General features: G+C 41.0%; 1 long non-coding RNA gene across 1 annotated transcript; it reads left to right on the top strand.

Moving 5' to 3' along the window:
* The first annotated feature begins 15,006 nt into the window (after positions 1-15,006).
* On the top strand, positions 15,007-39,791 carry LOC125630837 (uncharacterized). The gene is made up of 6 exons (XR_007354800.2): positions 15,007-15,125; positions 24,550-24,796; positions 29,260-29,337; positions 37,261-37,335; positions 38,007-38,148; positions 38,236-39,791. It is a non-coding gene; the product is annotated as an uncharacterized LOC125630837 (long non-coding RNA).
* Positions 39,792-72,089: the final 32,298 nt, after the last annotated feature.

The following is a 72,089-nucleotide window of genomic DNA, read 5'->3' as shown; positions in this document are numbered from 1 at the left end:
TCTTTTTTACTGAAAACAGGAGTAGAGATTATTAATACTAAAATTGTCTTATTTTCCAGCTAACATGTAGGACACTGAGCTGTCTCGCCTTCAACTTATTATTTTTATCAACCGTTTACAAGTAATGAAGAAGCCTCAAAAAATTCTGTGGTTTGGTTCAGCTTACCCAAAGCTTTAATATTGAAATGGACCTGGATGTTTCACGAGATAATGCTTTCCTGGGGAATTTACATTACTTGGTTTTGGTTGACCTTCCAATACTTTTTGTTTTGTTTGTTACTACACTCTCTTCCAGATACAGCCAAGAAGTGGAGAGACACAAGATCATTTATTTAAAGGTAATGAATGTTTTTTGAACATCACAAAAGGTTGAGGTGTGATTTGGTTCCAATTCGAGGCAAAGGTTCAAGATGGTGCGTATTTCTGTTGAATTCATCCTTGGTATCCACATGTTCTTTTGAACAAACCTGTGGACCAAATCCTGCCCTGTGTTGTGCAGGTGCAGAAGAGAGGACTGGGAATCTTTTACCTCAGAATCTCCAGGGTAGTAAAGAGGCAGAATTTCTACCTAGTGCTTAACAGACCACTAAGAGATAAATCTGACTATTATGTCCACTATTGCCCCACAACCCCAAGGAGGTGTGGTATGCTAACTGGACACAGCATGTATACTGCAGCATGCCACCGATGCTAACATGGAGTATGCGCCCCTTCTTATTAAGGAAACAGTCAAGAGCAACCCAATACACGTTTCCTGTATCCATTTATCTAGGCTACCCTGCCATGAGCTCCTGGAATGTATGTGTCACTGGTACTATGCCTCTACCCTCCAACTTCATGGCACAGGTCTCATCCTAAGGGTGATTTGGTCCAAAAATTATTAGTAAAAAGATTATAATATGAATTTATCCTATTGGAATAACAATGTTTATTTTCTTACTTAAAACCTGTTCATGTTACCCAATAAAGCACTAATACCCAGTAAAGACACAACGATTTTTGTCATGGTCATTACAGTGCTGTGAAACATTTACATGGCTGCTAATCTCCCACCGACCCTTAATAACATTCTTTTATTTATATGCTAACCAGTAACCTCAGTAACAATTAAGAAGTGTGTTCCTGTCAGCTGGATAATTAAATGCCAAAAAACCTCACCACTCAATATGTAATTCACTCAATATCTTGTTGTTTGAAGGAACCAGTGTTCACAAACAGGATGGATTGAATTCCTAACAACATCTGGCATGAGCAATGGACTTGGCCCTTACAATAATAGCATTACGGTCATGGCAGGAATGACAGCTAAATGTAGGGAGATGGATGGGGCTTTTCTCTGAAGAGGCAGATTCATGGCTGCAGCCTAATGAATCAGTATGTTGTAACCCTTGGTCATGTACGTACTGGCCTGTTGGAAGTGACAACCTACATCAGGAGGTCCAGAGTAAATTGTAGCTGTCAGATCTAATGGAGAAGGATGCTGACTTCTAAGTTACTGGAAAAGCTGAGTATAGTTTCCATTCCAATAATCTGGATGAAAACACTTCCTGATTGCCTTGGTCAATTTATTCTGTCACTTAATTAAACAAAAAGCATTACAAATCTTCTCAGTAAGAAAGAAGGACAGAGAGAATTTTTAACCTTGAGAATCAGGTCTAGATGTTAGCTATCACGTGAAGTTACTTATATTGTGGGACCTGGATTTATTTATCCATAAGTAAGCCCAGGATTTTTTCCCTGCCACTCAGTGGCCTGATTCTGCAACATACCAAGTACCTTCAACATTGAAGCCAATGGGAGCCAAGAAGTACAAGCCAGGAGGCACTCAACAATATCATAGAGCTGAATGCATGGAGTGTTATTGGAATTATCCCTCAAAGCACAAATGTCAAACAGATGATGATGAAATTCTTGAAAAAATAATGTTTAAATTAATATAATGAAAATTATATTTCCTGGACCCATATAAGCTTCTAAACAATGAAGGGAAGGTGTGTCCATGACATACTAACAAAAGGAAAAGATTACTTTTAATTGTTCTCAGTTTGAAAATTTAACTGTCAAATATTGCTGGATTTTTAAGGGAACCTAGGAAGTAGAACAGAAATGATAGATTTTTGTATGTATAATATTGACATTTGTCAATATGATTCTTTTTTTTTTTTCTTTTCTTAACTGAAGTACATTTATTAGCTGAAGTCCAGAATTAACAATGAATTAGTAGTATGGATTGAATAGCCTTGTCCCTGGATAAATTAAGTCAGTTTATGTGTTCTATTATTAATATTCCTCTGCTTCAGTGAAATGTATTGACTGAACTGTAAAATTCCTAAACCATAATCCATTATTCTGTCCATCATAATATATGCCACAAACTTCCATCAAGTATCTGTTAACCAACCTCAGGATTATACAGATTTGTAGGTGTCTGCTGATAATGTGCATTGACTGAGTGATGCAACTCTGCCCCTTGGTTTCTCTGTCTCTCAGCACTCTATGAAAAACATGATGATGTGTCTTGGGAGAAAGGTTGTTTCCTAATGAGATGTATGGATGGATGGATGGATGGATGGATGGATGGATGGATGGATGGATGGATGGATGGATTAGACAGATAAAGGAAATGTACCTAAATTCCTGAGGGATACAGAAAGTGTGGTTTCAAGAAGACTATCAAATGAGAGGTTTCAGAGGAACAGCCGTGTTAGTCTGTATTCGCAAAAAGAAAAGGAGTACTTGTGGCACCTTAGAGACTAACCAATTTATTTGAGCATGAGCTTTCGTGAGCCACAGCTCACTTCATCAGATGTGTACCGTGGAAACTGCAGCAGACTTTATATACACACAGAGAATATGAAACAATACCTCCTCCCACCCCACTGTCCTGCTGGTAATAGCTTATCTAAAGTGATCAGCAGGTGGGCCATTTCCAGCACAAATCCAGGTTTTCTCACCCTCCACCCCCCCCCACAAATTCACAAAGTGGGGGGGGGTGGAGGGTGAGAAAACCTGGATTTGTGCTGGAAATGGCCCACCTGCTGATCACTTTAGATAAGCTATTACCAGCAGGACAGTGGGGTGGGAGGAGGTATTGTTTCATATTCTCTGTGTGTATATAAAGTCTGCTGCAGTTTCCACGGTACACATCTGATGAAGTGAGCTGTGGCTCACGAAAGCTCATGCTCAAATAAATTGGTTAGTCTCTAAGGTGCCACAAGTACTCCTTTTCTTTTATCAAATGAGAATACATTATATAGTGACTGCATTTTGCCACAGAATCTGTAGTATTGGCTTTGTATTTTGAAAGAGCCAGACAGTATTAGTTTCTTTTAGTGTCATTAGTAGTTATTCCCCAGGAAAGAATCCTATATCAGACATTATCTTACAAATTGCTACTTCATGAGCCAATATGTATTTGTCTGAAGGGAAAATTTGTTTTTGTTCATAGTCTGCACTACAAATCACAAGTCTCATAAAACTGGCAAAGGTATTGGTTATTCACAAAAAAAATCTTTTGTTGGATGTTTTTAAAGGTTCGTTACATTGTGTTGTGTTCATTGCACTGTAATTAAAGTGGCTAAAAATATGTATCTTTAGATCGTGAGGTCTCTGTGGGAAGGGACAGTCTTCTATTTTTTAATTTGCCTGAACAGTACCTAGAACAATGGGGGTCTGTTCCTTGGTCAAGGGAATCAAAAGTAAATAAAACAAATATGAAATAATATATATAATACATGTGTTCCATTAACAATGTCAACAGAGGTGGGCAGAGAGCAAGTGTCACAAGGTTCTCAATAGAGCTGGTCAAAAACCAGATTTTCCATTTACCAAAAATTTTGAGATTTGGCTTACTGGATAGAGCATTGGACTAGGACTGAGGAGACATGGGTTCTGTTCCTAGCTTTGCCACTGGTCTCTTGGGTGTTCTTGGACAAGTAACATCCCTTCCTGGTGCCTCAGTTTCCTTATGCATAAAATGGGAATATTAATAATCTTGACCTCCTTTATAAAGCACTTTTGAGATCGACCGATGAAAAGTGCTATATCAGAACTAGGTATTACTATTATTTATTAACTCATCCTGTACTGGAATGAAAGGCCATTTTTTAAAAAAAATAGGTTCAGACCAATCAGTGTTTCACTTTGATTTCTACTTTTTTATTTTTTAAAAAAAGAGATTACATTTCAAAATAAGTGTTTTAAAACAAGGAAAATTGTCTGGAAATGTTGAAATGGAACAGTTTGACATTTTGAAAAAAAATCCATTTTTTTTTCAAAACAATATGTCCTCAAATTGGTAGGATTTTGTGAAAAAAATCTGTTTCATTGAAACAGCATCCTCCAGCAGAGAACGGTTTCAGTGGAAATGTTCTGATCTGCTCTAGTGCTCAGCACCTAGAGAGATCAGTCACCCCCATTTGTATTTCCCACAGTGACAAGTGATTTCCATTGCATATCACTAAGCTCCTGTTTAACAAAAAATACCTGCTGGATATGTGAAACCTTAGAGCTAACAAGAGTGCACAGGGCATGTCATCACAGTTGGGTCCTTCCTCTTGCCTCCAGAGAGATGGGTCATCGGAGGTGTTTTTGTTAGTTCTTCCAAGGTATTGATATAAATGGGAGTAAGTTTGTGACAGAACAGTCTCACTGAGGGGCAAATGGCTCTAGAATTCACTCCCCAGTTTGACTCACCAGAGGTCAGATACAGCAATATTTTAGGCATGCCTTCTGACACACCTGTTTTTTAGGCTATTCTGGGGATAAGAAATGAGGGAGGTTGGACTAGACTCTAGAGGATGTAACTGGCAGGACATTGGAACAGGAGTCTGTGGCAGGGACTGTCAGCCTTGCAGAGCTTTGGTTGAAATGTCAGCCTAAAACTACAAAGCTGCCTCTGGGATTAGAACACCCAAAGGCAATTGGACAGTCAAATACCTGAAGGTATATGAAAATATCAGCCTTACTTTTTGTGGTATCATTTATGGTTTTCAAGCTTTGTGATATGGGTAGGGTGTGAGATAAACACAATCAATAACACCAGTATAAAGAATGTGGCTCAGCACCGGTGGGGCCACTCCCTGTGCATGAATGCCCCCACTGAAGTGAATGGGACCTCTGTGCATAAGGACTGCAGAATTCAGTTACAGCATGTGTTGGTGAGGTCACTTGTTCCAAGAAAGAGACAAGAACTCAAGGGCCTGAATACAGATCCCCGACTGTAATAACCCACTGTGGGAGCCAGAAGGGAGGGAGAGCATGTTGCCAAGTAGATTATTATGATAAAGTGTTCGCTGTATTATTTATTAATCTAAGACAGTTAGTGGGCTAGATTCTGCCCATTAGCTCCACATGCTTTGCACTGATCTGAATTTTGGTGCCTGGCTTTATGCAACTATATTTGAAAACTTTGGCTAGTGGATGTGAGCTCTGGGGGAAATGCAGCCATTAGATCACGACTTTGAAGAAGACATAGCTCCTGTGCCCAGCCAACTCCCCTTAAAGTTCAGCCTTAATTACAGATAGAGAGGATCAACTCATGGCAGCCAATTTTTTGAACAGTATCTTGTGAAATCATAAATGAGAATATTCTGGCAATCATCTTTGAGGGCTGTGAGCATGTCTCCTATATCCAAATTAAGGTGTGATTGTGTGTTATCTAATACATTTTAATAGTTGTAGTCATAGGGGCTGAAACTAGAGGTGCTGGGAGTGGTGCTGCACCCCCTGGCTTGAACTGGTTTCCCTTATTTACAGGTTCACAGTTCAGTTCAATGGCTTTCAGCACCCCCACTGTATAAATTGTTCTAGTACCCCTGGTTGTAGTTGAACAATAACGTGAACTATTTTGCCAATATCTTTAAAATGCAGAGATTAAAATGTCTTTAACGCAAATCTGACTTTAACTGTCCACACTTCTTCTAATCCTTTGAAGTGGATTATTGTAATATTCCATGGAATGGCATCCCAGATCCTGTTAATTGAAAACTGGAGTTTATTGAAAATGCCATGTCTACAAAATTAAAGAGATTAAAGCCCAGGAGTACTTTAAACTGCTTCTTAAGAGCTTACATTAGTTGCCAATGCAATTTCTGAATTGTTAAAATTTCATTACATTACCAATGCCTTATGCTGGAATGGAAGGAAAAGGTGGCTTTACTTCTCTGTATCCTTCTACCATTCCTTAAGAGGGACTGCAGAGTTTTAAAATTGTGAAATCTATCTATCTAGCTATCTATCTATCTAGCTATCTATCAAATTCATGCCTGTATTCCCACAGGCAGTGAGAGGCAGTGGCTTGCTTCTCCCCTATTCAATTATTGCTGTGAGGATTTAGAGGATGTAGGGCAGAGCTGTTTCTGTATTTGGCAGCAGTCTTGCTGTGCTAGGGGAATTGACCTTGTAGGGAGCATGGTGGTCCCTTTCCATTTATAACTAGTGTCAAGTGGTTGCCACAGAAGGGCAAATGCCTCCCAGGATGTCCTGCTGCATGTATTGAAAAGAGATTTCACAGTATGTCACTCCTCAGACTTTCTTTAATGTTTTGCTGCACAGTGGTCACCTGATTGTATCGTGCATAAAGATCCAATGTAATCATTAGGATGTGGACTCAACTGGATCAAACCAGAAGACAGATAGACAGACCTGGGAGGTGGCACAGAGAGGTCCTGCAGGGAATGCCCACTCTTGAGATGTAAAATGTAGTCCAAAGTTTGATTTTATTGTTCACTGAAATAATACCACCACAACAAACTCAGGAATGGGGGAAGTTTGGATATAATATACTTTGTTCAGAGCAGGGAAGCAACTTATTCTGCTTACATCTAAATAACTTGATTTTCTTACATTTATAATATACAAGACATACATGTAATTTTATTTTTGTAATATAACATTATTTGTATCCTTCTATACTGATTTCAACTAGTCACTGGATTTTTAGGAGGATCAAGCTATGCTGTTCCAGAATTCAGCAGTTCCAGTTAGGGTTAGGATTGTGCTATTAAAGACATCTAATGACTTGCATTTCATGGGCCAGCTTCATACCTGTTGTACAGAAGTGTGTGATGCAACTGTAATTGTTGTGGCTTTCTTTTCTCTGCACTGCATCCATCTACAAGGGCAATTTCTGGGGTAATTTGGAGTTATTTTGGGAGGCAGAAATGATACACATTACATAAAGGATACACACTGTGCCCTTTCAACTAGACACTACTGTTGTTCGTTCTTGTTTTCTTACCTTAATCTAAAGTTATGTTAAGTTCACAGCATACACACAGTGATAAAAACACAAATATCCTTTCTGGAATCCTTCCGTTCTGCACGATAACACTACTTTATTTCTTAGAATTCAGAAAGATAAACATAAGAACCCAAAAACAGAGAGTTCCCTAAGGCAGAGAGGTGCAACTCACCAACCTTACTTTTAAGCTCTCTCTTTCCACACCGACTCGGATCACACACTTCCCCAATGAGCCCCCCACTAGCCTGCAAGCAGGACCGAGAAACTACCTTACCTGATGGTATGTCTACAATATAGCTGGGAGCATACTTCCCAGAGTGGGCAGCCAGACACGTTAGCTGTATTCAAGCCAATGCACTAAAAATGTCAATGTGGCTGTAGTGGCTTGGGCTACCGCCCTAGTATAAGCCTGCCCAACCTTGTGGGAACATCCTTGGGAAGCTAGCCCAAGCCGCCACCTGTGCCGCTGTAGTCACACTGCTATTTTTAACATGGCAGCTTGAGCGGAGCTAACATGTCTGTCCACCCCTCCTGGGAAGCATGCTCCCAGCTTTAGTGTGGACCAGTAGGTTCTCAACCTGCAGACCACAAGCTGCTTGTGGCCCAGTCAGCACACAAATGCAGCCCATGTAACATCCTCAGGACCATACAGGTAGTGTATATATTGTGTGGATGCTGCCCACATAACACATAGAGAGCTGCATATGCAGCCCACAATGGTAGATTGAGAACCACTTGTAGAAATACCCTAAAAGTGATAGCTTGCAATTCCAACATAGTCCTCAATACGCCATTCAAACTATTCCTACTGAAAGTATAATGTTTTTCTTTGTGTACTGGAGAATATAGCAAGGAGGATTCCATTTAATTTAATGAAGTCCACTTACACCACATTTGAATTTTTGTCCTCTGTGTGGATGCGAAGTACTGAAAGAGTCTATTGGTTCTACATTTGGGTCTAGACTCAAAGATATTTGGTCAAGGAATATGTAAACTTTATTTGACATCAGAAACAACAAGGAGTCTGGTGGCACCGTAAAGAAGAACAGATTTATTTGGGCATAAGCTTTCGTGGGTAAAAAACCCACTTCTTCAGATGCATGGAGTGAAAATTACAGATGCAGGCATTATTATAGTGACACATGAAGAGAAGGGAGTTACCTCACAAGTGGAGAACCATTGTTCACAGGGCCAATTTGATCAGGGACATCTTTGACATCTTGATGCATGATTTTTATAATATTGCAGATGCACATTCAAATTATCATTTTGGGAACTTGCTCACAGACTGAAGAGGCAAATTAATTTCTGTCTTGGATTTACTACAAAATCCCATGAACTGACACCAAAGATGAGTGTCACACAATTTAATTACTTTAATTGGGAATATCAGCAGTTGGAGGATTTAAAAACATTTACTCTTAGAGCCCTACTCTATATGAAGTAGACCTCGTTCATGCATTTGCTGACAATTGCTGAGATCTGCTATATCGCTAAATTTCCTCTCCCTCTTCTTCCCCAAAATTTAAATGCTTTCGGACCTGTTCCTGGCATTGCTGCTCTCCAGTGCAGAATTACAGCATGTTCCAATTTAGCTGAGAGTACCATCTCTTATTGCAATGCCAGCAACAATTTTAAATAAATATCATTGCTTGCAGTCTTTTGTGTGCAATTAATTGAAAGCTACAGGGGAAAACCTCATATCCCAGGGTGTTCTGAAAGGAACAATTGTCCCTTTAAAGGTTTTATTCCACTGTTTCTTCTGTGGCTGAAAAAATCTGGAAAATAAAGCTTAAGTAACAGTCCAAATTTCTGTTCTGAATATGGGTGTGGGGACAGTTGTAATTACAGTGATTTGTTTCAGAGTAGCAGCCGTGTTAGTCTGTATGCATCCGATGAAGTGAGCTGTAGCTCACGAAAGCTTATGCTCAAATAAATCTGTTAGTCTCTAAGGTGCCACAAGTACTCCTTTTCTTTTTAGTGATTTGTTGTTAAGTTAGATGCTAAAAAGTAAAAGAGTGTATGAGAGCAGTAGAAGGACATTTTAAATCCAGCATAAATTGCCAGAGTCTATAATTTTAAAGAGAAACTGTCAAGTACCATTTTTATTAGTTGTGTTTAGGATCCTGTTGTAACACTCTCTGAGAAGCCTCAGCATAAATATTTGTTTCCTTTAATAAGTGCCATTCCTTTCCGTCTCCTCTCTTATTCCCAATGGAATTTGAAATGTATGTAGCTTTTCAATTTACTTCCCCTTTTGTGTACCAACATTATCAAGATGTCAGCCTGTTTCTGGTCTGGTGTTTATCTAGTTTGTGCCCGTATTCACTTAGATCTTTTATACATTTTTACATTACAGATTAAGTAACCTTTATCCAATTGGCTTTTAGCACATCAGTCCTTTGAATTATGGAAAACTGATACATTACGCATGAACAAGCTTCAATTACCCAACTTCTGAATTTTTCTGATGGTTTTGCGAGTTCTGGGTCATGTTGTTTTCTGTCAGCCCGCTCTGGGTCTTCCCAGGAAAAGGGTTTTTTAAATTTATGTGTATCTTTTACTTACATCTTCCAACACAACATATTACCTTTGTTCTCTCAGCAGTAACATTTTAAGCAGATTAGCAATGCTGTGTAAAAGAAGGATTGGCAAAACCACTCTTATGCCATCAAGGACTTGGCCTCTGTGTTTCCTCATGTATGCTCATTCACAATAAATAATTACAAATCATTAAATATATAGCTATCAAACCTCTTAATCTTACCATTAACATTCTTCATTTTATACTTCAATGTTATATGTCAATATCTGTTACTCTGAGTTACCCTTAAGACAGAAAGGGGAGGAGGAGTTATGGAAAACACGTTGGTTCTCTCATATCAACATTTCTTATATTCTTTAAACATGGTGTTTGATTTTTTAAAAAATTTAAGTCTGGTTTTGTTTGTGAATTATTACAAAGAAACGTAATTCAAAATTTTCATGTGAATGCACTTTGAGGGGTGGCTCAGTTTTAGGACCTTCATATTTAGTTGCTTTTGACCAATGTGAAATTGAACTTGTCAGATCTCATATATCTTTACATTTCAATTTTAGGCGACATGATTGAGTCATTTCAGTACACAGGCAAGGAGCCACCAGTTGTTCCCACAGAAAGTATAAAGAATGAGGTCACTGATTAGAGATTTGACAAAAGTGAAGGGAACTGCTAATAGATTAGCCAAATACTGAAAGGTGAACCAGCATAAGGAGTCATTCTCTTTAACTGATGATTGCAAGCTACTTGGTTTACAACAAAATCCCTGCCTTGTCACTAAACACAAAAAAGTATCTCCATGAACATTTATGCATCTTACACTCCACCCTTATGAAATGACTGAAAAATTCACTCTCTTCATACAAAGTTGTATGTCAAAAGGTTGAGTAGAAAATGCAATGCCAAAAATACTACACATTAAATGACAGGTTTCAGAGGAACAGCCGTGTTAGTCTGTATTCGCAAAAAGAAAAGGAGTACTTGTGGCACCTTAGAGACTAACCAATTTATTTGAGCATGAGCTTTCGTGAGCCACAGCTCACTTCATCAGATGTGTACCGTGGAAATTGCAGCAGACTTTATATACACACAGAGAATATGAAACAATACCTCCTCCCACCCCACTGTCCTGCTGGTAATAGCTTATCTAAAGTGATCAACAGGTGGGCCATTTCCAGCACAAATCCAGGTTTTCTCACCCTCCACCCCCCCACACAAATTCACTCTCCTGCTGGTGCTAGCCCATCCAAAGTGACAACTCTTTACATAATCAAGTCGGGCTATTTCCTGCATAGATCCAGGTTTTCTCACTCCCCCCCCACCCCCATACACACACAAACTCACTCTCCTGCTGGTAATAGCTCATCTAAACTGACCACTCTCCAAGTTTAAATCCAAGTTAAACCAGAACATCTGGGGGGGGGGGTAGGAAAAAACAAGAGGAAACAGGCTACCTTGCATAATGACTTAGCCACTCCCAGTCTCTATTTAAGCCTAAATTAATAGTATCCAATTTGCAAATGAATTCCAATTCAGCAGTTTCTCGCTGGAGTCTGGATTTGAAGTTTTTTTGTTTTAAGATAGCGACCTTCATGTCTGTGATTGCGTGACCAGAGAGATTGAAGTGTTCTCCGACTGGTTTATGAATGTTAGAATTCTTGACATCTGATTTGTGTCCATTTATTCTTTTACGTAGAGACTGTCCAGTTTGACCAATGTACATGGCAGAGGGGCATTGCTGGCACATGATGGCATATATCACATTGGTGGATGTGCAGGTGAACGAGCCTCTGATAGTGTGGCTGATATTATTAGGCCCTGTGATGGTGTCCCCTGAATAGATATGTGGGCACAATTGGCAACGGGCTTTGTTGCAAGGATAAGTTCCTGGGTTAGTGGTTCTGTTGTGTGGTATGTGGTTGTTGGTGAGTATTTGCTTCAGGTTGCGGGGCTGTCTGTAGGCAAGGACTGGCCTGTCTTCCAAGACTTGTGAGAGTGTTGGGTCATCCTTTAGGATAGGTTGTAGACCCTTAATAATGCGTTGGAGGGGTTTTAGTTGGGGGCTGAAGGTGACCGCTAGTGGCGTTCTGTTATTTTCTTTGTTAGGCCTGTCCTGTAGTAGGTAACTTCTGGGAACTCTTCTGGCTCTATCAATCTGTTTCTTTACTTCTGCAGGTGGGTATTGTAGTTGTAAGAAAGCTTGACAGAGATCTTGTAGGTGTTTGTCTCTGTCTGAGGGGTTGGAGCAAATGCGGTTGTATCGCAGAGCTTGGCTGTAGACAATGGATCGTGTGGTGTGGTCAGGGTGAAAGCTGGAGGCATGCAGGTAGGAATAGCGGTCAGTAGGTTTCCGGTATAGGGTGGTGTTTATGTGGCCATTGTTTATTAGCACTGTAGTGTCCAGGAAGTGGATCTCTTGTGTGGACTGATGAAGTGAGCTGTGGCTCACGAAAGCTCATGCTCAAATAAATTGGTTAGTCTCTAAGGTGCCACAAGTACTCCTTTTCTTTTTACACATTAAATGTTTCAGTCATTCACAAGTACTTTTAGATAGCAGCGCTCCTCCCTCTGAGTTGCTGGAATCTTTTGGAATTTTCTGCTCTCTAAATTTAAACTATGTCATCTCATTTTGGTCCACCATGGTGGATTTTCTAAATGTAAACTATCATTAATTTCTACTTAATCTTAGAAGTGATTACTGTTTTATGCAAATCAACGTGTCATGGTACTGTCACCACCTTAATTATGTCATTTGGGAGAAGTGAATTTCACAGTGTTTTTAACCCCCCTCCGAGGTTTTTCTGCAAGCCTGTGTTAAGGTGCTGCAAGGTATTTCAGAACATTCAAAGCAAAAATCTCTTGTTACAGTACTAGCCACTAGAGAGAAAGCTGAATTTAGGCTCTTGACTCTGTAGCACAGAAAGTTCACCTTCTTCTATGTCTTCCATCAGCTTAGAAACAGCCGCTAGACATGGACTCTTTTCCATTGTATTCTGTTGTGTACAAATACTGCTTGTTAATGTTGGTGTCATTTCTGGCACTCCTGAGGCTTTTTTGTCTGTATCCTCTACACTTCTGCAGAGAATGACCTAGAGCAGCTTATAACAAACAAGAGGTAGAAGGAGAGAGACTGGCTGGCAACAAAAGGATTCATGCCGAAGCAACAAGAGTGTAGATCAAGATCCCACATGCTTGGAGCATTCTGTGGAAACTTCCATCGGGAAGTTTAGACTTGAAATTAGACGAAGGTTTCTAACCATCGGAGGAGTGAAGTTCTGGAACAGCCTTCCAAGGGAAGCAGTGGGGGCAAAAGACCTATCTGGCTTCAAGATTAAACTCGATAAGTTTATGGAGGAGATGGTATGATGGAATAACATGATTTTGGCAATTAATTGATCTTTAACTATTCATGGTAAATAGGCCCAATGGCCTGTGATGGGATGTTAGATGGGGTGGGATCTGAGTTACTGCAGAGAATTCTTTCCTGGGTATCTGGCTGATGAATCTTGCCCACATGCTCAGGGTACAGCTGATCGCCACATTTGGGGTCGGGAAGGAATTTTCCTCCAGGGCAGATTGGAAGAGGCCCTGGGGATTTTTCGCCTTCCTCTGTAGCATGGGGCACGGGTCACTTGCTGGAGGATTCTCTACACCTTCAAGTCTTTAAACAATGATTTGAGGACTTCAATAGCTCAGACATAGGTGAGAGGTTTATTGCAGGAGTGGATGGGTGAGATTCTGTGGCCTGCATTGTGCAGGAGGTCAGACTAGATGATCATAATGGTCCCTTCTGACCTTAATATCTACGAGTCTAATATACATAGGGTCCCTTGAACCTCAAACCCAGTATATAGATCTCTGGAGTCTAAGTAAAGGGGAAACTATTGATATGGTACGAATGGGACATTTACAAAATGAGCAAAAGATGCCTCGAATGTTAGGCTTGCTTGTTTGTTTTTTCATTTTTTTTAAATGATCACAATAAATGTGATTATGCAGATACATTAATATAATTCATGCTGAAGGAAGTGTGTGTGAGAGAGGTGAGAGAGATGAAGTGATTTAACCCAATAGAAATCATTTAACTTGATATGTATTCACAAAGCCTATTTTTTTCTAAAATACACCTTTTAACTCATCTACAACCTATGTAAATTATTCATTATATTCCCCCCTCCCCCTACTTTCCCCTCTGAATAATTCAGTTCAGACTTAATGGTTACTGTTCACGGAGAAGAAACTAACTTGGTTCAGCATCTAGGCCACTAACTATAAGTTCATACCAATTTTGTTTTGGACCTGCTTCTGCTGCCATTAAAATGAATAGCAAAATTGCCACTGGTTTCAACAGAAGCAGGATTGGATCATTTGTGGAATTCTCTAGGGATCTCCTATTTTATGGGCCAAATTGAAGGAACACTGATCATCTGTAATCCCATGGAATTGGATGGTCCATTTCTGAGGTCATTCCTCAGGGCCTGGTTTTGAATGGCTGTTGTTTTAGCATACAGCGTTGTGAGGTGGTGTAAGAAGCTTTCCCCCCCCCCCCCTTTCCTCACCTCACACAAGAACCAGAGTAGCAGCTAGTTCTCGTGCTTGGACGAATGGAGGGAGTGCTTTCATTATGCACATATGGACCATGAGCAGCAGGTGATGCAAGCAGCTGCCTGAAAACACACCATGTGCACCTCGTGCTTGCATATAGTTCTTCCCAGAACTCCCCCTTGGGCAGTGTCTCTACCCTATCACTAACGCCAGGCTGTGCATATCTGAACACATGCTAGGTCTCACTTTTAATGCCTTCCTTACTCCAGCCAACTCCCACTGACTACAGTGTGTGGGCCAGGTACAGTACTTAGCACCTCTCAGGATTTTGCCCAGTGTTTTCCACCTTCTTTGTGCTTAAACCAGGAATTTCCACACTCTCTGCAAAAGCCAGCTTAAAGACATTTTAATATGTTTGAACTTCATTAGTCGAATATAAACAAAAATCTCGTTTCAGACGTATCATTCTCCTTTCCTGACCACTACCCCTAATCTAACTAAATTGATTTTCCAATCTTTGTTTCTAATCTACTTTGGAATCTCAAAATTAATGTTCTCATTAACAAAACTTCAAATTCTCTCTGTTACTCCCCTCCCAACCAATGAGAAAGCAAAGCCAGATACAATAAGTTCTTGTACAGACTGTGCTATTCTTTGTTTTGAGGCAGCCCACACAGGCCCCAATTCCCCAGTGTGCAAGGTAGTATAAAAAAATATACAAGACACAGTCCATGCTGCAAAGAGATCACAATATAAAAAGACAAAACAGAAGAAGGGTGAGAAAAAGGAAAACAACAGGTGAGCAAAGTGGCCACGATGAAGATGGGTACATAGTTGGTTATTTCCATCTGAGTAATGTGGCCTTTATTTTTAAATATGGGTTGAGGTAGAATGGCATAAAGGCAGGGGCGAAAGTTACTTAAAGGACTTACAGGTACGCTGAAGTCCTGAGTCCTGAGGTCGTGGCCTCAACCGGAAGAGGCATGGCCTCAACCAGAAGAGGCGGGGACTTTAAAGATTTAAAGGCCCCGGGGCTCCCAACTGCAGAGGCCTTTAAATCACCCCCCAAGCTCCCAGCTGCAGAGGCGGCTGGGAGCCCCAGGGCTCAGGGGCGATTTAAAGAGCCCGGGGCTTCAGCCACAGCTACCACAGAGGAGCTCTGGGCCCTTTAAATCGCTGCCCAAGCCTGGCTGCCAGAGCCCCAGGGTAGCAGCAGCGGGCCTCAGGAGGCGATTTAAAGGGCCGGGGGCTCCGGCCGCTGCAGGGAGCCCTGAGCCCTTTAAATCGCCAGCTTGGGCAAGCCGGTCCGGTCTGGCACATGTGACGGGGCAAGGCCAGATGGCTATAGAAAAGTAGTGGGAGATAGATATATTAGCTCCAGGCTAAACAAATCCCTGGTACCAGGTTAAGTGAAATGGCAGCTGCTCCAGGTCAATTAAGACACCTGGGGCCAATTAAGAACTTTCCAGAAAGCAGGGAGAAGGCTAGGTTAATTGGAACACCTGAACCCAATTAGGAGCTGGCTGAAACTAGTTAAAAGCCTCCCAGTCAGTCAGGTGGGTGTGCACGTCAGGAGCTGTGGAAGGAAGTTGTGCTGTTGGAGAGGCTGAGTAATACACACCATATCTGGCACAAGGAAGGAGGCCCTGAGGTAAGGGTGCGGTGGAGCTTGAGGAAGTGAGGGCTGCTGTGCGGGAAGTAGCCCAGGGAATTGTACATGTCATGTTTCTAAAAGGTCAGCTACCATATGTGATACTATTAGGGTCCCTGGGCTGGAGCCCGGAGTAGAGGATGGGCCCGGGCTCCCCCCCCCCACCTTTGCCCCCTGATTAATCACTGAGACTGGGAGACAACAGAGACTGTGCAAGGAAGGATAACTTCTCCTCACCTCCCTTGCTGACTTATGATGAAAATGTCTCAGTAGACTGTGACCCTTGTCTCTAGAGAAAGAAGGGTTACGTGGAGTGTCACAGTGAGCCTCTGAGGCTAGCGAAATCCGCCAGGAAACGTGGGACCCACGGAGACAAGGACAGAGCTTTGTCACACAGGACATACCAGCTCTTGCCAGTATGCCGTACTGGACCAGACCCGCTTACTTTCACCTCTGCGTAAAGGTGTGAATAAATAGGAGTGAAAATGGAACGAATGTGGTATGAAAATGGAAAGAAGAGGAAGAGGGAAACTGATGACGAGAAGAAGTGGAAGGCTGGAACATGGAGGGCAGGGAGAGTGAGGCTGGCAGCAGGGAAATGTGAGGGAGGAGTCTGGAACGAACTACCAACAAACAAACAGGGAAATAATGTCCAGCACTCTAATCCTATAAAGTAAGTCCGCCGATGTAACCCACCCACCTCCTGGGTGTGGTGCTCTGTCCCATCTAGGGGCACCAAGACCACTTAGAGAGAAATTAACAAGTCTGCTCTACAGCCTTAGCTAAGGGCCACATGGCATTTAGCTCATGCAACAGGGGCTTATGCATTTAGCTCCAGAGGTCCCAAGTTCTATCCTGCCCACCAATGACCGATGAAAGCTCATGCTCAAATAAATTGGTTAGTCTCTAAGGTGCCACAAGTACTCCTTTTATTTTTGCGAATACAGACTAACATGGCTGTTACTCTGAAAACTGACATCACTGGGGACCAGGGGCTGTGAAGTGATGGGAAGAGCAGGGGTTCTGGCTGTGCCTTTCCCTGCTCCTCTCCTCTTCAATGTTTCTGATGAAGTCCTGGCTGCCTTTGGGACTGGACTCTCATGCGGGAGGAGGAGCTGAAGGGAAAATACCCATGTCCTGCTGTTACCCCCTCCTGATGAGTGCTGAGGAAGTCCCAGCTATGTCTGGAGAGGGCAAGGGAAACAGGAGGAAGATATGGGTCGGGCTTAGCTCCACCATAACAGAAAGTGAATGCAGGGGAAATTTTTAATCAAAACTCCAGGACTGTAGATAGAACTGGCAACCATGGGAATGGACTGCAGAGGTTTGAGATAGAAATTAGGGTTCTTAATTAGATATACTACACTATTGGGAGGATTAAATATAATAATAATTATTATTATTAATTATTATTTTGGTATCACATAGGAGCCAGAGTCACAAACCAGGACCCCCATTGAGCCCCCAGTGCAAACACAGAAGAAAGAGATGGTCCCTGCCCCAAGGAAATTACAGTATAAATATAAAATAATGGACAGATGGATGGAGGAGTGCAAAGAAACAAACAATGAGACAATATTGGTCAATAAAAACAAACTATTAGTTAATATTTATATTACAGTAGCACCTAACAGCCAGAACCAGGTTGGACTCCTCTGTGTTACATGCTATATGAACATATAATAAATGAAAGTCTCTGGTCCCATTCAGATGTTCCCTGTCTTAGATTGTGAGCTGTGCAGGGCAGCTGTTTTAGTGGATAGCACTGACCTCACTGTGGAGTCTACCAGTATACAAATAATCAGTAATAATTCATTAGTATTTTAGGTACCTTACCAGCTGCTGCTATTGCTGTCAATGTTTTTGGCTGGCTGGTGAGACACTTGTGCCAGGAACTACTGTATTGTGATGGCAGGAAGAACTGCAAAATATTTTAACCTCTCAAATTCCTACTCTAATCTCTCTGAAAAAAGCAGACAGAAGAAGAATCCACAGATCCTCCAGCACCTTTGATTTAGCCTGAGGTAGCCACATCATTAATGGATTAAATGACAAAAGGAATTAAGAAATTGAATGCTGGAAGTAAATCAGATGTCCAACACTGACATTAAATGAACATATCATTTGCAGAAATGGCAACTGGATTTGATTCTTCACATTTTCTGAGTGTGACCCTGAGGTTAATAGATAGATAAATACACTGCGACAGCTAGCCACAGCTCTGAGTAGGGAGAGCCTGTATAAAGCTTCTCTGGACCAAGGGGGAATGGGAAAGTTTGTGCATCAGGGAGGCACATAGCCCTCCTCAACCTTCCAGGCGTGACAGGGCAATACAGAGGCTGCATATGGGACACATGTTTTTGGAGGGGGGTGAGGGGGTGAGAGAACCTGGATTTGTGCAGGAAATGGCCCACCTTGATTATCATACACATTGTGAAGAGAGTGGTCACTTTGGATGGGCTATTACCAGCATGAGAGTGAGTTTGTATGTGTGGGGGGCAGAGGGTGAGAAAACCTGGATTTGTGCTGGAAATGGCCCAACTTGATGATCACTTTAGATAAGCTATTACCAGCAGGAGAGTGAGTTTGTGTGTGTATGGGGGTGGGGGGGTGAGAAAACCTGGATTTGTGCTGGAAATGGCCCACCTTGATTATCATGCACATTGTAGGGAGAGTGGTCACTTTGGATATGCTATTACCAGCAGGAGAGTGAGTTTGTGTGTGTGGTTTTTGGAGGGGGGTGAGGGAGTGAGAGAACCTGGATTTGTGCAGGAAATGGCCCACCTTGATTATCACACACATTGTGAAGAGAGTGGTCACTTTGGATGGGCTATTACCAGCAGGAGAGTGAGTTTGTGGGGAGGGGGGGGAGGGTGAGAAAACCTGGATTTGTGCTGGAAATGGCCCAACTTGATGATCACTTTAGATAAGCTATTACCAGCAGGACAGTGGGGTGGGAGGAGGTATTGTTTCATGGTCTCTGTGTGTATATAATGTCTTCTGCAGTTTCCACGGTATGCATCCGATGAAGTGAGCTGTAGCTCACGAAAGCTCATGCTCAAATAAATTGGTTAGTCTCTAAGGTGCCACAAGTACTCCTTTTCTTTTTGCGAAGACAGACTAACACGGCTGTTACTCTGAAACATGTACACATAGGATCACTCCTGAACCCATCTACTGTAAATGTCTGTGTCTCTTGTGCAGGAGACACAAACAGAGGTGGCTCCACGCATTTTACACACTCATTTAGGGGGCACGGGACTTTCTGTCCCACACCACTGCATAAGGCATCTTCAAATAAATGCATGGGATTTTCTCTAAGGAAATATAAGAATCTGCTTATTTGACAATGTCTGGCTTCAGATCCCCATATCAGGGTTACATAGTATAAGATATTTCATTAATTGATTGACAATGCCAAGTCACATTGGCAATTTAGAAAGATTTGCAACTGAAATATCTGTAATAACTTCAGGGCCACCAAAACCTCCCTAAAAAGAGGGGAGAGATCAATCTAAAACGTAGCACTATCGAGCAAGTATTACCTACAGGCAATTTCTTCTTATTTGTCATCTTATATCACCCTATGATGCCAATAGTAAAAACAGTGATATTTTAATAAAGCACTATATAACCTTTTGGAACACTCAGAAGGTAAGATTTACTCTCACAGTTAACATACTTCCCCTCCTACCCTCTCCTTCTAAACCACCATAGCCCCACTAAATTAATTTTCCATTCCAGCATTCTTCATTACTTTCTAATCTTCTTTGTCATCTCAAGTCTGGTTTCTTATCAGCAAAACTAACTTATCTTTCTCCCTCTAGTGCTCTGAAAGCATATTATAAGAATGCCAATCTACATAACCTAGTGTCTGAAGTATGCTGGACAAAGTTTAATAAATTACAGGTGGAAGGGGATAGAAGTAAAATATTCTAATTAAGTGGTAGAATTCAATATGATCACTTCAAAGTGTTGCCCAGCAACTTGTTTGTGTTCAACATGTGGAATCCCGCACTATCCAGTGACAGCTTTGGATTTACATTGTTACTGGACACCATCCATTCCTTGCTAGGCAAGAGAAATATAATTAATAATTATTATTACTATCGTGGATGTCTGAAATATTATGTATTGGAAAGAATAAAAAAAACCCATTGTGCTAAATTGTTCCTCGTCCAGTGTTGGTATAAAAAAACATTTGAACAAATATATTTATTAATTATTTACCCAATTCCAGTTTCTGCTCATCCTCAGGACCCTGGCTTGTCAGTACAAATTTTGGACATCCATCATTTCTCCCCTTCTTCTACCTATCTCCGGTGTGGAATGTAGATGCAACTGCTCTTTGACAGCATGTAGTAACAGTACACAATAGCTCAAATGTGGAATTGAAAAAAGTATACTAAAACCAATTGAAATCATAGGGTAGATTTATTTATATGTTGGTAAACAATGTTCAGTAGTTGCCAAAAGTAAAAAATGGACAATGGAGCTAGCACAATGCCAGCAGGAGCAAGGAGAAAAACAGGAGTGGAGCATCTATATGTTGGGACTCTGAAACACATTTATATCAGCTCTTTCCCATCTCTATGTCCTCTGAATAGGACTTCTTGTCCCAGCCCTACCTCAACCTATTTTTGCAAAAAATAACTTTCTGAATCAATAGTGATCACACAGCCATTTGACTAGTTTTCAGAAAATCTCCCTAATAACTTCTAATAACTGGCTTTTCTGCATAACTCGATCTCCTTGCTAATTATAAAAACAGGTGCAGGTTTTACTTGCAACAATATAGCAACTTTCCTGTTCCCAGGCAGAAATTAGTGTGGATGTCATTTTAATTTATATGTTAAGAATTTATTACTAGATTAAAATGAAACACTGCAACACCTAGGTAATTAATAACAAACATTGTGCTAATAGCTTTTTATTAGGTTCTTTAATCTTAAAAGTTCAACTTTTTATCTTTTGAATTATTTGTACTGATTAGACGGTAAACATATAGCTAGTTATGTCATTTTTATTTGAACATTTATTATTTATTTGATGTAGAACAATATCAATGGATTGCTGTGGTGGTAATAAAAGAACTGCAAATCACCAGTTATTGTAAAATGGTGTGTGTGTGTGCACGTGCGTGTGCATATATATATTAAATAGAAACATCAGGGAAAGAGAAGGTGTTAAAATTAATATTAGGAAACTAGACTGAATTAATGCCTGGTGTGCCCTGGTATGGTAACTATATAGTATACATGACAGTATAGAGTGGTACAAATTAGTTGTTTAAATGCTGCCAAATACTGAACAATTAATGAATATATCAGGTTTAGGTGATTAACCCCTCTTCTCTATTCATTTCCTACATAGTGACTATTTTCCCCCCACAAACAAGTTGGATCTTTTAATGTACTTTCCCATCACTTATCACTCGTAGATCAATTACACAGTCCATTTCAACATTCCAAAACTATATGATCACTATAGTGTCTGAGTATGTATCATAGGACCTCAAAAACTCAGACGTGTGTAATATTTTCTGCAGCTACCAAAAGTCAAATAATCTTCCAGATTTTGGTTTTAAGTATCAAAAAATTAATAAAATATTAATTCAGCTTCAATTTTCAATGCATATTGAAACGCTGCCAATAATTACATTGCTTTGGGAGAGTACTCAGAACGGAAATTGCTATTGCAGATTTGTTTGAAAAATAAACCCAGAGCCAAAAGCTGCAAACTTCATTATACAAGAACATGAAAATCTTTTTTCCTCCCTACTCTCCAAGGATTTCCCATAATGCAGAACCTCAGCGTATTTTGGGACAATATTATTTTATCTATTGATAATCACTTTGTCTATTTTGTTCCATACCTTATTGGTGAAAGGGATAAGCACATGTCACATGGGATCTACAAAGTTCCACCACGTGGAAAGCAAAAGTTAACCCACCCACTCACTCATCAGTAGCTCTGTGTTTTACTTGCTAACTAATGTTGCAGGATGAATGGATACTTAGTCACATACTCCCTCTATCCTTTCTCATACATCTTGTTCATGTGGTCATTGTCCTAATGTGCTAAAATTAGAGGTATGGCTTGATTTTCAGAGGTAATGAGGAATGAAAACTTTTGATTTCAGTGGGAGTAGAGCTGGCCAGAATATTTTTTTCTTAAATGAAATTTTGGCCAAATATACTGATTTATTGCAAACAGAATGTTTTGTGAAGATGTTTCAATTTTAACATAGACATTGCCAAAAGGGGGGGCTTGGTTTCAGTCTCTGAACACAACACCATCTTGCTATATGACTTGGTGTTTAGGACTCTGGATTGGGATGTGTGAAATTAACATTCAAGGTTTGGACCTGGGTCTTCCACATACCTAACTGCCAGGCTCTAAAACACGCATACATTTTTAGTTTGAATTGGAATGAAACCAAATTTGGAAATCTCAAAAGGTGCCACAAATTGTCATCCTCTGGTCAGTTTTAGTTATGAGTGCTTAGCACCCTTGAAAATCGGGCCACTAGTTTAATCTTGGTAAGGAAAATTATGACAATGCCAGTATGACAGTTCATGGCAGCTGCATCTGTATTTCCTCTCAGTGGTCCAGCAAAGGCACCCACTCTTATGATTCCAGCTCCCCAGCCATTGCCTTCCTGGGCAGAGACCCACCCTCTCTCCCTTCTGACTGGGGTATTTCCAGGCTGCACAGTTCCCTGCTTTCACTGTGCTATTCCCAGCACAGCCAAGTTGCCCAAGAACACCTGCTTGCTTTCTCTTCGGAAATAGTTAACAGATGCCATTGCTACAGTTATAAAGTACCACACAGCATGTCCTATGCGAGCCTACTTTATTATTAAGGTAAAAATCATAACAGAGAAAACCTATTAAAACAATAAAAGAATTTACACACATGCTAAAAAGCTTACCAGAGTTCACCCTAACATGGATTCTGGCAGGAGCAGCCCTTCAACCCCTCACCCAAGGGGTTACAAGTTCCTCACAGCTTCAGGTCAGAACAAGCACTCAGTCTTATGCGACCTCAATAGGCCAGTCCTTCCAACTCCACCCTAAGGATAGGGGTCCTGTCTATTTTCTGGACCAGAAAGAAGGCACTGAGGCAGGTTAAAACTAGGCTATTTATCCAACAACCCTTTCTTTGTCTCTTGGTCCCTGGAAAATATTATTTGACCTAGTGTATGTGCACGTCTGTGGCTGATAACAGAGGAAGTACATTAGCATCCCCTTTCCTACCAGAGAAGCTCCATACAATGCCACAATAATGCATATACAGTTGAATTTTTAATACAATGTACCCCAAAGGTGTTAACCCTAATTCAACAAGGTTTAACTTAATCCCATGAGGTTTGTTCAGGATATTACAGGATATTGTCAGTCTGTCACAAACAGGATGAAGAGACATACTAGAAATCTACTGAAGGTAACAAAACCTTAGTACTATCAGTCTCGAACAATAACAATTCACAATAATTCAACAATAAAGTAAATCTCAGGGCTGTTAAGTGCCAAGTTAATTATCTGAAAATGACACTGGTTGGAGTATTTGCAAATCAGCATTCAGAGCCACTGTTATAGTTTGAATTAGATAAAACCTCTACAAACTAGAGAAGCAGTAATAAAAGGAGTGCAGTAAAAGGGAAAAACACAATTTATTTTGTTTCTTTTTTAAAATTAAATGTGCAGTAGACTCTTGTGTTAGCCAAATTCTGGTGCTGTTGAAGTCAGTGACATTTTTGTCATTTAAAGAAATTTAGTTTTGGTCTTATTCGACTGTCCTCTCAGGAAACAGTGGGCTGTATTGATAGGAAGCTGAGTTTTGATAGAAATCACCCAGAGCTGTTCAAAACAGAGGCGCCAACTTTCTAATTTCCCCGGGGTGCTCCCCCAATCCACCCCAAGCCCTCCCCCCACTCCGCCCCTTCCCCAAGGCCCCACCCTGCCTCTTCCCACCCCTGCTCCACCCCCACCCTGCCTCTTCCTGCCCTGTTCCACCCCCTCTCCCCCAGCACCTGCTGCATGCTGCTGATCAGCTGATCCATGGTGGGTGGGAGCGCTGGGAGGCATGGGAGGGAGGGGAGGAGCTGATTGGTGGGACCCTCAGGCAGGCGGGAGGTGATGGGGGAAGAGGGGGAACTGATCGGCAGGGCCGCAAATGGATGCTGAGAACCCACTATTTTTTTCCTATAGATGCTCCAACCCTGGAACGCCCATGGAGTCAGCATTTATGGTCCAAAATAAAAAGAGAAAATAAAGATCCTTGGCAATAAGTATCCTTCTGCAATGGACCAGCGTCTGGATTTGAGCCATTGCCTCTTTATTTACGGCTGAACTGTGTCCTCAAAAGTAGCTCTTTGTCTTCTATATAGTGTAGTGGGAGCTCCTAACCCCTTAGATTTTCACAGCTAGGGTAGAATTTGACTGTTTTCCCTCTCTCTCCTGATTCAACATCATTGATGGACTCCATAACCCGCTCCAATGAGAAGTGTTGAGGAGGAAACAGCTTAGATTTTAATTTGACTGTCCCTTGGTTTCTGTCTCTTACCAGGTTTCAGAGTAGCAGCTGTGTTAGTCTGTATCCGCAAAAAGAAAAGGAGGACTTGTGGCACTTCAGAGACTAACACATTTATTTGAGCATAAGCTTTCATGAGCTACAGCTCACTTCATCGAATGCATTACCAGTTCATTAGGTGGAAGAAGATAAGAGATAGACTGCCATTCTTGTCACAACTCTTTGGTAATTGGTAACTACAATATACCCTGATGTTCTAGTCCTGATTCTGACAGAGTTTTGGGTAAGTGATGTTGTCCCTCCGTGCTGAGTGTCTCCATCTGTAAAATGTAGATAGTAGTTCCTGGGTTAATAATGTCTGCCTAACATAGTTTAGTTAAAGTCTTTACCATGCTTTGAATATGGGAAGTGATATGTACTTGCCAACTATTCATCTAGTACATTTTTATTCTTTGTGATGCAGTCATTGGTGTGGCAGTGGACTACAGCTTGTTGGGAAACTTTTTTTCCTGCAGATTATTTTGATGGAAATGAAAACAATTTCATTTTTGTCATAATTTTTCTACCAAATCTGTGTGGTTTTTTTGATAAAAAACTGAAAACAAAACAAAACTTGCTTGCAACAGAAAGCTACTTTAAAAAAAAAAGTGTCTTTCAGTTTCCGAAAACTTTAAAAAAATAGTTTCTAGTGAACAGCTGAAAAATTCAGTTGAAAATGAACTTTTACCAGGGAAATTTGTGCAATAAAATAATCATTTTTCTCTTAGAAAAGAAAAAAAAAAACATGGAAACATTTTACCATTTCTATGCTGGACTAATTGGAGAACTATCTTTAAAGAAGGTATTAACGATAATTCTGGAAATGGCAGACTAGAAAATTTTACTTTACTAGCAGGAAAATGATTTGAAAGACTAATGAAACATACAGTTATAAAACACCCAGTTGGACATGATACAGTAGAAGCAAACAAGCATGGATCCTATAAAATGACATATCTCTCTAATCTAAAAAACCCTGTTTAAACATGTCAACAAAACAGTAAAAAAAAGGAAAAATGCTAAGATATAATTCATTTGGACTTTCAAACTGCCTTTGTCAAAGTTCATCAGTGAAGGAAATTAAATAATAAAGAGGTCAGACACAAAGTACTCTCATGCATCAGAAACTGGCTGAGACAGAAAACAAAGAGTAGGAATACATGGTCAATATCCAACAGTGCAAAAGGCTACCAAGGGGTGTCGCAATGATCCATATTAGAACTAGCATTGTTTAATATTAGGGCAAGTAGAAATTTTTCTGTCAAAACTATTTTTCTACAAAATTGCATTTTCAATTAAACACTTAAAGCAAAACCCTGAAATATTTAAATTCTCATATGTCACGAGGGTACCTCACAGGAGTGGCAGTTGAGTTGTCTTATGTTCCCAGTCTTCTTTTTAGGGTGGGCTCCTGATCTGGACTACCTCTCCCTTGATGCTCTACTTCCCCTCACCAAGAGGGCAGACTGTAATGCATTGTGGAGATGAAATCCCATGCAGAGGAGAATGGGAGCATGAGGCACCTGAATGACAACTCACATGAGGTACTGTGGCGGCCCTTCCGAATTGAAATTTGTCAGATTTCAATTTTTGTTGAAAAGTCTAAATATTCCTCACAAAAAATTATGTAATATATTTATTAATTATTAGCAAACAGGGCAAACAGCCAGAATGCAAAATTTGGATTTGGATACAAATTTGTTAGTCAAAACTGAGTTACTCCAAAGAATATTAACACACTAGATGAATAGGCTACATGATGGCAGATGCAGTTTAATATGCCATTGCAAGGTAAGGCACATTGGGAAGTGTAATCAGAAATACCCATTCAGATTTCTGTGTTCTAAATTGTAAACACTCAGGAAAAATACCCGGGCATTATTATAGACAGTCCAAGGAAATAATCTGTTTAGTATACAGTGATAGTCAGAAAAGCAAACAACATGTTAGGCTCTTTAAATAACAAGATGGGAAATATAATTAATACTTTTGGTGTTATACAAGTCAGTGGTATTGCTTCACCACGAACATGGGTTCCAGTGAATGGGAGCTCTGTCATTAACTTCAATGGTAGCAGGATTTCACCCATGTTCAGTTATGGTAACCCTAATGCCCTTTATCAGTGTTTCTATCTATATCTCTATATTAGAAATCGGTAAGTTGTTAGGCATGAAAAGACTTCTCTACGAAGAAAGATTGAAAAGATTGGTACTGTTTAGTTTAGCAAAAGTAGACATGATAGAGGTATAGGGCCTGATCCAAAACCCACTGAAGTCAATGGAAAGATGCCCATTGACTTCAATGGACTTTGGATCAGGTCCATACAGAATAATGCAGTGTTTCCCAAAGTTTTGAAAGCTGAATATCCCTTCAGAAAAATGAAGCCAATCATGCCAACATGATTGACTCCTGTCATGTCATATTTAAGATCTATATAGCTTCTTCACCATCCCCCTCCCCAGCTAGTCCTTTACCTTTCTCTCCCATTTGGGAAATAATGTTATAGATTTTCATAATATGATACTTCTTCTTTCTTACATGCTTTGAGAAATTAAACAGTTCACTATGCTGACTTTTAAGGGATCATAATTCACATCTGATTTATCACCAATTGAAATGAAAAGGGGATGCTCACACCTCACCTGTTTCAGGCTCTCTGCAAACTCAATCAGATGTCTCTGCATTGGTTACTCTGACTTCAGGTTTTGAAGATTTTCTTCACATCCATAGCAGCCAGAATCTTATTCTTTTTTAGTTTGAAACCTAAGACTCTGGAGAAGAATTCAAACATTTGTCCATGCCCTCCAGGTAACCCTCTACTCTTCAGGTGGGTGTGCCCCATATTTTGAGAAACACTGGAGTAATTTCAATGGCATATCAAAGGTAGATCAGATATCCTTACTTACTTTTTCTTATGATGCAAGAACAAGGGAACGTTCAATGAAATTGAAAGACCATACATTTAAAAGTGATCAAAAATAAATGATATTTACATAATTAACCCATAGAACTGAAGATATCGTTGAAGCCAGCCCCCTCACTCCCTCAATCACAGTTATATTAGCTAGGATGCAAACTATGCACAAGGAATATGTACTCTTATGTGACATAATGCAACCACTAACTAAATCAAAGGGGCAGGAAGAAATTTCCTGTCCAGGCAGATTATTCCTAGTCCAGGGTTTCTTGTAGCTTCTTTTGTAGCTTCGTATAGGACTAGATAGACCATGTGTCTGATCTTACATTCCAGTCCCTGTTTTCACATATATCCCAAGTACATACATACTGAAAAGGTAATAGTTATATTGAGAATGGGATCACAAAATAGTGATCTTGTTTCTTTACTTCAATACCTTCCTCCACTTGGTAGCTCAATTATCAGCATTTCCATTCCTGGATCTCCCATGGACACATTCAGACTAGATTGAAAATGGAGTCTTCAGCCAAACTGCAATACATTTGCAAGCTTTGAGAGGGTTGTTCATGAGGGTTCACCGGGAGGTACAAGTAATTTGCTGCAGTTTGATTAAAATTAAGTGGAGGCACATGCATTTTAGGGATGGCCTTCAGAGAAATAAACAGAAATGGAGAGGGGTATTATTCTACGGAGTTAAAGGACTTCTACCTTTTTATTACACCTATGCCCTAGAACAGTGATATTCAGACCTCCCTGGTTCAGGAGCCAAATTAGTGATCAAAACTACACAAAAGAACCACAGTTGTGAGAATTCACTGTTTCACATACTACAATACTATATATTTCATATATAGATATATTAGTCTCACAGCAAGTAAGTTAATCACTTAGTGCAAGTTGATAACTTAATTGGTTAATCACATAGTAAAAGCATCCTGATTGGTTAATAATTAAATCACACAGTGTTTTAATATCATGTGCTGCAAAGAGACACATTAAAGAGCCCCCTGAAGGCTCACAAGCCTCAGTCTGAGTATCACTGCCCGAGGGACTATTCTCAGAGAAAGAAAAATAAAGTCTGGCCAACAGAACAGTATTACTTCAAAAGGCTGGTATTCTTAAGCAATTTTTCAAATGTGGAGAATAATGGGAATAGTTTAAAGGGCTTTAAAAGTACTTAAAGCTCTGCTTTGCTGTGACCAGGGAAGCTACAGTTATGGTTAGAACTGGAAAACCTAAAACTCAAGCTTGGTTTTAGTCATTGTTGTTCATATTTTAGTAGCCTCCAAAGATCCTTACCCAGATTAGGCCACCATTGTATAAGGAACGTGTAAACCTACATCAGGAGATATGATCCTTGTCCCAAAGTTTATAATTCAACTCCACAATTTGTTGAATGAGCACTTTTCACATTTAGTTCTGCCATCCAGGTGACCTGCAAAGGAAAAAAAAATAGTTATATGCCCCTTTTTTCCTTCTTACTGATTTAGAAAGAAGGCCTGAAAAGGTTGTGTGGGGTATTTTTGTTTGTTTGTTTTGATTTGGGGGTTTTTTTGGAATGGTGGTGGAGGCGTTGGGTTTTTTTGTTGTTTTTGTTGTTCTTGTTGTTATTTCTTCCGAGTGTTTTTCCTGCTTGGTTTTACATCAGGAATTAATTTGTTGATTTGCCTTCTTTTTCTTCAAAGATTCTACCTCACAGATTCTGAAGGACTGAGACCTAGTTAGTTGAGGGGGGAGTGCTTAAGATAGGTTGGTAAAGATTCTGCACCCCTTTCTTCTATTACAAACAGAGAGAATTCCTGACCTACATTAAGGCTCCACGGTAGACCTCCAGTAAAACAGGGAACACAAGACATGATTTTTCTAAGGTAAAAAATCTTGCATGTCTTTTTTTGTATATCACTTATGGTATTAAAATCTAATAGCTCATTTGTTATCCAGGCTATGGGTCCATGCAAGGGAGTTAGGGGAGTAATGATTACACACCTTCATACAGCCAGTCACAGCACAGGAAGGACAGAAATCTCCACCAGGCTGCTACTCCCTCTCACACCCATGTGGGTGGGCAGGGTAGCAGAGTGACTAGATCTTTGATGCTCTCTTCACCCAAGTGATATGCTAGTCAGGGTAGCTGACCTTGCGTACCAGGGGAAATAATCTGCAGCAGAGATAGGGAGACATATCACATCCCCCTGCATGTCTGTTCCTGAGACAGCAGGACAATCTTGGCCTTTAAAAAAGAAGGCCTTTAAAAAAGAAGCTATTTTCCTCCTCAGGTCATCTATAAAGTAAACATATTGCCAGAAGGAGGAGGAGGATGGTTTTGTTCTCAGGAAGGGTTCACAATTTGACATTCCTGTTGTTCAAAAATCTAGCTTGTCCATCACTTCTAACTAAAGGTTTCTTGTGCCATTTTCAGTATACTTTGTCTCAAGCTATTTCATAGTGCTGTCATTAGTATTAACATTCATACAACATTAAGGCCTGCCTCTGGAATAGCTGACTGTTACACATGCTTGAGTAGCGAAATACTTATCATTTGCAACTTTCACTTTTTGTGGACTTTTTCACATAATGGTAAGTTTTTGGGGACTTGCAGTGCACTCAAGTTACTTTACTTGCTTCTAGGACAACAACAAAGACTGTTCAAAGTGTTGCATTTTCCTTAGTAGCTGACAGTCAACTGTGATCCCTATACTTCCTGTTTCCCCTCCCCCACCTTGTATAAAATATTGGCCCATGGAAGTACTGAAGGATCTACAGTCATTATCTAACTATCCCTCATCCACTGTATAATTTATATGGTTCTTTTAGAATTTTTCTCAGCTGACAAAGATTCTGCATTCATCCCACCCTTGTATGCTGTTAGTTGTCTCTATAGCAGGGATCGGCAACCTTTGGCACACGGCCCACCAGGGAAATCCGCTGGTGGGATAGGACTGTTTCTTTACCTGCAGTGTCTGCAGGTTCAGCCGATCACAGCTCCCATTAGCCGCGGTTCACCGTTCCAGGCCAATGCGGGCTGCAGGAAGTGGCGCAGGCCAAGGGACGTGCTGGCCACCACTTCCCACAGCCCCCATTGGCCTGGAGCGGTGAACCACAGCCAGTGGGAGCTGTGACTGGCCGAACCTGCGGATGCTGCAGGTAGACAAACCGTCCCGGCCCGCCAGTGGATTTCCCTGATGGGCAGCGTGCCAAAGGTTGCAGAACCCTGCTCTATAGGAATAGAATTCATGATACAAGCTTATGGGAGCATCTCACACACACATTGTACAGCTGAAAAGGGTTGCAAGACCACATACTGACTTCTTGATTCTTTGAAAAAGAACGGGACATCTTGCAGTAATTCCAAATACCATGTTTCTGTTGAATGTACCTGATTATTACTGTAAATGAAAATATTTAAACTAGATATAACTGCAAAACTGTAATGTCACTTTTACAATATTCTTGATTTCAGGAATATAAACTCAATGGGCAGGTTTTTTCCTTGGTTTTCAGCTTTAAACTATGCATGTATAATACCAGGAGGCTTTTACTGTGTTTGATACACATATTGTTGGTGCTTAACAATGCACAATGATGATAATATCATTTACATTGATGACAACAATATCAAATGTTGCGTTTGGGCTGTCCCATGCAGACTACTGAAAATATCCGTCCCAATACACATGAAACTAAGTGTCAATATTTGCCTCTGAAAAAACCTTTTCAGTTTATAGATGAACAGCTTTTCTGCTTGTGGTTTAACTAGCTGCAGCCACTGAACTGCTGTAAGGCACCTTGTGGTGTGGTGAGTATGACAGGCAGTGCATAAAATATGTTGTTCTCTCTAGTTATAAACCTATATAGGTACAGTGCACCTATCCAGTTCTGGGTCATAGGGTTTTAATTCCACTTTTCCTACCCCATTATTTTGTCTTTACTGTAGAGAACAAATTTTATCTGGGCTGAGTCCCTTGGGTTTATAACGAAAACACTAACAGGCTCTTTACACTTACGGCCACTACCATAAATATAACTGACCAGACAGTGACACCTTTATTCCTCTCTCTTTTGAGATTCTGATGGACACATTCTAGATAAGTGGATAAAATTCTGCTGGCTCACAAGTTAAGTAGCTCTTTAGTCACTTCTGGAAGTGTGAGACATTTGTTCAACAAAAAGGTTAGCTTGGAGACTGTGTAAGTAAATACCTCTAGGACACTAACACAGGGTCAATACTTTCACACACTGAATGATTCCATAGAGTGTTTTATTCTGTTTCTTAATGCCTAAAGCCTCTTTGTATTTCTGTTTACTTCAATTATCTGTATGCTTGAGCTCCATCAGAGGCTTTCACCTTCTCACCAGCTTTTTTAAAGATTTTTTTCCACCTTTGAATTCATTTGAAAGAAAGAAAACAAAAAGCACAGTACAACATTTAGGGAATTTTATCTCCTACTTAATCATTTAGGCACTGACTAACATAAGAGCTGGGCTGTCTGACAGACATCATTTTGGCCTAATCTTGCTGGCCTAGACAAGAGTCTGATTTAGCCCACATGTTTGAACTAGTGTTACTGTAATTCCTACAGTAGCTGCCATACAGTTTGTTTCACTAGCAGGGAGCAAATTTGTGGTGATATAGTTAGAAATGACAAATATCTATAGGTAGTTCAAAGTACCCTCATTAGTCCAAGCGACCTCACCTTGCTAAAATCAGGGCTACAATGTGTCCAGAGTGAAAAAGTTTTGTAATAAAACACTACTACTTTGCACTTATATAGCTCCTTTTATCTGAAGCTTCCAAATTATTTTACAAACATTAATGTCTAACGTCACTCCTGTTGCGATATAGTCTGTATTCTCTTTTTAACTGATTTATCATAACAAGATGAAATATAACATAGTCTACAAATGATATGCTGTGAAATATACATAACTCCCAGGGCGTGAGGAATTCTTGAATGCAATAATGAGTCTCCTGACCTGGTTTGCGTCACAGAAACCTGAAGGCCCTGTGTCAGCTCATCTTATCCTCCAAGACACTTCATTCACTACTGATCCAGATCCTAAAAGGACAGGTTTGGATTTGGAGTAGCCGATTTCATTTCTTTCTGGGCTTCTGTGAGAGAGGGCTGGGAACAGTAGCTGAGCCAGCACTCTGGTCACTTAAACACAATTAATTCCCACCATGGTGAACCTGATGGAGTCTAATTAATGGCTTAGAATGGGCTGGGGGAGGACTAAAGAGCAAATTGGCCCATTAACACAGGAGATATGAGAATACACAGGAAGGAAGTGCACGGGAGAAGGAGACAAGCTAGCAGAGCCAGAACCAGGAAAAATCTCCATGTAGAGAGATCTGTTCCCTTCCATCTCCTCTCCTGGACAGAAAACTAAGGAGAAACTGTAAAGAATTATGATGTATGGATCAGAGAGGGGGTTGAAAAGGACATTGTAAACAAACCTCATGAGGTAATACACCAGAAGAAGTTCTCCAAGCCATTTGTGAGGCTATAAAGTAGGTAGGAGTGAGTCCACCCTGTCACAGCTCCAATAGAATAAACCCTCCCTTGAATCTAAATGTTTGAGTGTATCCCCTTAATCTGTGACACTAGAGACAAGATTAGCTTCCACTTCCTGTTGAATCTATAAACACAAGGAAGCTGGTAGAAACATCATCTAATATGATGATGAAGTTCACAAGACATATCTTCTTTGGAGACTTAAATATCTATGTTGATAATGCCTCTGTTATGACAGCCTAACCAAATCCTCCAAGCAATAGAGACTATCAGACCCCAGGGGGGATGTAAACATAAGAAATACAACAGCAATCCTATTTTGGTCAGACCTCATCCACCTCCACACAGAAATAAAAACTGTCTGATACAAGGAAGGAAGAAATCAGCAACATGGTCTGTCCTACAATACTCTTGGCCCCTGCCATGTTTCAAGATGTGCTTATAGAAAACTGTACCCAACTAAAGTATGAAAAAGGAGAGGAGTTAATGTAGATGTTACAGCCCCTCCCTGACTAGCACCAAAGTGCCCTCTTCCACTCTATGGCACACGCAGATGTCCTCTGTCCCATGTTTCTCAGATGATCTGCCACAGAAAAAGTGAGAAGGAAGAAAGTTTGAGTGCTAGAAAACACTCTGATACAGTCAGATTTGGGCACAAAGAATTTCTCTCAGGTTATGCCACTGCTGTGACGGAGCCAAAGAACCTACTTCTTGTCTACTACCAATACTGCAGCAGTGATCAGAAATGCCCTATAATGGCTCACGTGCTTCCTCTTGTACCAAACCAATGGTATATTATGGCCAACTGTTGTTCCACCACCAAATCCCTCCCTTGCAGAGTCCCACAGGATCAATCCTCTTCCCAATATTATTCAACATCTACGTGAACTGTTAGGAGAGCAGGTGAGTCAAAGTGGATTGAAGTGTTAGCAGTATGCAGATGATACCCCAGCTCCTTTACATTCAATATAAATAGGACCAGCTCCCAGCTCTCTCAATGTTCAGCCAAAGTCAGTGCCTGGATGAAGGGCAGCTGGCTGCAGCCACACACAAGTGAGACAGAGGTAATATGGTAGGAAAACAGAAGCACTTTGAAGAACTTTCTTCTCTGTACCATCCCCCACTATTGAAAGCATTTGCCAGCAGATTGATAAATTGGTCACAGCCTGGGTCTTCTGGACTCCTCAGGGCTGTTGTATTCCTTAATTGCCAAGTAAACAGACATCCTAATCACATTTATTTATATTATATTTAGAGATGTGAAGGAACTAAGTTTTTTGTTTGGAGGTTTGTTTTGTGACTTTGAAATATATTTCATTCTAGAACAGAAATAAATGAAAAAAATGGAAGTTTCTGGCTAGCTGAATTTCCAAAGGAAAAAAATATTGCATTTAAGGTCAATTGAAATGCATTTAAGGTCAATTGCCACATTTTTTTTATGAAATTGAAATGTTACTGTCTGCTTTTGACCTTGCAGATTTTATATTATAATATGAAATTAAAAAATTGAAACAACGTAATTTAAAAAAAAACAAAACCAAAAGCTTTATGTTCCAGAAGATTGAAATGAAATGTTTTGACATTATTCAAATGTCCCGCCCCCCCCACCACCTCGATTTTTGTTTGGAAATGAATGATCATGAAAAGCAGCATGTTTACTGAGTAACATGTCACTTTCAATGAATCAGCATTTTAAGACCAAAACAAAACATTCTGGCAGAAAATTCCTAACCAGCTCTCTTTATATTATTATAGTGATTGTCATATTTATTGTTAGTATTTATTGCCTTCATACTTTAACACACACTTTGAGTGAGAAGAGGTTTGAGCGATGTGTTTTGAGCAAATTCCAGTAGGTGGAGCTCGAGAGCAGCTACAAATATCGAGTGCTCTCAAACAAAGTAGCCTGGTTTTCATCATCTCCGAGTTTGTGTGGTAAGTGACACCACTTGATAGAGAAAGCTGACTGATTCACTGCTACAACCACTGCCACCCTTAGTCTGCAATACTAGTAGACTCCCTGGTGCCTCGGTCCTGATGGTTCCATTGGCTAATCACACAATGGCAGCTGGCCTACAGGATGTTCCAGGACTGAGTGAGCTATTCTGATTCACTGGTTTGAGCCGAAGTGTTTAAAATCAGTAGCAGTGCTGAAATAACAAGTGAGACACAGCAGTAAAGAGGCTTTCTGAACACTCCTAACCTCATGGGAGTATATTTAGCATTTTGTTTGTTTTTGCCAGCAGACTGACAAACCAGTCAGGGTCATTCAGTTCATACTGCTTTCCTGGAGGCTGCAATGCTGTGAAATGTTGGTCCCCCGCAGGGAGATCTTATCTGGGAATAGTTCTCTGAGAAAACTTATGACTTTGTTATTGTATTATACAGTAAAAGAGGAAGATGAATCTGTGATGGCTGTCACCTTAGTGCTCTTAGTTATTTACAGTGGATGGAGACAGCAGAAATAATTATCTCATTTCCTCACAGCCAATGAGTAGTGACAAGCTATATATTGTGTAATGACAGACATGTTGGCAGTAGTGACGATCTATGTACTGCGTAAAAACACCAGTGTTGACTGAATGTAAGGAAATCAGTAGAAAAATAATGCCCCGTAGGAAATACAATAAAACGGAAGAGGTGCAGATCACGATTAGTAAAGAACATGTCAAAGATCTTCTGACCAATTGGAATGATTTCAGATCAGCAGGTCCTGATGCTATTTACCTGAGGTTACTAAAGGAATTAGCTAAAGAAATTTTGGAGCCGCTGATGATAATATTTACAAACTCATGGATGAGAGGAGAGGTCCCAGAAAACTGGGAAAGGGTTAAAGTAGTGCCCAAAAGGGCAAAAAGGAGGAGCCAAGGAATTATAGACCGGTCAGCCTGACTAGCACTGTATAAAATTTTCAATTTGTGAATACCTGGAGGATACAGGGGTGATCACTAGCAACCAGCATGGATTTATCAAGAAGAAATCATGACAAAACAGCTTGATTTCCTTCTTTGGCAGGGTAACTGGTTTGGTGGGTAAGGGGAATGCATATAATAATATACCTGGACTTTAGCAAGGCTTTTGACACAGTCCCACATGACACTCTGATAAATAAGCTGGAGAAATGCGGGCTTGGTGGAACTACTATTAAGTGGATACATAACTGGCTAAACAACCACAGACAAACAGTACCTATTAATGGAATGATGTCAGATGGGAGGGAGGTCTCAAGTGGGGTTCCACAGGGATCTATTCTGGGTCCGGTGTTGTTTAACATCTTTATGAATGATCTGGGTGTAAGCATAGAGAGCACACTGATCAAATTTGCAGATGACACAAAGTTAGGGGGAATTGCCAACACTTTGGAGGATAGAGCTAAGAGTCAGAGAGATCTTGATAAATTGGAGAACTGGGCTATAGGCAACTAAATACAATTCAAGACAAATAAATGTAAAGTGCTACACTTAGAGAAGAAAAACCAAATGCAAAAATACAGAATGGGAGGTAACTGGCTTGGCTGCAACACTGCTGAGAAGGATCTGGGAGTTGTGGTGGATCGCAACCTCAACATGAGTCAGCAATGTGATGCTGTGGAAAAAAAAGCAAATTCAATTTTAGGTTGCATTAACAGAGGCAAAGCATGCAAGTCATGGCAGGTGATAGTACCACTCTACTTAGCACTGGTTAGGCCTTAGCTGGAGTATTGTGTCCCATTTTGGTCACCAATGTGTAGAAAGGATGTAGAGAAACTGGAAGGGATCCAGAGGCAAGCAACAAAGATGATCAAAGGGATGGAATGCAAGCCATAAGAGAAAACTGGGTATGTTTAGTTTGGAAAAGGGGAGATTAAGGGGACATGACAGTGGTCTTCAAATACTTGAAAGGCTGCCATAAAAAAGATGAAGACAAGTTGTTCTCTCCTGCCACAGAGGGTAGGACAATAGGCATTTGGTTCAAGCTACAGCATAGCAGATTTAGATTAAATCTCAGGAAAAGCTTCCTAACTGCAAGAACAGTAGCACAATGGAGCAGACTGCTGAGGGAGGTTATGGAATCTCCTTCACTGGAGATTTTCAAAAGGAGGCTGGCTAGCACTGTCTATCTTGGATGGTTTAGACACAAGCAATCCTGCATCTTAGCAGGGGGTTAGACTCGATGACCCTTACTGTAGAACTGAATAGTCTTAATTAGGTTTTTTTTCTTTGCTTTCTCTCTCTCAAGTGGTCAGGTAAGGGTTAACAAATGTTTTACTTCTAACCCTGTAATTCTATGATTCTATAGAAGTGCCAGGAGTGACAGCATTGCAAATTTACTGGACCACTGACTGGTACAGGGAGTGGATTACACGGCTCAAGAGTGAGTACCGGAAAACCAAGGACCAGAACCACACCTTGGGCAACATGTTGACATCATGCCAGTTTTATAAGGAGTTTGACCACATGCTAGGATGGTGCCCTGCTGGCCCCAGAATCCAGTATGGGGACTGATGGGAGCCAGAAGCAGCACATTCTAGGTCCATATTTGAGGAGCTGGTTGATACCCCTGAGGAACGGCCCTCTGCGGCACCTGCAGCAGACACAGAAGGGATGGTAACCATCCCAGAAAGTGATACGTTTCTGGCTCCATTCTAATGTTTATTAATATAGTAATGGGAAGGATTTCCACTCTATGAACCAATACAAGAGTTATGAAACTCCCCGACTAGCAACATGTATCTGCTAATGGCAGACTGTATGCCATCGCCTTAGTGTCTCCCCTCCACCTCCCCACGACCACATGAAGTTCAACGTGGCGACCAGGAAATGCAAATAGTAAAGAACACCTTTAAAGTGTATTTTTACTAGAGAGAGAGAGATTTTAGCAAGGACCATTCCTGTTTCTTAAAAAATAATAACCTTACATTGCCATACCTGTAAGTATGCTGCTCTGTAACCATTCGGCAGTCTGTTAAGAGGTCTGGAAACAGTGAACTGTGTGGGGGTGGGAGAGTGGAAATACGTTCCATTTACAAATCTAATCCATTTCAGTTAGAGGTGATCCATGCAGTCCAGAGGTGACAAAATCATTTTCACAAGGACAACAGGGGGTTGAAATGTTGTCCAGAAATGTGCTGGAAGGAGGGAAAGGAAGGCTGTGGAGTTCTGAGTGTCTGCACGCAGCCGTAGCAAGGTAAGCCAAGTTGAAGCTAATGCAGCATCCTGCTGATTCCTTTGTGGCCTAAATGAGACAATAATCCTCTGTATCTTGTTGTTCCAGGACCCTTGACCTCTACTGATTGCCGTACCTCCATAGCTCAGCCACACTGCAGCAGAAGCCTGGGCCAATGTTCCAAGAGGAAGGATTTCCGTGATGAACTTACGGTTAAAGTGCTGGAGTGGGCCAACCAGCAGGTCCACTACCAAAGACGGAGGGACTTGTGGGTAGAGGAAAGACATGCCAGGAGGAAAGGCTCAGGCTGGCCGCACAGCTTGAGGACAGGGTTTCAGGAATGGTAGCTAAGGTAGAAGGACAGAGCTCAGCAAAAAGAATTATCTGAGTGGCTCATCTTACTAATGACTGCAAGAAGTGGCTCATGTAGCATAACCCACATCACAGCCTGAGTCCCCTGCATGCCACCCTGTGCTGAAGTCCAGAAGCAGTTTGGAAGACTCTGGCTGGGTAGCACACGCAATGAGTTTCCATGCGCAGCTGGGCAGCACAACCTTGCCTCATGCAGCCCTCCATATTTACCCCCTCCCCTGTGGGTGCCTCTACCCCCCTCCCACAGGGCCAAGTAAGCGGCAAGGGGTGGGGAAAAGAAGGGAAAGGAGAACAGGTGGCCAGGGGACATGCTACAGTACAGGGTTTCTGTCTTGTACATGGTTTCATGTACTTCGTTTTTATTATTTTTTCTGTAATGTTCTGTTGTTACTGGTGTTTCGGTGTGGTAATGGCAGCAGGCCGGCCTAGCAATGGTGAATGGTCTTTTCTAAGACATGTTTATCACTAAAGCTTTTTATTTCATCAATAATGTTTATTGCTATCACTGCTTCACATCATATAACGTGCATTCAACATAACAAAAGGCAAATACATGATCAGGGACACTTAGGAATCAATATGCAAAGACTATCCCTCAATACAGTTATCTATAGCAATTAATACTTCAATCAATTCCTTACAATCCATACTGTGAATAACCCCACCCCTAATTTCATCAGTGCTCATGTCATTCATAAGTACACTGCCTGGCACAAGACTCCCCTCCCCCCACCCCTTCACTGAGCTCTCCCCACTCCCGCACATTCATAATGGTACTTATAGCAGGAGCAGAGAGAATTCTCTTGTGCCTCCTCCCCTGCAACACCTTGAGTGTAGCCGACCTTGGTGTTTTCCAAGCTGAGTGTCAACTCTTTGAGTGCATGTGACTTGCTCTGCCACGCTGACTGGTGACTTGAGTACTGAGTATTTGGTGTTTACCTGCCCTGCCTCACTGATTGGAGGACTGAGTGTTCACTGCATGGTTTTACTGTAGAACTGAATAGTCTTAATTAGGTTTTTTTTCTTTGCTTTCTCTCTCTCAAGTGGTCAGGTAAGGGTTAACAAATGTTTTAGCAGTTGCTGTAGCTGATGGTTGCTAGTTTGAATGTATCATTAAAGCTGACAGGAAATCTCTCACTGCACTATAAATAGTGAAGGGGGAGCTGAGTGTGGCCGAGGGAAGAAGGATCCACCTGAGGAAGGCAGATTCGGATGGTGAATCCATCTCAGTCCATCGAGCTCCCCAGATTTGCTTTGGCTGTTACAGATAGCTAGCTTATAGTCAGGGAACGAATACGACTGTATGATTTCCATTTGCTGTTAAATAAAGGTTTGAAAGAAGACCTAGACACTGTGTAGTCAGCTCACACCACCACCAAAGTGTAAGTTCCTGGGAGAATCCTGGATGAGTTGGTAACAGCACTATTCCCCCTTCCCCGTTGGGCCACACAAGACCATAATGTGGGAGCACAAAGCATCCCTGACTTCTGTTGCCTGGGTGCATCCAGCTCCAGCTGCCCCTTTTGGCTGAGTGTAACGGTTTAGCAGCTCCTCACTGTCTAGGTCCAGTCAGGGGGAAATGGCTCACCTTTGTTGTGAAGAGCACCACCACAGTAATGCATTGATGACACTGGAATCCAAATGGCTGTGGAGACAGGCTTTCAATCTGCCAAATGCACATTCAATAACTCTTCTGCATCTACTCAGAGTGTAATTAAACCATCTTTTGCCAGGGCTTCTTAAATTAGGGTGCAATTTCATAAGCCAAGGAAAAAGGGAGTACATTGGTTTTCCCAGAATAACAGTGGGGACAGTAACTTCATTTATGACAATGTCATTTGGTGGGAATAGTGTCCCAGCCTGTCCATGAGTGTAGACTCCTGATCAGGAAAAAAACACATCATCACAAACTTTCCCAGCACAACCATGTTGGTGTTCATAAATCACCCTCTGTGGTCCCCAAGGGCCTGCATAACAATGAAGTAATATCATTTGCAGTTTATGTACTCACGCACTCCTTGAGAAGGGCACACTATGGACATATAAGTCCCATCAATGGCCCCAGCACAGTTTGGAAACCCTATTCTCTCAAAGTCAACAATTACTTCTGGAGTATTTTTCATTGCCTAGGGGTATGGAACAGATTCCATATGAGGAGAGATTAATAAAACTGGGACATTTCAACTTGGAAAAGAGACGGCTGGGGGAGATATGATAGAGGTCTATAAAATAAGGCAGTGTTATTTACTCCTTCTCATAACACAAGAACTAGGGGGTCACCAAACGGAAATAATAGGCAGCAGGTTTAAAACAAACAAAAGGAAGCATTAATTCACACAACACACAGTCAATCTGTAGAAGTCTTTGCCAGAGAATGTTGTGAAGGCCAAGACTATAACAGGGTTCAAAAAAGAACTACATAAGTTCATGGAGGATAGATCCATCAACGGCTATTATCCAGGATTGCTAGGGATGGTGTCCCTAGCTTCTGTTTGCCAGAAGCTGGGAATATGCAACCGGAGATGGATTACTCGATTACCTATTCTGCTCATTCCCTCTGGGGCACCTGGCATTGGCCATTGCCAGAAGACAGGATATTGGGCTAGATGGACCTTTGGTCTGACCCAGGATGGCCATTCTTATGTTCTTAATGCCTGCCACCTTGGAGTGAACCACACATTTGATTGCCTCAAAAACTTCCGCCAACACTTTACCTATAGTAGACTTTCCAACATCAAACTAGTTTGCAACGTACCTGTAGCATTCTGGAGTAGCTAGCTTCCAGATGGCTATAGGAACCCACTCCTGGACCAGCAAGAGTGGCCTCATGAGTGTGACTGTGTGTGCCTCATGAGTCTGACACTGGAGGTTAGGGGCAAGCTTCTCCCAAAGTGCTAGACATGTGGCTTTCTTCGTGTGAAAGTTCTAGACCCAGTGCTGGTCATCCCAGGTCTGCATGACAGTAGGATCCCACCAGTCTGTGCTTGTGACCGTGGGCCAGAAGTGCCAGTCTATGAACGGGGCATCAGCTGCTATAGCAAGTGTCATAAGCAGCAGCATCCAGTGAGAGTATGCCTGCTGGGGTATTTCTCCTCCTCCTCCTGCTCCATCATGAGCTGTGTCAGGAGCCTTTGATGCAGAGGTGATGCATGGGGGGCATGCTGGGTAACATGCTCCCTCCCACCCCTGCCCAGCAGCGATGAGGCAGTGGCTCCCCCTGGTGGCGGCACTCACTGTGTGTCTGTGCAGCGCAGGGCGGAAGGAAGCAGCAGGACTGCTGACTGCAGGCTGAGCTCCCTGCCCCAGTGCCCCACTACATGGGGATGCTTCTCCTTCCCTGCTGCTGGAGTCCCACGGTTTCCTGCTGCCTGCTCTGCAGACCACCCGTCCACAGAGGTGAGTCAGGGTTGCATCTTGAAGATCAGGAAAAGGAGCTGCAATGTGGTGCTCAGCACCAAATGGGTCAGATGGAACCCCACCCAGCCTGAGAGACCAGGACTGAGTGAGGTGAGCAGGCTGAGGTGGGAGAGTGGGAGTGGGATAGTAGACCCTGATGATGATGCTTCAGTGCATTCAAACAGGAGCAGCCTCCAGTGTGCCTATCAAGGTAGAAGGCAATTTGGGGGTGTCATATTCCCCCCCATCCAACAAAAAGTGACTAATCATTCTCCAACTTTTTGTCAGCAGAGATGATCCAGCCCCCAGCAGCATCCCACCCTGCACCACCCACCCTGATGGAGCATGGCGGACTGTGCATCCTAACTGTGCTGCCCCTTTCGTTGGTCTTGCTTTGAACACTTGCTCAATTGACTGAGGATCGTTCAGGGAGGCCTGCAAGTTCTGCAAGGGCTGGCAGCCACAGAACAGGGAGCAGGAGGAGGTAGTTGCTAGTGTCTGTTGTCTAGGTACAGATCACGTTTCAGGAGGTGGAGGGAGTGGCCACATGTGGGGTGGTCATGTGCCTCCACAGAACCTTTCAGTTGTGCTCCCCCCACACAAACACACACACACACACACTCTCCACAGCTACATGTCACCTCTGCTTTGAGGTCAGAAAATGCTGCTTAAATGTCCACCAACATCTCATGTAGCTCTGCCTATTTCCTGACACAAGAGTGAAAGCAAAAGCCAGAGAAGTTCTTGAAAAAGTTCCTCCTCCATGTTGCTGGCTCTGGTAGCTGGGAGCACACAGACCAAAAAGACTTCTTGGCAGGCTGGGTTGGCGAACTGTTCAAATTTCTTGTAACATGTAAAGTGGACAGTCAAGGGACACCACAGTCAAAGGACTAAAGCAGCCACATTTTGGGAGCGTGCTAGAGAGTCTGAGTTTCACTCAGATTTGTGTGTTTCAGTGTGGACCCTGAAGCCTCAGGTTCCAGCCTGCATTAGAAAAACCTTAACATAGGGTTAACAATCAGTGTAGATGCTCAAGCCCTGAGTTCTCTAACTCAACGTCAGCTGACTCAAGTCCCACTAACCCTGGGCTTACACTACAGTGTAGACATACTCGAAGACCAGAGAAAGTCCAAGCCAGTGCAGCTTATTCATTAAGAGGTTCAGAAGAAAGCCTAAATTATACCAGCTAAGACTCAGGACCTTCTTAGACTCACTTGTGCTTACCTGTGCATTTGCCCCACTATGAAGAGGCAGTGAAAAGAACCTCTATGAATGTCTGTATAAAAATTATATTACACTAGTGGTCTTCTTGAGTTCAACGGAGCTAGTGACATGCATGTTTTTGGGATCAAAGTCAAAGTGATAAAAGATATTTGTTGGCATCAGTCACCAAAAAAATCCAGTGAATAAGGTCATTTCCATAACACCATAATAACAGAATTAGGGCAACGTGCCCCTAGAATAGCTCTGGGATGAGTTTTCTAACATGAGACCAAAAAGTTTCCAACAGAAGCCCCAAAGGTGATAGCCGATATCATAGCCTTCCTCCAGCAGTTTGCTGTGAATTTTATCTCTGTTTTGTTTTCCAAAGTGGTGAGTCGAAATATTTAATTATCACTTACTGCTCACATTATCTCCATAAGGGGGGGAAACATGTATTGCACCTAACTTATGAGCATACAAGTCACTGAGTAATGTAACACTCGTTTCCATTATGTCCTGCTTATCCTTTGGCAAGGTTTGCTGTTTCATTTCCATTCCCTACCCTCACATTGTCACTATTACACTGCAATTCTGTGGAAGAGTCCATGCAATTTACCCTTTTTGCTTGCTTGCTTTTTCTAACGATCTGATTATCGTAGAATTTCCTTTCATCCTCCTCTGATATAAATGTAGTTTAACCTTCCTCCAGTACTTCTGATTTTGTAACTAGTCTATCAATTGTAAGAAAAGATGGACAAATTTCCCATCTCTCTGATTTACATTGCTCTTGTAACTGTGCAAGAGATTTGAGCTTAGCTTTGTCAACTATACAGCCCAATCCTCTGTATGCTTATTTTTATCCTGCATCTTTTGTGCATTTAGGTATAACATTTGAGATGTAATATTGTAGTCATTACTGAAATATCCCTTGAAAGTACGAGTCATTTTCTCATATCATTTTCAACATTCTGGCAATCCACAGATTATTTCCTACAATTTTCTTTGAGATTTGCATGACCAATAAATGGTAGTTCTTTTAGTGGTAATAAATGCTTATAACCTCGTTCAGTTGAATATATATATATGCAACAAACCACAGCACGTTATTTAAAGAAAATATTAAAGTTCAAGATACGTATATGGTTTGCTTAAGAAGAAACAAAGGGAATATATGTCTATCAGGTTTTAAAAGCCTGAAAGCAGTTCCCCTTTTCTCAAGGTACATTTTTGTGGGTGGTCTTTGGTGTTGCTGGGTTAAAGAGCACTAAAGGTTCCATTGAAACAAAGTTGTCTTTAGTGTTCAGTAGCCTAATTCTTTTTAAATAAAAAAAGACAAATTCATTTGTACATGTGTGGATCCCAGACAGTTTGTTTATTCTCCTAGTCTACCTGTGATCATAAACTCGAGATAAATATTTGCTCTTCCAAGATTAGATTTTAAATACTTGCATTTACTATCAATTAAAACATTGATGACTGGTGCATGGGCTGTTGTATGTCATCACTGACATAACATAATGTAAAGATAAGAGTTAGATAGAAGGAAGTCTGTACTGAGTAAGGATCTGGTCTGTTTCTGGAATGAGCAGTGAATGTGGCAGATATATTTGGATACTTTAGCACTTCTTTAAGCTCAATGCAGTTTGACATTATGAGACTCTCCAAGTATAATTATTTTTCTGTTTTCATTTGCTTTCCAAAAATGCCCTTATTTCACAGCGCTGCACATGTTTACTGAAGAACAAACACACTTTTCTTCTTCCCTTATATGATTTATTGACTATTATACCCTGAACACTTCCAAATTATTTCCAAAGGCCATAAAGTAGCAGGATAAATAGTGAGAAACAAATGTATGATTTAAATGACAGAATTCAGTTGTTGACTCTAAAAACAGAAAATTCAGTATTAATGCTGTATTTCTTTGTGACATTTAAGGTTTTCAGACTAAATGCAAAAAGGTCTTTTTATTTCTCTGTCCTGCATTAGTCCAAAGGGATTAGCTTAATACATAGGGGATATTTATGATGTGAGGAATAAAATAGTCCTTCAGTAGGTCCAAACCTGCAATAGCGCTGCACTTTTGTATTTGCTTTCATGGTCTTGTTGATTAAGTCGATATATGTGAATTTACTGACTCATTGCCTAGAGCAGAATGTGTTTTTACAGTCATCATAATAGCACAGTAAATATTAGGAGATAGTGTTTATATAGTATAGGCCATATCCTCAGCTGGTATAAATCAGCTTAACTCTGTTGACTTCAGTACAGTTACAGTGATGAATACCAGCTGACAATCCAGACGTGTGTGTGTTTGTTTGTATGCGCACACGAACTCACTCTATACATGCAACATATATAGGCCTAAGTTTTCAAAAGTGATTAGTAACTTTGGATGCCTCCATTTTTGATTTCACAAATTGAGACCCCTCATAACCAGACCCCTTTAAGGTATGTCAGTTCGGACACAACAATCACTAGCCATACTTGAAAGTCGAGGCTATAATTTTTATTTTATTTTATTTTATTTTTTTGGCAATAACACTATTCTCAAGAAAGAACAGACATTGCATTTCTTAAGCATTTTATTGATCTTTTCCTTAGTTTCAAATCCACAATTTTTTAACATGCGAATTGAAGGGTATTTGCTTCACAGCTCCAATATACAGAAAGTAGGAATGAGCCAATCACTCAGTACTGAATTCAGTTCAGTTCAGTCCATTGTGGTAGCAGTGCTGGAGTCTGTAGAATAAAGTAAAGGTGAAATCAGATTATATTCATTTTCCCCCACTTCTTCCCACACTTGCGAAACCATAATTTTTAACGTCACCATCTCCAGTTTCCTCATCTTATATCTCTCCTTTCTAAATTCGGCAACCTACCTTATCTTTCTCTCCCATTGCAAAAACCACATTTCCCCCTTCTTAAATCCCTGCATTGGCTCCTCCTCTTCTTCTGTATTAACTTCTCATCCCTTTAAAAGCACCCCACCACCTAATTCCAATCTACATTTATAAACTAATTTCTTCCTGCACTCTATCCCACTAACTATTCTCTACCCAAGATTCTTCACTCATTATTTCCTTCTTCCTTTCTTGACTGTGTGTGTTCTTTCAGAGCCTTACAAATCCATCTCCAGTCTCCTCTTTCAATCATTCCTAAAAAGCTACCAGGTAATATAGTCTCCATGTAATTCAGCTGATGTTCACTTGCATGGACAGAACTGCATGTGTTTGTTATGCCATCAGAAAGTAATCCCTTCAAGGCTAAGTCCCCGTTTTCTATTTTTGATGTGCACGTTCTTATTACTGTGAAGTCAAGTTGGCTGGGAATTTTCTGGGTAAATGTTTTGGGAAACATTTTTCATCAGAAAATTCTGATTTGTTAAAATGGAAAATGTTCTTGGAAAATGGTCTCAGTCAATGAGTCTCCAGATTTAAGAAAAATGTTTTAAGTTTCAAATTGTTTTTTAACAAAGATTCTTTTTTATTTAGTTTGAAATGATTATTCATACCAAATTTTGGTTAATTTATACCAAAAAAGTAACAATATTAAAAGATCAAAACCTAAACAAAATGTTTTGAAATTGTCAAATGGAAACATTTTGATTGACCCACTCCAACTTTTTATTCTTATTCGTTCACAAAAATGTTTGAGATTTTGACTATGCTATAGGAAAAAAAATTCAAAATCTCAAAAATTCTCATAGGAGGGAAAACAGCTTCCTGGCCAGCTCTAATATATATCACCATAAATACAACCCTTTTTAATCCTGATGTTGAGTCTTTGATCCATTGCTTGCTTTTGAAACCATTGACCTTTTCATACCATTTTGTTGTTGAAGTTGCAGATGTTAGCAGGGATAGGTGAAGTGGTGCTTAAATGTCGGAGTTCTTTTCTGTTTAAAAGACCCAGGTTTATGTTGGATGACGGCATTTCTCTCTCATAGGCTTCTGCATGGAGGATGGTGTAATCATGTTCTATTCTGCTAGAAGAGAGAGTTATTTGCACTGATATCCCATCGCTATGCCAGTGACAGAGTGCTCTACACAACTTTTTGATTAGATTGGATGAGGCAATCTCTCAGTTATCCTAAGATTGGGACTTGAGTAAGGCCAAGCATGCAGAAGCTCAGTTGAAACTAGGTAGAGTTTAGGTTGGTAGGTTGGAGGAAACAGCCAGAGCAGATGCTGAAATCAGTATTTGCTCCCTTGGTTGAAAGGATGGGTCTTCCTTTTATTTGCAATGTGTACAGTCCAGGGATCCTGTTGGATCCACAGCTGCTTCAAGAAGATAAGGTCAGTGTGAAAGGCAAGAGCACTTTTTTTCTACCTTTGGCTGGAGAGGAGAAAGAAGACCGTGAGCCTAATTTTCAGAAGTGCTGAGCACCTAAAACTCCAGCTAAAGTCAAAGGAAGCAGCAGATGAAAATCAGACCCTGTGATTCCTGCCTTTATCAATTTAAGGCTGGATTACTACAGTGCACCGTAAATAGGCAGCACCTAAGGACTACTTGGAGAATGTGGCAACTTGCTTTCTTAGTTGTCTGTCTTGCAGGGTTCATGTGACAGCCTGTGATTTGAATCCTGCATTGGCCCTCAGTTTTTTTTCCAGATGTGATTCAAGGGTTTAATTTGATCTATACAGTCTTCTGTTTTCTGGATCCTGGCTACTTAAGCAATTCTTTTCTCCTCGTGTTGTCTCAACAATTCAGATTAGCTGAGTCCCCCAGATCAAAAATCAAGCGCATGGTTTAGGGTCCTTGTTTCTAATCTGACAAAGCCTAAATCTATTGAGCTTCAGAACACACTGGAAGGCCCATGTCTGACAGGGGACATTTCAGATAGGGATTAGTTCTGTTTGTGGTGGGGATTTTGTTAATGTCTTTAATTAGGATCTTGATGGAATCCTTCAATCCCAATTGGGTCAATTTGTGATATTGGTTTTGCTATTTAATTAATGTGCAGAATATATGTGCTGCATTTAGGAATATACAATACGTATATATATATATATACACACACTCACACACACAAAATGCTGATAATAAATTGCAAATCCTTGTTAATAATTGCAAGGCAATGTCATTAATGCAAGAAAATTGCTCCAAGGCAATGTCATTTTTAAATGCGCCTTAAAAATGCTGAAAAACACAAGCCGTATATTTACAAGGTTTCTTTGAATTTTGGTAAGCAATACACAAGATTTGTTCATGCTTCCCTGCTATTCGGCTTAAAATATTTTGGTTAATGAAAAAAAACTTTGAGAAGCATTCTTATTTTAAAAGAAGATTTTTATTAAAATTTTTAGAATTACAATTGTCCATGTCAAATTTTATCTGATGGTATCTTGTAAGTTTGTTTTTATTTAACAGTATTAAATTAATTGATTGCACCTTCTATATTTCTATTAATTAATGAGTGCTAAGAATCACTGTGAGACAAGGAGGTAAGATGAACAGCCCTCATGGTATCAATGTCACAGCCACCTGTCACATCTGCCAAAATGTAGACTGAAAGTTACTATAAAATAGTGAGATACATTATAATGAAGACTTAAGGGAGAGGAAGAGATGAATGCTGGCACTTTTAAATATCTATATCAGCCCTTGCAGAGTTGATGCCTGCAAGTGGGTGTAGCTGTCAACTAATATTCTTCGAATAACTTTATTACCTAGGGAAATCAGAGATTCAAGCATTTATTTTATTTTCACATTATTGAAAATAATGTACTCACACTCTATATTACATATACTGCACACACACACAACATATTATAAATGTGTATATATAATGTACAGTGATTGAAGTCTACTTTATCTGTAGTGTAAACATCTGTAAAAGAACCATCGATCTTTGGTATTTCATTTACTCATTAATTTTGAATAAAGACCACAGCCTGATCCCCTCTGTGGTTTGGCAGCACAAAGCAGCCGAAAACTTACTTTAACCCACTGGTGTAAGAGGAACCCTTATGTTGGTTTGTTTCACCTCTGGCCACTAGCATAGAGTCAACAGAGCACCCCTCTGATCTCCAACTTTCCTACTTATGGATTTTGAGATGCCACAGCCAAAGAGAGGCACAATGGCCTCAACTGTCTGTCAATCAACTGTTCAGCAGGAATTGGAGGTACTGCCATGCTCTACTGGACAGCTTCTCTGTAGGGATAGGTGAAAAGCCAATTGGATGCTTTGCAACTGCTGGAGCAATGACCATGATGGGGTAATGACACAGGGGTAAGAAGCTGCCACCCATGTGCTCCAGCCTTTAGCTCTGAGTTCAGTTTCTGCTCTTTCTCTTTAGTGTCCTGGGGGCACCACTTTTTCCTGTTCTCCTGATCAAACTCTTGGAAGAACTATCACCATCTTATCATGTGAAGTTTGGGAGCTTCCTTAGGCACCTGCACCCATGGCATAATGTCTAAGTATAAATTATGAGTTTAAATGTGGGGATACAGAGTGGATTTAGGAACTACTTGAGGGATTTAAGAAGCAGTCAGATACCACAGCAATGGGTTCTGCAGAAGAACCACTGTCCCTAAAGGTATAGGTCTTTAAGTAATACCTGAAATGGTAAGAATAGCAATGGGCCATCACCTAGCGCATACCATATTGTGGTTTACCCTGATTTCTGCTGCTTCACAATATTTCTCAGTACTATCCTTCTTCAGAAACATTTCTGGGTGCCTTTTGAATTTCTAATTAATAATCACCTTCCTTGGTGCCATATGTTTGTTTTCCCTTCTATGAAATCACTCTTTGACTTCCCTATCTCCTTCCTCTTCTTCTGTCATCTCTGGAGACCTGATCCTTGATTTTATTTCCCTCTGAATAGATAGAAGCAAAAGAACTATTTAACAATTCTGCCAACTCTAGTCCCCAGGGCACATCCTGAGTGAAATGAGCTGTTCAAAGGAGACATCCACCTTGTCTAAATGTCTTCTGTTTGTCTTCTATACTTTTGTTTTCTTCTCTACTCAGCCATATTATTTTGTCACTTTTTAAGTTTATTTTTTAATTAATTTCTTTTACGTGGATGAATTTTGATTGTAGCCTCCTTGACTGTATCTTAAGGAGTTTTCTTATGTTACTGAATCCCAGCCAAATCTCTAACTCGTTTTACATTCATTCAAGTAGCTAATACCATCTTACTAATGAAGTAAAAAATAATACTGTAGTGCACAAAGAGGTTGGAAAAGCTTCCTGTCTGATTAATATAGTGGTTAAAAATTCAGACTAACATTATAGGGCGCTCTGTTTCCTGAATTTACAGGAACTATTTAGATCCCTTGGTTTTAACAAATAGCTCTAGATATAATTCCTAAAAATGTAAACTGTTGCCAAGTTTTCCAGCTACAGTTTATCAAACCAGTCAGGGTTTTCCAGTTCAAGCTTTTATCTTTCTGCCAAATCCAGTTTTGTCAATAAAAGCTCCTTGAAGCACCATTTTAGCTTAGAAGAAATTCATGTTACAAATTGCACCTGTTATCCTTGTATATTAGTTAATTTCAATGAAAAGTATGTAGAACTCCCACCTCAAATGTTCAAATAATCACTAAGGGACAGTTGCTCACGTGAGTAGTCCCTATCACTCAATGAATTGCTCCTCGCCAATGTGAATTAGAGGTTCACAATCTGGCCCCAAAACAAACCTGCTTGGACTCAGGCTTTTGAATTCAAGTTACTGCTGAAATATTCATAATTTTTGTTTTATAAATAGAAAATAGTATCTTAAGGATTTATGCAGTGAAAAGTCAGAGCTCTGTAAAAAGAAAATAGTTTCCATCCATGGCATATGAACTGAATGTTTGCATTTGTAGTATAAACACAGTGGTATGGTAAAGGCAGAGAAACTCAATCTAACGAAGTATTTTTGTCAACATAATCATCGAAGAACTGGATTTCAAATCCCATCCAAATTTCTAAAGGACAGGCAGGCAGGCAGGCTATGGAGGCAAGTTCTATGGCCTTTGGCTAATGTAAGTGGTGCATTACATTTTGTCTGAATGGTGCTTTAAGTAACTTTCTGAACAAGACAATTCTACATATCTAATTACAGCACTGGTGTCAAAATTGTTCCAGCTGTCCAGAAGGTTTTGCTATTTTATGATGTAATAACCAGAGCGTTATTAAATCACACATCATCTGGATTTTTGACTCCAGTTACACAATGATCCCATGGAGATATCTGGTAATGATGGATTTCCTGCATATCTCTCAGTGAAAAAAAAAAAAATCCACTCTTAACAAAGTCTATTTGAGTTAGAGGAGAACTGCAAACTAATGCACGTTGGGAAAAAATAATCCCAACTATATAAAAGACAGGTCTAAATAAGCTGTTGCCACCCAAGAAAGAGATCTTGGAGTCATCATGGATAGTTCTCTGAAAACATCTGCTCAATGTGCAGTGTCAGTCAAACAGAATGTTAGAAACATTTAGAAAAGAGATAGATAATAGGACAGAAAGTATTGTAATGCCACTATATAAATCCATGGTACTCCCACACCTTGAATACTGCATGCAGTTCTGGATATATTAGGGATATATAACAGCTTCTATATGAGGAGGGATATTAAAGAGACTGGAGTCAGCTCATAAAAGAGATGAATAAGGGGGGATATGATAGAGGTTTATAAAATCATAAAGTGTGTGGAGAAAGTGAATAAGGAAGTGTTATTTACCCCTTCACATAACACAAGAAGTAGGGTTTACCCAATGAAATTAATAGGCAACAGGTTTAGGGAAGCTTTCAGAGTAGCAGCCGTGTTAGTTTGTATCAACAAAAAGAAAAGGAGTAGTGGCACCTTAGAGACTAACAAAAAATAAATTTGTTAGTCTCTAAAGTGCCACAAGTACTCCTTTTCTTTTTAGGTTTAGGGAAGTACTTCACACAACACATAGTCAACCTGTGGAACTAAATTGCCTGAGGATGTTATGAAGGCCAAAATTATAACTGAGTTAAAACAAGAATTAGATAAGTTCATGCAGGACGTGTCCATCAATGGCTATTAGCCAAGATTGTCAGGGACACAACCCCATGCTCCAAGTGTACCTAAACCGCTGACTGCAGAAGCTGGGACTGGATGATGGAATGGAGCACTTAGATACATAGATATTAAGGTCAGAAGGGACCATTATGATCATCTAGTCTGACCTGCACAATGCAGGCCACAGAATCTCACCCACCCACTCCTGCAATAAACCTCTCACCTATGTCTGAGCTTATTGAAGTCCTCAAATCATGGTTTAAAGACTTCAAGGAGCAGAGAATCCTTCAGCAAGTGACCCGTGCCCCACGCTACAGAGGAAGGCGAAAAACCTCCAGGGCCTCTTCCAATCTGCCCTGGAGGAAAATTCCTTCCCGACACCAAATATGGCGATCAGCTGAACCCTGAGCATATGGGCAAGAGTCACCAACCAGATACCCAGGAAAGAATTCTCTGTAGTAACTCAGATCCCACCCCATCCAACATCCCATCACAGGCCATTGGGCCTATTTACCATGAATATTTAAAGATCAATTAATTGCCAAAATCATGTTATCCCATCATACCATCTCCTCCATAAAACTTATCGAGTTTAATCTTAAAGCCAGATAGGTCATTTTCCCCCACTGCTTCCCTTGGAAGGCTATTCCAAAACTTCACTCCTCTGATAGTTAGAAACTTTAGTCTAATTTCAAGTCTTAACTTCCCGATGACCAGTTTATATCCATTTGTTCTTGCGTCCACATTGATACAAAGCTTAAATAATTCCTCTCCCTCTCCGGTATTTATCCCTCTGATATATTTATAGAGAGCAATCACATCTCCCCTCAGCCTTCTTTTAGTTAGGCTAAACAAGCCAAGCTCCTTTTGTCTCCTTTCATAAGACACGTTTTCCATTCCTCGGATCATCCTAGTAGCCCTTCTCTGTACCTGTTCCAGTTTGAATTCATCCTTCTTAAACATGGGAGACCAGAACTGCACACAGTATTCCAGGTGAGGTCTCACCAGTGCCTTGTATAACGGTACTAAAACCTCCTTATCTCTACTGGAAATACCTCACCTGATGCATCCCAAGACTGCATTAGCTTTTTTCACGGCCACATCACATTGGCAGCTCATAATGATGATCATCTGCAAACTTTATTAGCACACTCCCACTTTTTGTGCCAAGGTCAGTAATAAAAAGATTAAATAAGATTGGTCCCAAAACGATCCCTGAGGAACTCCACTGGTAACCTCCCTCCAGCCTGACAGTTCACCTTTCAGTATGACCCGCTGTAGTCTCCCTGTTAACCAATTCCTTATCCACCTTTCAATTTTCATATTGATCCCCATCTTTTTCAATTTAACTAATAATTCCCCATGTGGCACGGTATCAAACACCTTACTGAAATCTAGGTAAATTAGATCCACGGCTTTTCCTTTGTCTAAAAACTCTGTTACTTTCTCAAAGAAGGAGATCAGGTTGGTTTGGCACGATCTACCTTTTGTAAAGGTATCCTGTTCTGTTCATTCCTGTGACAGGGTTCACTCACCAGTAGTGGTGCCTTCTCCTTGTCCGGGGATTAGCTCTGTCCAAGCATTGTGCTCTCCTCTGCAGATGTCTCTCCTGTCATCCTCTCACACACTCTGCAGCTCCCTCTTCATTACTTGGCCCTCCAGCCAGGTCACTTTGCATGTTTCCCCTCAAAGGGGATCAAAATACCATTATACAAAATGGTAGTGTTTCCTTCCCTACTCTGACCATGCCATTCCGCCAGTGGCTGGCAGGGGAACCCGGGCCTGCCCTCTACTCTGGGTTCCAGTCCAGGGACCCTATCTCTAGCAACAGTGGCCTGCTCACTCTCAGACCATGTTGCTCTTCCTGGACTTCCTACCTCACAGCTCTACCCTCTGGTTGCCCCTGCTTCCTCTCGTTGGGTTTGCCAGCTCAGGGAGTGACTGCAGACTACTCCCCCGTACCCCGTTCCTGCTCTCAGCTCCTGTGCCTTATACAGGCCCCTCCTGTGCCTGTCCAGCTGAGCCTCATATCTAATCAATTCCCTGCTCCTTAGCTCCTCCTTGAAGTGCAGCCTGGGCAATTAATTGGCCCACCTAGCCACCTTAACCCCTTCAAGTCTTGTGTGGTGTGGACACCCCATCACAATTTCCTTTGAAGCATCTGGTACTGTCCACTATTGAAAGACAGATACTGGGCTAGATGGGCCATTGGTCTGACCCAGTATGGCCATTCTTATGTTCTTATGCTGGCAGCAGTAACAGATCCCTTATCTTGCCTGTGAGTCAGGCAATATGGCACATAGAAAAGACAGGACAAAACACAAGTCACTGAAATACATCGTGTATACACCTAAATGCTGATACACACCCATCCCCTTGCCCTGCTTCCACAGCATTAACCATTTCTTCCTACTCACTTTGAGTTTTCTCACTCCATTCCCAGCATCCTATTCTAGATCTTTTCCCCTGTATCCACAGAGCGAGAGACTGGGAGTAAAAATAGAGAACAAAAACAGAGTAAGTATGGGAAAGCTAATTTTTCCAGACTTAGAACTTACTTATGGTTCTGTATTTACAACAGACCTGGAAATGTTTGAGTACTGAGCTGCTACATTTTTTATTTTCTTTTATCCCACTGGAAGCAGAGCAAAGAGTTGTTTTCAAGCAAGAATCATTGCTTGCTAGTTCAGCCTTACATTAAGACAGTAATAAATGTTTTTAACTTTAAAAGGGAGGAAGTATGGTCTCTGTTCGGGAGTCAGGAATCCTGGGTTCTGTTTCTGGTGGCGCTGGACATTTTCTGTGGCAAGCAGGGCCCAATCCTGACCCCCTTTATTCACACAAGGAGTCCTCATTCACGTGGGCAATTCCCACCTCCATCACAGAGTAAAAATTACTCACTGGAGTAAGGGTTTGAAGGTTCAGGCCCTTGCTCCCTTTTTAGAGATTAATACTGCAGACCTACCTCACAAGCGCAGCAGCTCGTCCAAGAGAAAAGCATGTCAAAATCCTCCTATGGAAGGTGCTACAGAATTGCAAAGTAATGTGCATCGTTATTACATTTCCTATGGAAAAACAATGGCTTACATGAAAGAACAAACATAAAGGTGCTGGGGTGCTTCAAAACCCCCAATCCCATTGAGCTCTCACATCCCAGTGAGTGGGAAAAAACAACCTCTTTGGCCTAGACAGAGGTTTAAGGCTCAACCCAGAATATGAGGTAGAGTGTAGCTGTGCCACCCAGCAAGGAACCCCTTGATGGAATTGTGACTCTGTGTCAATGTCTTTTCTGCTCCCTCCTTGCCCAAGTAAGAAACAATTTGCTGCAGCCTTGAGAAGGGTACAGCTCGCTCCCCAGTTGGTACATTGGGGGCAGAGCCCAGATTGTTCCTCACTCTCTCCATCTCTTCCCCAGCCACCTGCATGGGTAGAAGTATTGGGCATGAAATCCCTGTCTCCACACCTCACAGCACCCACACCCAGGATGTATGGAGAGAGACCTCATGTAGCCATGTTACTCCGGGTGTGGCTATGTTAGGAAGAGACTCAGTTTTGCCCTTTGTCAGAGTAATAATTTGTAAACAATTATGAATTTGCAACAATAACAATAGGTGAATTCTTAAAATAGAATTGCCACTGCCTGCCCTGTAACCTTGGGGACCTTGGTGCTGTGTGACATGGTTCAGATCCCTGACAGCAGTAATCAGCCCACAAGCATAAGGTCTCACCCTGGCTCTTTCCAGCCCAGTTACTCTTTCCAGGGTGGCATCAACAGTCCTTCCAATCCTGAGTCTCCCCAAATCCGCTTTCCTGAGTTCTTCACTATCAGACACTCAAACTTCACCCCTCTGGTTTGTCAAGTCTAAATGCATGAAACTAGCCCCCCAGTTATCAGTTCTCTTTGTCATACACACTCCACACAGCTTGCACACTACTTGGGATGAAAATGAATAAAACATTTACTGAACAGAAAAACTGCAGATTCTGAAATAAACTAGTAAGGCAAAGCAAAGAAATACAGAAAATAAACATAAAGATGCAAACTCAGGCTTTACACTTTCAAATTAGATAAAATCCTGTTTCTAATATGTTACCTATTGCCTTAAAACAGTTTCCCAGCATACCCCTTAGGTCTAGGGAGGGGATGAAGTGTTCTCAGACAATCACTGGCCACGAGACTGTCCCTCAAGTTCTGGTTTCAGAGTAGCAGCCGTGTTAGTCTGTATTCGCAAAAAGGAAAGGAGTACTTGTGGCACCTTAGAGACTAACCAATTTATTTGAGCATAAGCTTTCGTGAGCTACAGCTCACTTCATGCATCCGACGAAGTGAGCTGTAGCTCACGAAAGCCTATGCTCAAATAAATTGGTTAGTTTCTAAGGTGCCACAAGTACTCCTTTCCTTTTTCCTCAAGTTCTGGATAAAAAAAACCTGTCAGTTCCAAGCCTGCCTTTAAAAAGGCTTTTTTCTTTCCCCATCCACCCCACACCTGTGTTCATGGTGACTACTGGTTATTCAGAGTGAGGGAAATTCTCTTTTGACTTGAGAGCTGGGATGTCTCAATATCATCCCATTAACGGTCCACCATTGTCTTTTCCTGGGCCAGTCAAAGAATACTTACTTGAAATAGGTTCCATCAACCTAGTGTTATCTACACTGAGGTTTAGGTCATCTTAACTACGTCTGGATTTTGCACACCTCTGAGGTAGCTATGTTGATGTAACTTTCTAGTGAAGATCAGCCCTCAGGAATTGTGAGTTAGGTTCTTAGGCTTCCTAAATGTAAGGGGACTGTTGCCCCCTTACTAACATTCAGTGGGGGTGTTTTGGTTGGCTGGCTCCCAGTACTAACAGGGGAAGGGTCTATGGGAAATCAGGACCCTGAGACTGACAGTCCCCAGGAACAATGGGGAGAGGCCAATGCTCCAGGTCAGCCTGAATGACAGGGCGGGCAGGCTGATCAGAGAGTCAGGAGGCCAGGGAGGTCCCATCCTCCGTGTGAGCTGGAATTGCCTGGGTCAGACAGAGTGGGGCCGAGCTAAGGAGAAAGCAGGGGCCCAAGTTGAGACTACCCAGTGTGCACCAGCAGTGAGGCTCTCCCACTAACAGCTGAAATCACTGAGAGCTGTGTTAAGTGCTTGGCCCTGAAGACATCTTGGTGAGCTGACGGAGAGGCATGGCGAGCAGCTAGCAGGGTGGCTGGTGGAGAGGCGCGGCCAGCAGGGCAGCTGGTGGAGAGGGCCAAAGCAGATCCCCACAGAGAGGCATGGCAATCATCCGGTGGGGTGGTGAGCAAGTGCTCGAGCAGTGGAGTGTGTAAGGTGCCTCCTTACCTCCCTTCCGCCCAGGGTGAGAGGTGAACTCTGCAGATGAACCTCTGGACTCTGGAGCTGCACTGACCAAGGACAGCAACTGTGAGTGGAAAGGGATGGGCACATGGGATTGGGTTGCTGCTTTTAAGAACCTGAGGGGAAAAGGACACTGCCCAACTTACTTAGGGGTGGGTCTTTTGCTCTGAGTTTATGTTTATGAACCCTAGTTGTGGTGTTTTCCCACATTAATGCTTTACTCCCCTCCTTTTATTAAAAGCTTTTGCTACACTCAGACTTTGTGCTTGTGAGAGGGGCAGTATTGCCTCTTAGAGACGCCCGGGGGGGGGGGGGGGGGTGTAATTGTCCTGGTCACTGGGTGGGGGCTCGAGACACTTTTGCATTGTATGGTTGAAAAGGGTATTGAATCCGCTCCTTATTGCTGCCAGCTCTGACTGGCTTGGATGACGTAAGTGGTGATATGTGTCCTGAGTGCGTGTTATTTCCATGTTTAAAAAGTCCCTACTGCTTCAGTTCTTTTCTCCCATTACACTGAAGAATTACTGAAGATTATATGCTTCAAAAGAAATGAAGCATACGTTCATAGATTTGTAGTCATAGATTTTAAGGCCAGAAGTGACCATTCGATCATCTTGTCTGGCCTCCTGCATAACATAGAACATCCAGTTTCTCCCATTTACCCTGGTATTGAGCCCAGTACTTGTGTCTGACTAAAGCATGCCTTCCAGAAAGGCATCCATTCTTGATTTCAAGATATCAAAAGATGGAGAAAGCACCATTTCCCTAGATAGTTTGTCCTGATTGTTAAACACCTCACTGAGAAAAAATATATGCTTTTATTTCTTATGTCCATTTTATTATGACAAACTCAAATGTGTCCGGCTTTAAAAGTAGCCTGCCTATTGTCAAATCTCATTTCCTCACTGAACAATGAACCATGTTTTATATATTCTTGGCACTCTGTTAAATCCCACATTTCCCTCTGCGCATACTGACACCTCTTCAGTGGCTAAATATGAGTGATTTAAGACAAGTAATTACTTTGTGAAGACAAATGATTGCATGCCATTGCTCTGGCTGTTAAAAGTGAGGCCGCAAACTGACTCATATGTAAATTGTTTTGATAATTTTCTTTTTGTTTATCTCAGTTTGTCATACTATTTGAGCAGATGTGCTCAACTACCATTTTGGGATTTCAGCCCATGGCATATAAATGGTGGTAATTGCTTTTTGGGACAATCATGCAGGCAATATCTATCACTGACTTCTGATACTGTACAACACTAAACATCCTTCCAATAGAATGTTGAAAGATAACACTGGACTAAATTCCCTGCTGACAGAAGGAATTCAGCCCGGTTTACTTAAATAGCATTTGCAGCAGCAGCCAATCTGTGCAAATTTCCCTGCACGTTGCTCTACATTAACTTTCCAGTAAGAACAATGCACCCTGGTTCTTTGATAGTTCAATTGCATTGCTGTATAGGCTACACTCATTCATTGTGATAAAACCATAAAACATACTTCCCCTTAATGATCACACTACATCAGGGCTATTTTCTGGCTGTCCATTGGCTCCCTGTCAGGTTTCAGATTGATTTAAATTTTTTACTGTTGACTTTTAAGGTGTTTTGGACCTTTTTACGTCATTGAAAATCTTGTTCCCCATAGTCAACAAGGAGCTCTAATCTTCCCTCACTGACTTGTTATGGTCCCTAAGTTTTTGTTTTAAGACTTTTGGCTACAGGGCATTTCATGTTATGCAGTGCACCACACCCTTAGAATCCTGTCATTCCTGACAGCCACCCAGCTGAATCACTGACTGCTTTTTCAACTCAAGGTTAAAAATCTATTTTTTTCTGGTTCACTTCTGCTAATTAGAATTTATGTGGTAGTGTGCATTGTTACTAAGTTAAAATTCAGTCCCAACTCAAAGAATCTATATACACTTTGAACCACTCTAGTGGTTTGATATCCACAAGCGTGTATGGAATATCACACAGGTGGGCCTCCACATACTCTATAGATGAGAGCTTCACTCTGGCACCAAATAGACCAGATCTGAGGGATTGTAGGGATGGGTGGGGACTAACAGAACCGCCCTTAAGTGGGTTAAGCAGTCCAAAACCCATGCCTAGATGGCATAAAGCATATAGGCTGATACAGAAGAAATGGAGGGGCTTCCTGGCAGGGGTTTATTATTATTTGTGTTACACTATCAACTAAAGTTCCCAGTGACATCCAAGTACTATTTTAGGCATTACAAATGCAAGACAGTCTCTACCCAGAAGAGCTGACTCTTTAAATAATTGGGGATGATTCCATTCCACCATCCCTTGAGGAACTCTCAACACAGAAATGGATCGATTACTCAGGATTTCCACTGAGAGGGGTGAATTTTATTGTAAATGCAGCAAGATACCTCAGTACAATGCACTATAAAAGAAACTGTGTTCTGCTTTACATAATCCGAAAGGAACTTCTTCAAATTTAACCTATAAAACAGTCTTTGAAAGTAGTAATCAAAATTTGAGCCAGTTGCAAACAACATTGCAAAACAAAAACAAATCCTAATTTTGCAAAGATAAATCAATCTTTTGCAAGATTTTCTATTATATTTTTATGAATTTCTAGTGAACTTAAAATAATAAATATTTTTATAAGTTTTCAATATTTTAATTAAAATATCACAGAAAATTTAACAAAATACAAAACATTTAGAAAACACCTAACATATATATAAAAAAATACATAAAAAATCCCTATTTTTGATTAACTATTTTCTATGACCGGTTGTTTTCCAAGCAGCTTTAATCAAACCGTTGCTTAAATATCATATATCATGAATGTCAAATTGCACTTTGTAACTCATCTTGATACATTCACATCTACCACCAGATTTTTCCATCATACTCAATCAGTTTTATTTTACACACAGTACAAAATTGTATTACACCAAAGAGAATCAGATAATTCATACAGTAGATGAAAACTTGTATTTCTGCTCTCCTGTATAGCACTTTCACTTAGTTTTCTCCCAAATTAGCTGGTCATTTCCATTATACAAATGTGTAGCAGCTGTACTTCTCCCATCATGACTAATCTAAACCCTCTCAAATCTGTCTTGCTTTCACAGCCTCCCTGAAGTTTTACCCAGTTGATTAACTGCAATCAGTTTATCACAAAACCATTAATTTAATTTAGCAGTCTGCAAAAGCTTCAAATGAAATTCTGCAGTTACCATTCTTGGCCTTGTAATAATTAACCACATCTGCTACACGTATACATCTACTACCCAAGATCCATAAACCTGGAAATCCTGCGCGCCCCATCATCTCAGGCATTGGCACCCTGACAGCAGGATTGTCTGGCTATATAGACTCCCTCCTCAGGCCCTATGCTACCGGCACTCCCAGCTACCTTCGAGACACCACTGACTTCCTGAGGAAACTACAATCCATCGGTGATCTTCCTGATAACACCATCCTAGCCACTATGGATGTAGAAGCCCTCTACACCAACATTCCACACAAAGATGGACTACAAGCCGTCAAGAACACTATCCCCGATAATGTCACGGCTAACCTGGTGGCTGAACTTTGTGACTTTGTCCTTACCCATAACTATTTTACATTTGATGTATACCTTCACATCAGTGGCACTGCTATGGGTACCCGCATGGCCCCACAGTATGCCAGCATTTTTAAGGCTGACTTAGAACACCGCTTCCTCAGCTCTCGTCCCCTAACGCCCCTACTCTACTTGCGCTATATTGATGGCATCTTCATCATCTGGACCCATGGAAAAGAAGCCCTTGAGGAATTCCACCATGATTTCAACAATTTCCATCCCATCATCAACCTCAGCCTGGTCCAGTCCACACAAAAGATCCATTTCCTGGACACTACAGTGCTAATAAACGATGGTCACATAAACACCACCCTATACCGGAAACCTACTGACCGCTATTCCTACCTACATGCCTCCAGCTTTCACCCTGACCACACCACACGATCCATCGTCTACAGCCAAGCTCTGCGATACAACCACATTTGCTCACGAAAACTTATGCTCAAATAAATTGGTTAGTCTCTAAGGTGCCACAAGTACTCCTTTTCTTTTTGCGAATACAGACTATCATGGCTGTTACTCTGAAATAAGCAGTAAGTTGGTGATAAGACATGCTTTCACGTGCTTAATCATATTTACAGATTTTGAATTATTTGCCAGCTCGCTATTGTTTATTTCCATTCCAGCATTATCACCAAGTAAGTATTTCATCAAGTGAAGAAGAAAACGTAATAAATGGGATAAGGTAGGGTAACTTTTTTTACTTTTCACTCTGTTTGCCATTTCTTATCAAACACAAGATTTCAGAAGACATCTAATTTTATGCTCCTTTATTTTCTTTCAACTCTTACTTGTGTTACAGTAACACCTATTTTGGGTTCCCCATGGTGCTAGGCACTATACCTACACACAGTAAAAGAGTGTCCCTCTCCCAGAGAGTTTACAATTTAAAGAGACAAAACAGTGGTAGGGGAAACAGAGTCACAGAGACGTAAAACAGCTTTCTAAAGGATAGACAGCAGGTCCGTCACAGGGGTGGAATTAGAACCTAGTTTTTTGCGTGCTAGTACAATACCTGATCTACTGGATAATGCAGCCTCCCCAAACTTTCACTCTTTGTTTTGCCTCTGTAGGGCAGCACTGTGGCTGACAAAGGCCATAAGTTTCAAGGAGATTCCCTCTCTGACCCATAGGCCCCTGCACATGCCTAAATACATTCCTAGTAGTAAGAATAAAAATTGCTTAAATTGAGTGTCCAAATGCCCAAATGGTTCATGATACTGTCCCCTTCTATGGTGCAAAGCAGAGCTGAGCTGAGTTGAGCTTGTGTTCAGGATGTACATACTGGAGCTCTAAAAGGACATTGCTGCTCTGCTTTGGCATGCTCTCTTTCCTTTCTGAGTTATTCAGAGTCAGATAAAATATCTCCATGAACTATTGTGCCTGTGCACAGTCCCTCTACAATATGACCCATACTTTCTTTGAGGTTCTTCATACTCAAAATATCAAAAATGGTAGTGATGATGATAATAACAGGGGACAGTGTCTCTTACCTGCTTGACCTATGTTAGAAGCACTGAATGTCATGCCAGCATCTCGTTTTGCCTCACTGAACCACGGTGACTGATTTTGCTGGCTGGAGAACAACAATTCCACATTGTGAAAAGTTTTGAGGTTTCAAAGTTTGTTTTTGTGTGAAAAAATGAGAGAGGGACTGACTGAGTTTTAAAACACTTTCAATAAAGTCTGTATAGAAACACAGTGAAAACCAGAAAATAAATTACAAAATCATACAAATCATACAAAGTGCATTCCAAATCATACAAAGTGCATTTCCAATAGCCCACTGCTGAATAAATCAATCCAAATTGCTTACAAGTGTATAATATCTAAACTCCAAATGAAGGTGTAAAACCTAAAAATCTAAAAAAGCCTGAAGAACATCAGCAACCCCAGTATCAAATAATTACATCATCTACTTTTTAAAATGGACATATTTGCTTGACCAAAAATAAAGTTTGCAAGGCATACCACACATCTATTTGTGAACCTATACTTAACAGTAAAAATAAATACAGTAGAAGCAAAATCAAGGGACAATAACCAAAAAATCCTGAAGTACAACAAATAATAGCTGTAACTTGGAATAAGTAAGAAACATATGAAAAACGGTCTCCTTCATGTCACAAAAAGATACAACACAGACACCTCTGGGTCAATTAATGCACAAACACATTAATGACAATAGACCCATAAAAATTCTCCACTGGAGATTGGACATCCTCTTTGCAATCAGAGGCTTGTATACAGATTGCCAGGCTGGCTGGCTGGTATCCATCACCAGAAGCTGTCTTCTCCATACTGGGGGATACATACATAGCGATAATCATCAAGTGTTTGAAAATAACAAATCTTCACCACAAACATGTACAATGACTTATGGCCTAAGGTATTATACGTAAATTCAGAAGACCCATTAAAGCAAAGCAAGCTGACAGGCTTGTCAACATCTCAATTCACAGCAGGAGCAACAGGCATGAAAATAGAAACATTAATATAATCAGGAATGGCTCACTCAAGGAGGCAACTGTCTAGTCTGGCAATACTGCTCTTAGAAAGGGCTGATTCCACCTTTGATAAAAACTGAGACTCCCAGCAAACAAAATGAAAACCAAGCTTGACATAAGAACATAAGAACGGCCATATTGTGTCAGACCAAAGGTCCATCTAGCCCAATATTCTGTCTTCCGACAGTGGCCAATGCCAGGTGCTTCAGAGGGAATGAACAGAACATAAGACACAGCCAAGATATACACTGAGACCCACAGAAACAACGAGGGGTCTGGTGGCACCTTAAAGACTAACAGATTTATTTGGGCATAAGTTTTTGTGGTAAAAAACCCACTTCTTCAGATGCATGGAGTGAAAATTGCAGATACAGGCATATATACTGGCACATGAAAAGAAGGGAGTTACCTTACAAGTGGAGAACCAGTGTTGACAAGGCCAATTCAGTCAGGGTGGATGTGGTCCACTCCCAATAATTGATGAGGAGGTGTCAATACCAAGAGAAGGAAAATTGCTGAGACCCATGTAAATTTAATAGAATCAATTGAATAAACCAGTTTTGTTACACCTGCTGCAATAAGGGAAGAGACAAGACTCCTAGAAATAAGATTAGGAATCCTCATGGCATGGTTATAAACAAGGGGTTCCACAAGCAGCCCTGGGAACTCCAGCCTTCTATCCTACATTCTCAGCTTTAAAAACATCCAAACATTAAAAAGGCTTTGATAAAAAACTGGGTAATACCTCCAAATTGAGGTACCCAGGGTACAATATAAAAAGTTCCTGATCAAAACCCAACCCACCCTCCCCCACCACCACCTGCTGAAGAAAAGAAAAGGCCAGTTGCTTCCAAGGAAGAGGCTCATCCCTTAACAACAGTGGTTGCAAAGACTGTAACCAAAAAGTAGTGACTCTGTTCAAAAGTTCAATGAGACCTGGACCCCCTTCCAAAACAGTCAGATACAAAGTACTCTGCCTCAGAAAAGAACCTCTTGAACTTTTTCTAAAAAGAGTGGAGGGGAATCCAAAACAATACACTTATGCCACGACATAGAGGCCATTATATTATTAACGACTAATACCCACCCTTGGAAGGAAAGTTGAAGTAAACATCACTTCCACCTTTGCAATCTCCCCTCCATCTCTAACATAACTCTCTCCCAATTGGAACCCAAAATACCATCCACTCCCAGCATAATTCCCAGTGTCTTAAGGCCAGTTTTGCTCTACAATAGCACTTGAGATCACCCAAGCCATCAACAGGAGAGTGTCACCCAAGCCATCAGCAGGAGAGTGTCATTCTTCCCCCAATTTATGCGAACTGAGGAATCCTGCTCAAAAGACATTCAGCCAAAACCTGAACATCATGATCATGAGTAGTAAACACAGTCACGTGATCAGCATATGAAGAGACTTTCACTAGAGGACAAGCTGGAACAGGGAGAGAAAAGCCAGAAGGGCGCTTTAGCAACATGCATAGCAGAGGCTCAACAGAAAGCGCATACAATAACCCAGACTGGGAATAACCCTGTCTGGTTCCCCTACAGACTGGAAAGGGGGCGGTCAAAACACCAGTTACCTTAAGTAGACTATATATTTCATTATAGAGTAACTGGATCCAAAACCAAAAGCGCAAAGGGTGAGAAACAAATACCCACAATTTACACAATCAAAAGCCTTTTCTTGATCAAGGGAAGTCAACCCAACTCTCAAGTCTAACATTTCTCAGGCTGAAATTACATTCTGCAATAGGAAAATGTATCAAAAAATGGACCGTTTGGGGATGCAATAGGTCTGATTATGGTGCAAGATCAAACCAATCACAGTTTTTAGTCTATTTGTCAAGGCCTTTGAAAAAAGTCTATAGTCACAGTGACTATAAGTCTCCAATTTTTTACCTCCCCAAAGTCTCCCTTCTTCGGAAACAAGAGTAAGAAACACTCAGCAACAATTGAGTGGCAATATCTTCCCTCTGATGATTTCTTGAAAAACCTGGAGCAAGTCAGGCCCAAGAAGGGTCCAAAAGGACTTATGAAACTCAATAGGCAAACCATCAATACCAAGTGCCTTTCTTGGAGCAAAGCCATTTAGGGAAGAAGTCAATTCTGAGAGAGTCAGGTCCTGTTCAAGTCTGTCCAACATTGGGATCCTAGGAAGATCCTTATGGAGCTGTCAAGCCTCAGATGGACACACAGGCTCTGCAGCCTACAGGTCTGTGAAAAATTTCACAGCAAATCTCCTAATCCCCACAGGGTCTGAAAGCTCTCAGCCTGATGACATCTTGAAATGGCTAATCATCTTCTGCTCTGCATATTTCTTTTCCAGGCCAAAAAGAATCCTGAGTAGGTGCATCCATTTGTGAAAGGCCTTGATATCAGGCACTAACCACTAACTTGCTATTCAACAGGTCCCACAAGAGCTATTTTTTGTATTTCAAATTCTCATGCAATCCAGCATCATTACTGGCATGAAAGGCTTTTTCAGGTTCCATAATCCCCAACTCTAACTCCTGCCAGTGTTGTCTTCCGAGTGTATTGCTGACAAAAAAACCTTTAATATTAACTTTATCCACCTCCTACCAGTGCCTCAAGGAGGGAAAACATCCCTTTGAGGCAACCTAAGCTTCCCCAAAATAACTGAAATAGTCCCAAAAGTGAACATCTTATAAAAGGCAAATGTTAAAATGCCACTATGGATGGCTGTCTTGAATAGAAGGAAGAGACACACCAATAAGACCAAACCATGATATGAAATCCCCATGGGGACAATACGACTAGAAACCAAATGACACAAATGATGAGTCAAAACATAAAAACAGTTCAAATGGGCCATAGAGAAAGAGCACTCAACCAGGTGGACTGCTGTGTAAAAGGGTGAAAACGTCAATCACGTCAGGAGCCTATAAAAGAGTTGCATGTCACTGAGCTGACAGTGGACGCGGTTCCAAATTATCCCTATCCAATTTCTCGCTACAATTAAAATCACCTTTTTATTATGGTCACCTGTCAAGTAATTGGTCAAAAGAGAACCCAGATGCTGAAAAAAACACACCTTATCTTTCCCTCCAGTAAGAGCATTAATAAAAAAAAGATGATATTGCTCAAAAGTAGCTCAAACTGTCAATAAACATTCCTTCACAACCACCAAATCAAGCTTTAACCTGCACACAATGAGAATGGCAACCCCTGTGCTTGCAGCGGAACCATGACTCTAAAGAACCTCCCCTCTCCAATCAGCAGGCCAATCAGTTTGGCTGAGGGCTTTAGCCAGCTGCTCATTTCCTAAAAATGAAGGAACATTAGAAATAGTGACTTTAACAGCAGATGTTGAGCGGGACATGACAGGGACAAACACACTCTGCACAAAAATCCCCTCCACAGCTACCTGCTCAACCAGGCTAAGTGTGGCCACAAACACAACGGCCTTGCTCATGCAAGAGGTGTACCTTATATTTTTAAACCCAGTCACCTAACCCACAGCTGGAACACACTCCTCCACAAAGGCAGAGTCGGGAGGCAAAATCCTCAACTGATGGCCATGAGTTAAACCCTCAGAATCCACAACAAACTGTGGTCTCCGTCCCCTTTGGCTGTCGAGCCCAACCCAGAGGGCAGACAAAAGGCTGCTAAAACAAAAAGAAATCCTGAAATTAAGCCAACAAAAACCAGAAAAATAAACAAACACACACAAAAAAAAAACCCATTTCCCCAACAGAAAGACACACACAGTGAACAGCAGAGCACACCCACTCCCAGCCACATTCCCACAATCCTCTGAGACAGATAGGGCACCTCAAAATAGCCAATAGGCTGGTGGTTTGGGCACTCACTTAGGAATTAGAGACTAATGTTCAAGTACTTGCTATGCTTGTTTCAGAATCAGGCAGGTTCAGATTCTCTCAGTCTTTGCTGTTGGAGCTGTTCCACTTTGTCTAAATAATTAAATATTCAGTGGGACCCACCATAGCAATGACTATGCTGTAGTCCTGATAACTTCAACAAGACTATCTGAGTTAGGACTACTCATGTTAGCGAAAGTTGTAGAATAAAGCTATAGAGAGATTCAGTGGCTGTACCATTTTCCGTTTATAACCCAGAATACCTAGACATTCAGAACCAGATTATTTTGGGCACAGTCAATTTAGCTGACACAACGTCTGAGGCTACATGGCTAGCTATGCACATACCCTCCACAATCAGTATCAAATATCAGTCACATCTGTTTAAAAAAATATTCTAAAAGAACTCAGTTGCAGCAAGGAAGAGTAAAGGCATCTATCTGGGAATGCCAGATCTGCACAAGCTGGCAACTCACAAGAATGACCCTCATTTGTGTGACTTTGTTGAAACTTGTTGTTTTGCCACTTGAAAAAGGAACACGTCATACGGTGTTTGTGGGAGTCTTGCAAGCACTTTTGGATTCCAAGACAGCCTATCTTTAAATGCTTTCCTTGCAAGTGTTAACATGTTTCTTTAAGGCAAAACATCAGGTATGTAGAGATACATAGTCTGTAAAAGGATAATGATAGCAACACATCATGATAGAATTTATATCTAGTCTGGTACTTAAAGGAGAAACTCCATTTTCTTTGATTTTTGTTTGCAAGAAAACAGCATTTATTTTGGCTGCATATGGCAACTGTTAAAATTTGCTAAGACTGCAATTGAAAATACAGCAGGATGATAAGTGGGAGAGGGTGTAAAATTGTAAAACCATGGACTCAGAGTGCAGCTTGCTCTGAAAAAGCAGTATTGCAGTGTCACCAAGTCAGAAATCACACTAGCATCAAGAAGGAAACAATATCATCTGTGTATGTATATACTAAATGAAATAATAAATTACATCAGATGTGCAGTGTTTTTTTCTTCATAAGAGCTCATTTCATAAGGTCATTTGATTAAGGAGAAAATCTAACGGCACTTTTAAGTGGAGTTCTTTTTTGTGTTTCAGAAACAGGCAGGTAGGGTGGGGAGAAAATGAAGACAGTAGCTGTCTGAGCCATCAGAATGGCCAGGGAAGAGGGATAAAAGGGTTAGAGGGACCTTAGGGACCTTGAACTCATTACTGTGATTACTAACTGGTGTGCTCTTTGTTGGGTCCATCAAGACAATGACTTTGACATTTATTTGTTTTTTATTGCAGGGTTGCCTTGTGGCCTCCTCTAAACTGAAAAAGTATAATCTTCATAGACTCAAATAAAAGCCAGCAAAAAACCTGCCAAGAGGCAAAGTTCTCCGAGCCGGCCCCTTCCAGGAAATTTGCCAGATGAAACATTTCAGTTTTGTACAACATTAACAAGAACGTGGCTCTCTCGTTTTCATAAGCATCCACGTTTCTGTTTCTTCACTGGGTAGGGAAGTAAGCAGTCATTGCTTTACATGCCTTGGTTATTCAGCTTTAGTATTAGTCTTTTAAAGGAGCATGGTAATAATCTTTGAGTTTTCTCACCAGGATTGTATTGCACTGTTGTAGCCAAATTTTACGGTTGCAGAAAGCATTAGCAAATCAGGCCAAGAGGCACTTTGACTTTGATTTAATATGAAATTTTATGCTGCATCCCCAGCTATTTCCATCATTACACTAATTATTTGGCATGTTTTATTCTTCACACTTACTCTAAAAAGGTTTACTTTTTTCCAGAAAACACTAGAGTCTGATATAAACAGAACATTACTCAGACTGAGGGAGGCCAGTCAATCAACAGCGTGTTCTTACATGACACAGTATTATTAGCTGCATTTCATAAATCATGGTAGTGCAGACATCTAGTCTAAACTCCTCCTTGTTTCTTGCCAGTATTCTTGTATCTTTTTTTGTCCTGGTTCATATTTTATGCCTATTTCAGAAAGCTGTTGAGACATTTTAAATATTTCTAGGACCGTATAGATGTGTATGCCTCTTTACAGATCAAGTAAAGACAGATTCGCTTCCCAGAACAGCTTAGGGTCTGAGGGCTCTGTCATGCCATTTAGGCAGAGCCCTGTGTTGGGAGCAGAGTGGTGGTTTAGAGAAGCAAAATCCCCTAGAGCTTTAGGACATGCACAGGGAGTGTGACCTCTCCTGCTCCCCTTTGGAGGCTGAGCCTGTAAACTCGGCCTGTTCTATGTACTGTCAAAAGGGGAAGCATGGACCCACCCCTACTCTAACCTCTTGGCAGCAATGTGTGCCCAGTGGTTATGGTAGATTATAAACAGAAAGGGAAGTTTTCAGTAATGAAGCTGTGTGGGAGTGCTGCTTACCCAAGCCAGGGACAGTCGGTGGGTGGGAGGAGGGTCCTCTCTATTTTAGTAGAGTGGGAGCTGTCTTCTCATCACTCCTCCTTACTCTAATCCCTTGTGCATTCCTGGGTTGCACAGAGGGAGGAGTCCTAAAGCTTCCCCAGGTGCAGGGGCTGGGATTATGACAGGCCTTTTCACAGAGTGCATGATGGGAGACATTGTACATGCTTCTTCACTTCTACCCTAGGCACCTGTGTCAGAGCATCTGGTCATCATTTAAGATCACAGCAACAATAGGGGATAACAAACATGGGGAGTGGATATGGAAGGTTGATAGCCACAAAGTAAGGAGTTAATTCTGGCTGTTGGTAACACAAATTGTCACTAGAGAAAACTGGCATCATCATGACTCATGCCTCCATAGTAGATCTCCCCTGCTTTGTCTTTTGCTTTATATGAAACTTCCATGTGTTATTTGTACCTCCTGAGGATCCTTAGTGAACTCCTAGCATTAGTCCTAATATTTTATTATTAAAAGATTAGGTGTTCCTCCCAAATAACTGCTTTCCCATAAAACCCCCTTCACCCACAGGTTTCTCCTTCTTCTTCATGTTCCATTGTCACTTCGTATGGTACAGAAAAAAATCTATATCACTGGGATGGTTATTTAATATTATATTAGAGCAGACCTTCAGACCCCAATCAAGTTCAAGAGCCCATTGCACTGTGCACTGGGCAAACACATGTAAAGACATGGCCCCTGCTCCGATGAGCTTGCAGTGTAAAACAAGTGCATGGGGTAGTGGGCAAGAAAGATACAATCAAATACGTACACCTATGTAGATTTGCAATTATTAATATTAGAAATAGATAAAGTAAGCTCCAGCTACTCCCATCAGCCTTTCAACTTAGCCATCATTAATAGACTTACTACATATAAGAGAGACAAAGTGGGTGAGGTGATATCTTTTATTGGACCAACTTCTGCTGATGAAAGAGACACGCTTTCGAGCTATACAGGGCTTGTCATCAGGTCTCAGGAAGGTACTGGGACCAGCACGACCACACCAATACTAATTATACATAGGCACGGCAGTAGAGGTGAACCATCAGTAATTTGAATTGTGAGATGGTAATAGCCAAAGGGTTTGTCTACACACAGGTTTTGTATCACTTTATATGTGTAGATCAGACCTATGGCTCATTTAGAAAGTCTGTTTCATGGACAAGGCATAAAAGAAAGCATGGAGATGTTGTAGGAGAAGCTAACCAACTGGATGGTAAGATTCTCCTTGTAGAGGAGGTGAGGGGGTGATATGAGATACAAATAGTAGAGAAGAAGGAGGAGCAGAGCTCTGGAGGGGCTTGCAGGTGAGGAAAAGAAGTGTGAATTTGTCCTGCAGAGTGAAAGATACTTCAGAAAAACCAAATTCTATTACTGAACCCAGTTAATGATTTCATAGTTAAAGATTCTGTAAACTTTAAATGATAACTCCTTCAAACCTCCTCTAACATTTCCCCCAGAAAACTAAAAACCTCTCTTTGGCCTGAATTTTCTCATGATTAATGTCAGGTCAGCAGAATGTTCTTTAGTTTGAGAATACACAAAGGAATTTTTGAGTTAGAAAACTGTAAAAACAGAGAGATTTTTGTGTGAGTTCTTACAGGGCGACTGGGAATAACAAACCTTCTCATAACTCCAAATGCATTTATTTCTAAACAAGGGAAGGGAGTGCGCCATACAGCTAGAGCACTTGACAGGGACTCAGGAGACCCTAGGTCCTATTCTGTTGTGTGACCTGGGTCAAGTCCCTTTATCTCCAGGCTTCAGTTTGGCTATCTGTAAAATTGGAATAATGATTCCACACCTCCTTTGCAAAGGGCTTTGAGATAGATGAAAAGAGCTGCATAAAAAGATTCATTTCTACATACTTATATCTTCTCTGTCAATGGACTAACACCAGTGATTAATCGGAAAAGAGTCTTGTGGCACCTTATAGACTAACAGATGTATTAGAGCATAAGCTTTCGTGGGTGAATACATGCATCTGGCAAAGTGGGTATTCACCCACAAAAGCTTATGCTCCAATAGGTCTGTTAGTCTATAAGGTGCCACATGACTCTTTGCTGCTTTTACAGATCCAGACTAACACAGCTACCCCTCTGATACTTGACACCCGTGATTAATGTGTTCTACTGTCCACACTGAGGACATGTACTTTTTATAAGTTTGAAAAAATTAGTTCATATTTTTAAAAGGTCTAAACGTTTAAAATCGGAACTTCAAAATAATGTGCAGAGCTTTGGTTAGAGACAGCCACG

The sequence above is a fragment of the Caretta caretta genome, chromosome 2 (genome assembly GCF_965140235.1).
Source record: "Caretta caretta isolate rCarCar2 chromosome 2, rCarCar1.hap1, whole genome shotgun sequence".
In the NCBI taxonomy this organism is placed as follows: Eukaryota; Metazoa; Chordata; order Testudines; family Cheloniidae; genus Caretta; species Caretta caretta.
This window is presented reverse-complemented; position numbering and strand designations above follow the sequence as displayed.